This window comes from Amblyraja radiata, chromosome 14 (genome assembly GCF_010909765.2).
Source record: "Amblyraja radiata isolate CabotCenter1 chromosome 14, sAmbRad1.1.pri, whole genome shotgun sequence".
In the NCBI taxonomy this organism is placed as follows: domain Eukaryota; kingdom Metazoa; phylum Chordata; class Chondrichthyes; order Rajiformes; family Rajidae; genus Amblyraja; species Amblyraja radiata.
In genome coordinates this window covers 27,297,634-27,368,820 of record NC_045969.1, presented here as the reverse complement: position 1 = coordinate 27,368,820, position 71,187 = coordinate 27,297,634, and the positions used below count along the sequence as shown (strand labels likewise).

Below are 71,187 nucleotides of genomic sequence, written 5' to 3'. Positions count from 1 at the left end.
CCAGCTGTCCTTTAGAATTTGCGATGAAACCTGCAGCCTGTCCTTCTTCCACTTTCGTTCAGCTCTGCGACACTCCCGTCGAGCTGTACGAGTTGCGTCACTGAACCAGGGCTCGGGTTTAGCTCTGGGCTGCAAAGTTTTTAACGGAGCCACAGAGTGCAGTATAGTTCTGCAGGAGGAGTGGAACCAAGAACTAATCTCCTCCGTACCAAGGGAAGTGGACGCTGAGGGGGCACAGAGCTGATCGAAAGCAGCAGAGAATTGGCCAGCAGCAGAAGCGTTAAAGGTCCGACAGCGCCGAGCAGACGCTACAGGTCTAACTGCAGCACTGGAAAAACCAACATCAAATAGTACAGGCATGTGATCAGAAAACACACTATCACATACCTCCAAGTTTAACACAGGCAAGCCACAAGAGAGAACAAGGTCCAATGTATGTCCATGTTCGTGTGTGGGACCAGACACACACTGCACAATATTAAGAGTCAATAAGAGTTAAAAAGTCCTTCACCAACGGCTTATCAGGACAGCACACGTGTATGTTAAAATCCCCAACCATAAGGACACGGTCATAGTTGGGCATAATCCCAGCCAGAAACTCAGAAAAGTTGGACAAAATTAGGACATTTTATTATTTGCCAAAATATATTTCTCAATGTTTCTTGTTTAAAGCCTGCACAATCTGCTTTAATACTCTCTTCTTGTTGCACGTGCATGGCGTTCTTGTGCACATTGTCTATCCTGCTCACAGTGGGTGCCCAATCAGGATTGTTGACATCATTCCATGCTGCAGGCTTGTCTGTTATTAGATGATAAATAAATATGTAGTTTGGGTGATTGTGCAGGCTTTAAACAAGAAACATTGAGAAATATATTTTGGCAAATAATAAAATGTCCTAATTTTGTCCAACCAACAGCTGACAATTATCCCATTCCTTAGCTTGCATCTGAGTAAAATTTATTTCAAAACGCATTGATAGTTTACGATTATTTAAATGGTACACTATGTGGGAATATACAAGGAGTGAATAGATAAGGAGTGAGATAAGGAGATAAGAAGTAGCACAACTCAATAACCAAAAATCTGTAGCCTCTTTTTGCTCTGGTATTTTATTTAATTCACATGTTTAATCAATTATTAATGTTTAATGTTTTATGTGTCATTCCTAACTGTCACTGTATGCAATGTTGTCACTTGCGGGCAGAGCACCAAGGTAAATTCCTTGTATGTGAATACTTCGCCAATAAACTTATTAATTCATCCATTCATTCAACTGGTGGATCTATCGCTCCAGCATTATATGTCTTGCTTTTTATTTGGCACAGAGGACTCATCCCCATCCCTTTCACTGGTATGAGCAGAGGCGGGAAGGACCGAGAAGCTCAGACGCGAAAGCAGGAGTCAGCAGTGGGAACAGGTGTGGGTGTAGGGAGCAAGTACAAGGCAAGCTACTGCAGAAACTGTAAGAGGCATGGCCCTGTTGCTCTGAATGGTCAGTTGCACAAATTATGAGGAGCCTATGGCGAGCAGAATGCCAGTTCATCAAAAGGGTGAACATTGGAGGTCGAGGGTGTCAGTGCTTGCAAAGATCTGGTCCATGGGTAAAGCAACCCAATTGTCACTAATGATGGCGATGTTAACAGTGGTCAACAGGATGTAGAAGGGCAAATTCTGAATTAAGGCGACAAGCAGTGAATCACTTCAATGGGACCGGAGCTGGTTCAACAAAGATAATGTCTGCATAGGGTCCCATTGACAAGTGTGGCAGAATCAGCTTCCAGGTAATATTGGGAAGGCAGAGATTAAAGGCGGTCCCCAGAGGGAAGCAGCGATGAGGTCTGTGAGCAAAAGCTTCAAAGGGGAAGCAGCACAGGAGCTGGAGGGTCAGAGAAGACATCAGAGTACAGAGAAAACAGAAGTGCAGTCAGTGAGATGAGTAGAGAACAACAAATTGGGAGAGATGGAAGGGAATGGGTTGAGCAGACGAGGAGGCCATGGAGAGAGGGATTCTTGCAGAACGCAGAAAGTGTGGGTGAGGGGAAGATGTAGCTGGTGGTGGAATCTCGATGAAGGTGATGGAAATAGCAAAGAATGAAAAACTGGATGAGAAGGCTAGTGGGGAGGTGAGGGCCAGAGGAACATAGTGTAGTACCGTAATACCATGTAATGGGTGGTAGCATATATGTGTAGTGGAGATTATAAATGGCATGGATTAGTAAGGGTTAATCTACATCCTTCTCTTATATAAGCAAAGCATATATAGAGTGGTTAGTGGAGTATATATTGTAAAACACCAGTATAAGGTGTGTGCATTTCCTATTTTACTTGTACATGCTTGTGCATATATGAGCACATAAAATGAAACAGGTCATACACAGTTTAAGTATAGCCGGTGAACTTTCCAATCAGAGGGTTTGGTTTGGAAGTACGACCTGTACGTGTGCGGTAGTACCCCTCATGCGCCTCATCCTTCTCCGAGGAAGCATTCGTGGAGCGTGAGGGAAAACCGACAGGCTGGTCAGGGTAAGGACGGGAAGGTGCCGGTTCATTAACCGGGAGGAGGAGTTGGCGTTTGCGTCGGTAGATGCCATTGTCAACACTGACCAGGTATGAGCGTGGCTCTGCGGTTGACCCCAGAATGACACCGAGGCGGTCACAGCCTCTGAGCGACTGTAAGCGGACTACCTGTCACTTGTTGAGCGGTTGAAGCAGAGAGCTGGTTTTATCATAATATTTTCTTTGTATGTCGCGGCGGTGTTGGAGCTGAGATTGGATCGCTGATGGTGCGCAAACGTGGTTCTAGCAGTTGCTTGGCCATAGGCACGGTGGAGCAGGTTCGCCGTGACATGAGTCGTTCGGCCGAAGATCCCAGGAAAGGGTTGCGGACAATGTTTCATAGGTTAAGTCGAGATAGACATCAGAGCCAGCCCTGTGTGAGTGTTCCATTAGTTGTTTTAGACTTCTTACTGCGTGCTCGGCCAGGCTGTTGGACTGCGGGTATTCGGGGCTGCTGGTGGTGTGGTGAAAGTCCCAGCGTTTAGCGAAATCCTTGAAGAGCTGACTGGAGAATTGAGTTCCATTGTCTGAGAGTAGCTTGAGGGGTGCTCCGTGGACAGAGAAGTGGCAAGTGAGTTTTTGAATGACCATGGCTGAGGTCGGGCTACTGAGCAGGTACATCTACCAACCAATTCTCTATCCATGTCAATGTCCTACCCCCAATACCATGTGCTCTAATTTTGCCAACTAATCTGTGCGGGATCTTATCAAAGGCCTTCTAAAAGTCCAGATACACTACATCCACTGGCTCTCCTTCATCCATTTTACTTGTTACATCCTCAAATTATTCCAGAAGATTAGTCAAGCAGGATTTCCCTCTCATAAAATCATGCTGACTAGGACCAATCCTTTTACTGCTATCTAAATGCACCATTATTACTTATTTAATAATTGACTCCAGCATCTTCCCCACCACTAATGTCAGGCTAACTGTTCTATAATTCCCCGTTTTCTCTCTCGCTCCTTTCTGGAAAAGTGGGATAACATTAGCTACCCTCCAATCCACAGGAACTGATCCTGAATCTATAGAACATTGGAAAATGATCACCAATGCGTCCACGATTTCTGGAGTCACCTTCTTGAATACCCCGGGATGCAGACCATCAGGCCCTGGGGATTTATCAGCCTTCAGTCCCATCAGTCAACCCAATACTATTTCTCGTCGATTGCAAATTTTTTTCAGTTCCTCTGTCTCCCTAGATCCTCGGTCCTCTGGTACATCTGGGAGATTGTTTGTGTCTTCCTTAGTGTGGTAAGAGCTGTGGGGGCATCTGTTCGTGGGTGCACCAGCATGACCGCCCGAGCCAGGGCATCCTTTGCCCCTTCGATCGCTGCCACAGCGACGGCGTCCCAATGGACCTCCCGCCGCTTCCAGACAGCAGTTGGAACAGCGGCCGAATGATCTTAGTCGCCGCCGGAATGAACCAGTGATAGAATGTCACCATGCACACGAACACCTGAAGGAGTCAGGAGCTCTTGCGCCTGCAAGAAATCCGCGCCCAGCAGCGGCTGGCGCACGTCTGCAATGACAAAAGGTCAGGTGAAATGGCACGTGCCCAATATAATGGGGATAGTACGGACGCCGTAGGTGCGGATGAGACTCCCGTTTGCTGCGATCAAGAGGGGGCCCCGCTTACCAGCCCGCATGTCCGCTCCGGAAGGAGTTAAAACACTAACTCTGCTTCAGTGTCCACCAGGAATCTACGTCCCGAGCGCGTGTCCCAGGCGTACAAACGATGGATTTCGCCAGCCATCGCAGTGCCTACCGGCAGCCGGCTCTGCAGTTTCCCGGGAACGCACACGGTTGGTCGGCATTGGTGGGCCGCTGCCCCCCCCCCCCCCCAGCGTTGGTGGTAAAAGCACCACATCCTTCCCTCCTGTGCCACTTATCTGGTATGTGGCTCTTGTGGGCGTGGTCCTGGGTCGCTGGGTCTTCCAGGGCGTAGAATCTATTCGGTCCAGCGATTCCAGCGGTTCTAGGTATTCCACCGCACCCACCTGCTGCTGGTCGGACAGCCACAGCTCTTCGGCGCGCACCGCTAGTCTGAGTGGGTCTTCAAAGCTCTCCCCCGTGAGCTGCCAGTGGATGTCGCGTGGCAACTGCTGCAGGTAAGTATTCAAATAGAAGGCAGGGCCGGTGGTCGCCCATGAGCGCGAGCATCTCGCTCATGAGGGCCGAGGGCTTCCGGTCGCTGAACCCGCCCATGCTGAGGACTCGCGCCGCCCGCTCCATGCGGCTTGGCCCGTAGATCCGGATCAGCAGCTCCTTGAGGCCTGCGTACTTACCCGCCGCCGGCGGGTTATCGAGGTTATCGCGAGCCCCTATCACGTAATGGTACCGGGTCTCGTTGACCATTACGCCGCGGACGTGGAACTGGGATTCCACCTGATGAAACCAAACCCCCGGCTGCAAGGTCCAAAAGGCAGGCAGATTCAGGCCTATCGCGTTGAGCTCAGCCTCGTAGTCGGTCGCGGCGGGTTAAGCGCTGTACATTTTAACGTGAACTTTGTCCAGGATTCCACTCCTGGTCGTCGGGGTCATCAGTGTAGCGGGGACTCCGGAAGTCCAGCCAAGAATGAGGCGGAAACGAGTTGTGTGAACGAAAAGGGTGTTTATTACTGCACTGTGCTGCTTCCAACTCCAACAACGTGACCGGGCGTGACCCGACCTTAAATAGGGTGATTTCACGAAAGGTCACTGGAGCGTAGATCCGCACCCACATGACCGCAAAATTTAACTGGAGTACATGCGTCACTTCCGGTACATGTTAGTGATGCTGAAAACACGCACTTTCACACCCGTTAAAAACATCGAAACCGGCCAGTTTTTGAGCTGCAATTTACTGTGCCAGTCGGGGTGACCGTGAGGCACAGCTACCTAAATTTACAGTCCAAAAGAAAGATAGAAACTAAGGTAAATTCAAGAGGGAGCTGAAGGTGCAAAAACAGCGGAAGTGCTTAGCGGACATTTGCCGTGGAGATTTAAAGATCGAAAATATCGGGAATTATCGCGTTTGTTCGCTGCATTTCATCAAAAGTAAGGCATTATTGACTTTTTATCTTTATTCATTTGTTATATGAAAAGTTTTAAAAGTGAAAAATCCGTCAGTAAAATTGCAAAATCGCCCATGGTTCTCAGGTGGGTTTTAACATGCAAAATGAAAACGCTTCTGAAGCTCCATTTACCATTTAAATAATCGTAAACTATCAATGCGTTTTGAAATAAATTTTACTCAGATGCAAGCTAAGGAATGGGATAATTGTCAGCTGTTGGTTGGACAAAATTAGGACATTTTATTATTTGCCAAAATATATTTCTCAATGTTTCTTGTTTAAAGCCTGCACAATCACCCAAACGACATATTTATTTATCATCTAATAACAGACAAGCCTGCAGCATGGAATTATGTCAACAATCCTGATTGGGCACCCACTGTGAGCAGGATAGACAATGTGCACAAGAACGCCATGCACGTGCAACAAGAAGAGAGTATTAAAGCAGATTGTGCAGGCTTTAAACAAGAAACATTGAGAAATATATTTTGGCAAATAATAAAATGTCCTAATTTTGTCCAAATAACAGCTGACAATTATCCCATTCCTTAGCTTGCATCTGAGTAAAATTTATTTCAAAACGCATTGATAGTTTAGGATTATTTAAATGGTAAATGGAGCTTCAAAACATTTTCATTTTGCATGTTAAAACCCACCTGAGAACCATGGGCGATTTTGCAATTTTACTGACGGATTTTTCACTTTTAAAACTTTTCATATAACAAATGAATAAAGATAAAAAGTCAATAATGCCTTACTTTTGATGAAATGCAGTGAGCAAACGCGATAATTCCCGATATTTTCAATCTTTGAATCTCCACGGCAAATGGCCGCTAAGCACTTCCGCTGTTTTTGCACCTTCAGCTCCCTCTTGAATTTACCTTAGTTTCTATCTTTCTTTTGGACTGTAAATTTAGGTAGCTGTGCCTCACGGTCACCCCGACTGGCACAGTAAATTGCAGCTCAAAAACTGGCCGGTTTCGATGTTTTTAACGGGTGTGAAAGTGCGTGTTTTCAGCATCACTAACATGTACCGGAAGTGACGCATGTACTCCAGTTAAATTTTGCGGTCACGTGGGTGCGGATCTACGCTCCAGTGACCTTTCGTGAAATCACCATATACCCCGGGTCAGACCCCATCACCCAATGCCTCCCACTCTGAGACGCTCAACTCCTCCCTACTGAGCCGAAGGATCGCTACCCATGGCTAGCCACCAGGTACCGCCACATGACGCCCCCCTCCAGAACCGGAGGCACTGAAACGGACAGGATGCCGAACAAGGCTGCCTGACCGCGTAAACACGTCCGCCCGAACAGAGTCCTTGACCCGCCCGGAACATACAGGAACCCACGACGGTGGGCGTCCGCGACGAGGAGGCTGGGCCACCCGAACCGGCTCGTTCAAGTCCAAATGGGCCGGCTTAAGGTGTGCCATGGACACAGTCTCTTGCCGGGCCCCCATGTCCAGTACAAATGTTGCTGTTCCGTGCCGCAGCACCTGAAAGGGATCTTCATAGGGCTGTTGCAAGGGCGACCGGTGGGCGTCGCGGCACAAAAAGATGAATGGGCAGTCCGCCAGCGCCGGCAGCACAGGGGCCATGCCATGCCGAGAAGTCGGGACGGGAGACAGGGCGCCGACTCTCTCCCGCAAGTACAGCAGCATGGAGGACGGAGGTTTCCGGGACCCATCAGCAGCCGGGATGAACTCTCCCGGGACGGTGAGCAGAGCGCCATACACCAACTCCGCCGAGGATGATGCTAAATCCCCCTTAGGGGCAGCCCGAATCCCCAACAACACCCATGGCAGCTCATCCATCCACTCCGGGCCCATCAGACGAGCTTTCAGGGTGTCCTTGAGACGTCGGTGGAACCACTCCACCAACCGATTCAACTGGGGATGGTATGCTGTCGAATGGTTGAGCTGCGTCCCCAGCAGACAGGCCATCGCGGACCACAGCTCGGATGTGAACTGGGCAACTCAGAATGGCAGTGTCTTCTGGCCCGACAACTTCCAAGAGAGTGAACCTGTTTTCAAGCAGTAGATCCCCCTGGATCTCCTGTACGATGAGGAAGGGAAGCTTCCTTCCCTTCCTCATCGTCACCCACCTTCTCTCTTCCGGTATCTTCGGTGTAATGATCTCGCTGTAGATCCTGTCCAGGAAATTCTCATTTTCCTGGATGATCCTGAGGTCTTCCAGTTGCCTCTCCAGTTCCCTAACACGGTCCTTCAGGAGCTGAACCAGGACACACTTTCCACAGTTGTAGCAGCCAGAGGCATCAACAGTGTCCCTGATCTCCCACATCCTGCAAGCATCACAATGAATCACCTTACCTGTCATTTCTTCACTGCGTCTCACCCTCTCCAACTTTTGGCGTAATCTCCTCGCCGAAGACTCTCGAGCCAAAGACTGACTTTTCCCCGACAGGCCACTCCACTTGAGAAAACCTTATCTTTGCTGATAAATTGACTGATTCGCTAACTTACTGATTTGCTAATTAAACTCCTCAGCCAATCCCTGCACTCACTCCTTCACCTGCCACTCCTCTGCCGACCTTGAACTTTTCTTTCAAAATAGCTTTCCAGTTGCTTGTCAATTTCCAATGTAATGTGGTTCACTCATACCTGATTGAAATCGTGTTATAACCAATTCAGCCCACGTAATGCAAATAGTGTAAAAAACACAAGGAAATACTGCCCGACCCTCTGAGTTATTCCAGCACGTAGTGTTTTTTTTAATAAACCAACACCCGCAGTTCCTACTTAATGCAAATATTTTTTTCTAACTGTTCTATACAATTCATATTAAGGAAACATGTATTATGTAGTATCCAGTTGGAAATGCAGTACATACAGCTATCTTACTTGCTCATTCTTTCACTGTTTATTTTGATCTTTGTTACTGGTTAGCTTCTTTTATCCTCTCTCCTGGATATTCTGACACTGATTCATTCCTTTCATACATGGTCAATAATTGACTCCTGAGACCTGATGTCTTCACAAATTATTGTATCTTTTGCTTGAATAGCTCGTCTGCACTCTAGCACATCCAAGTGTTCTGGGAATCCTGAGAGGCAACATATAGCAGCTGGCAAATGCTGGGAATTGAAGAACATGAACATATTCACAGCTGTAAGTGTCACTTCCTTTGGTGATATTTCCCATATCGGATGTTGAATGTCGAGAATGTGCATTTCCTGCAGCTCAGGGACATATCTCTCAATGGTCACTTGCATAATCCCATCTGCTGGATTCAAGTTGCTGGGCTGTTGGTCAACAAGCCTTTTGCAGAGGAGATTGTCTAGCTGGTCCTGCAGCAATTCCTTCTAAACGTGTTGTGTTAGACAATAGACAATAGGTGCAGGAGTAGGCCATTCGGCCCTTCGAGCCAGCACCGCCATTCACTGTGATCATGGCCGATCATCCACAATCAGTATCCTGTTCAAGCCATCCCCATATCCCCTGACCCCGCTACCTTTAAGAGCTCTAACTCTCTCTTGAAAGAATCCAGAGAATTGGCCTCCACTGCCTTCTGAGGCAGAGAATTCCACAGATTCACAACTCTCTGTGTGAAAAAGTTTTTCCTCATCTTTGTTCTAAATGGCCTACCCCTTATTCTTAAACTGTGGTTCTGGACTCCCACAACATCGGGAACACGTTTCCTGCCTTAAGCATGTCCAATCCCGTAATAATCTTGTATGTTTCAATAAGATCCCCTCTCATGCTTCTAAATTACAGTGTATACAAGCCCAGTGGCTCTATTCTTTCAACATATGACAGTCCCGCCATCCCGGGAATTAACCTCGTGAACATACGTTGCACTCCGTCAATAGCAAGAATGTCCTTCCTCAAATTTGGAGACCAAAACTGCACACAATGCTCCAGGCCAACATGCCATTCACTTTCTTTTCTGCCTGCTGTACCTGCATGCTTACTTTCAGTGACTGATGTACAAGGACACCCAGATCGCGTTGTACTTCCTCTTTTCCTAACTTGATACCATTCAGATAACAAAATACCTTCCTGTTCTTGCCACATTTATCCACATTAAACTGCATCTGCAATGCATCTGCCCACTCACACAACCTGTCCAAGTCACCCTGCATCCACATAGCACCCTCCTTACAATTCACACTGCCACCCATCTTTGTGTCATCTGCAAATTTGTTAACGTTGCTTTTAATCTCTTCATCTAAGTCATTAATGTATATTGTAAATAGCTGCGGTCCCAGCACCGAGGCTTGCGGTACCCCACTGCCTGCCATTCTGAAAGAGACCCGTTAATCCCTAATCTTTGTTTTCTGTCTGCCAACCAATTTTCTATCCATGTCTGTACCCTACCCCCAATACCATGTGCTCTAATTTTGCCCACTAATCTAATGTGGGACCTTATCAAAGGCTTTCTGAAAGTCCAGGCCCACTACATCCACTGGCTCTCTCTTATCCATTTTCCTAGTTGCATCCGCAAAAAATTCCAGAAGATTAGTCAAGCAGGATTTCCCCTTCATAAATCCATGCTGACTCGGACCGATCCTATTACTGCTATCCAAATGTGGCGCTATTTCATCTTTTATAATTGACTCCAGCATCTTCCCCACCACCGACGTCAGGCTAACTGGTCTATGATTCCCTGTTTTCTCTCTCCCTCTTTTCTTAAAAAGTGGGATAACATTAGCTACCCTCAAATCCATAGGAACCTGAATATATAGAAAATTGAAAAATAATCACCAATGCGTCCACGATTTCTTGAGCCACTTCCTTAAGTACCCTGGGATGCAGACCATCAGTCTACCCAACACCATTTCCTGCCTAATGTGTATTTCCTTCAGTTCGTCCGTTATCCTAGGTCCTCTGATTAGCTTCTAGCAGCAATGTAAAATGAGTTTTGGTTGAAGGTAGACAAAAATGCTGGAGAAACTCAGCGGGTGAGGCAGCATCTATGGAGCGAAGGAAATAGGCAATGTTTTGGATCAAAACCCTTCTTCAGGCATTTTTTTGGTTGATACCTTTCATAATCCATTCTCTCTCTTTTCTCGACCAATGATAACCCACTGGAACGTTAACAAAGTTTACAGATTTTCATGGCTTCAGCCAAGCTAGGCTCAACACAATGTGACTGCAGTAAACAACCGAGCCCCAGGCCAATTGCTGTTGTATGTTTAGAATCAACGTCCTAGGAATAGACTCCCATCAGGCAATAAACGATATCAACAAACCTTTATTTTCTTTAACCTTTCTGTGATGCCCACTGTTCTTCCTGTTTATATATTGTGCAGAAGCCCTTAAGAGGCAGGTTCTGAAACTATGTTTATTGTACAAGACTAGAGTGGTCAAACCTCTTGAAAAACATATCTTGCCTTTCTGGTTTATAAAGTGTCTTCTCCTCGTTCGGGTTGGACTCATTAGGAACCAAATGCTCTTAATGAAAATGATCTAGGAATCTTTTAATTAACTAGAAATTATCAGCTTCATCATCTGTGAGCTAATTTGAATAAAATGCAGGTGGGCTTTCATTGTGGCCTCCTCTATAACAGTGATACCATGCATAGATGAAGAGACCACTTTGCCAAACACTTGTGCTTTTTCCACTAGGGACTGTTGGAACTCTTGGCTGCTAGCCATTTCAATTTCTCTCTCCATAGTGAGCTATCTGCCCTAGCCTTCTCCGCTGTCAGAGTGCAGCTACACACAAACTGGAAGAACATCACTCTATATTCCTTTTGGGTAGCTTACAACCCAATGGCTTGATTAATCAATTCCCCAATTTCATGTAACTCTCTCCTTGTCATCCACCCAGTCCATCCCCTCCACGCCCACATCATCTAGTTCCTTTCCCCTCCTGCATTTGCTAATCTCCCACTTTCCTTTTCCTTTTCCTTTTCCCTTTCCCAAACCTACCCCTTCCTCCATCTGCACCCTTCTGACTTCTTCATATCACCTCCAGCCTTGATTACCATCTCCAGGCATCTCTCCCTCACCTGACTCATTTGCCAATCAACCCTTCCTCACCTGAATCCACCTACCACTTTCTAGTTCTTGCCCCACTTTTTCCCCTCTCCTCTCTACTAGCCATCTCCCTTCTACTCCATCCTTCTGAACAAATATCCCAACCTGAAATGACACTTGTCCATTTCCCTCCACAAATGCTGCCTAACTCGCCTGGGCTCTTTTAGCAGTATTATTTTGCTCCAGATTCCAGCATCTGCAGATTCTATTGTCTCCATTGTTGACAAATAGAAGTCTGCAACAGCATTGCTGGCTTGGTCTTGATAAAATGCTGCAGCTGAGTCAGATTGCTGAAATTCAAGGCTAATGACTGAAATGCATATCTTGTGATCAGGCCAAGATTTTTCCTTTGTTGCTTCTGCAAGATGGCTGAATTGATCACTTTGAAATGGAGCAGATTCCTCACTTCAGGATAAAGGAAGTCAAGGTGAAACACTGAGGGCCACAGATCCACGGCAAAGAACCAATGTGCCTTTAGCACTGTCTATTTCCCATACATTCTTTGGAACAAAGAGAATTTTTGGAATTGTATCTGTTACCACAATTCTTCGCCTAATGCAAATTTATTTCAGTTCCTCTCTCCCAAGATCCTCTGTCCTCTAGTACATCTGGGTGATTGTTTGCGTCTTCCTTAGTGAAGACAGAACCAAAGTGCCTGTTAAACTCTTCTGTCATTACCTTGTTCCCCATAATAATTTCACCTGTTTCTGCCTTCAAGGGACCCACATATGTCTTTACTAATTTTTTTCTCTTAATATATCTAATGAAGCTTTTACCATCCTTTTTTATATTCTTGGCCGGCTTACCCTTGTACTTCATTTTCCACCCTGTATTACCCTTTTTGTTACCTTTTGTTGTCTTTTGAAAGTTTCCCAATCCTCCGCTACTCATAGCTATGTTATACACCTTTTCTTTTAGTTTTATTCCACCCCGAACTTCCCTTGTCAGCCATGGTTGCCTCTTACTCCCCTTAGAATCTTTCTTCCTCTTTGGAATGAAATGATCCTGCATCTTCTGGATTATGCCCAGAAATTCCTTCCATTGCTGTTCTACCGTCATTCCTGCTAGGTTCCTTTTCCAGTTGACCTTGGCCAGCTCCTCTCTCATGCCTTGATAGTCCCCTTTGTTCAACTGCAACACTGACACTTCTGATTTAACCTTCTCCCTCTCCGGTGGCGGCGACATGAATCCGGGGCTCGGCCGCGGGCCAGTGGACGACATCGTCGGGAGCTCGCAGGTCACAGGCTGGTGCCTGTTTTCCGGAGCTCCCGTGGCAACAGCTGCGTCCGCTGGACTGGAGGGCGGCAGCTTCGACCACCCCGGGCCGCGGAGCTTGAACCGGCCCGTTCGCGGAGCTCGGTTGAGCCGCTGGACTGACTTACCATCGCCCGGTGGGGTAACAACATATCGCCTCAGCGCAGAGGGAGAATGAGGAGGGAAGAGACAGTAACCTTAAGACTTTTGCCTCCATCACAGTGAGGAGGTGCCTGGAGAACTCACTGTCGTGGATGTTAATTTGTGTTTATTGTGTGTTTTGTTGTTTATTATTATATGTATGGCTGCAGGCAACGACATTTCGTTCAGACCGAAAGGTCTGAATGACAAATAAAGGATCGGATCTAATCTAATCTAATCTCTCAAATTGATCGTAAAACATATCATATCATGGTCACTACCTCACAGCGGTTCCTTTACCTTGAGTTCCCTTATTAAATCTGGTTCATTAGACAACACTAAATCCAGAATTGCCTTCTCTCTGGTAGGCTCCAGTAAAAGCTGTTCTAAGAATCCATCTCGGAAGCACTATAAACTCCCTTTCTTGGGGTCCAGAACCAACCAGATTTTCCAAGTCTATCTGCTTATTGAAATCTCACATAACCACAGTGGCATTACCTTTGTCACATGCCAATTTTAACTCCTGCTGCAACTTGCACCCTATATCGAGGCTACTGTTTGGGGGCCTGTCCATTGGTAATTCTTAATTATTTCATTTTTTAACAAACCAAACAAATTTCTCTTCCTGTTCTTGCGGGCTCAGAGTTTCTCTAATCTCTTCACCAGATTTGCAACGGAATTGCCTCCATACAAATCTTTATATCTCTGCTGAATTGATATGCAGGCTCATGGTCTGCAATGGTTCTGTGCAGCTTAACATCAACTTTGCTCCTCAAGGGGAAAATAAACTAATCAGACGAGAGTACAGCAATGTTCGAGATTTTGGATTTGATTACATCTTCTTCCTGGCAAGTTGACGGAACCTTTGGTCCACTGAGGCAAGCTCATTATGTGCACTGCCTCTGGCAACGCACAGAGAACAAAATGATTTCAAAAACAACGTCAAATACTTTAGACAACATAAAGTGTGTTTTTGTAAACCAGCATCCACAGTTCGTTGCCTATTTCCTTCGCTCCATAGATGCTGCCGCACCCGCTGAGTTTCTCCAGCACTTTTGTCTACCTTCCACAGTTCCCTGTTTCTATCAATTAATTTGACAATCCATGGCCAAGATTCTAATTTCTTTGTGCAATCACATGAATATCAAGGTACATGCAATCTTAAGGGAGGTGCATGTAACTGCACGATTCCTAGTGGATTAAGGTTTTACTGGAAACACTTGCAACTATATTAAAAACAATTGAGCAAGAGCTCACCTTGATATCTAGGGGAAATACATTTATAAGTGTTAACTGGTATGATATATGCAAAGAACTGATGAGAAATTAATGCCTTTATACTAACAAAATCAGACTACAGCAACACTAGAGGCCTTTTGCAAGAATATCCTACTCTACACAAATAATGTGAAGAAACTCGCATCATCAATTGCAAATGAAGGTTGTCTTTGAAAAATCATCCTCATACATTTAGGAATAAGAATGGATCTAGGAGCCAGATGCATTGCCAAACATAGCAGTGTTCTGGTGTATTTATGGTTCAATGGTCCTTTATTGTCACATGTACCGAGGTACAGTGAAATTTGATTTACCAAAGTCATACCAGAAAAGTCGCAAGATACAAAACTACACAAAGATTACACATAAACGGCAACTGCAGCGGCGTGTGCGAATCTCCAGGGCACACAACATAAGCGGAGACCCACAGCCCAGTTCAATGTCCGGGCAACACACACGCTCCTTCACCGTGATTTGACCAGAGTTGTACCGACCGCTGTCACTCTCTCTGCAGTCCCTGTCTGCCCGAACAGTCAAAAAACCGTCCACACTCGCACCAGACTCCAGGATCTCTGATCTCCCCATAAACATCAAGATCACTGCACTCACGGGCACTCCCTCCAAGTCCTCATCAGCGCAGGCAACACGTTCATTTTGTTTTTCGCCGACCTCACATTCCTCAGTGATGGAAGGCAAATATCTTTTACCTTCTTCCTCCTTTTCTCCCGCGGTCGGGGCGATCGAAACATCCGCAGTCAGTGCGATCAAAGCTCCTGCAGTCGGCGATTGAAGCCCCTGCAATGGGACGTTCGTGGCTCCCGCGATCGGGGCGGTCAAAGCTCCTGCAATTGGTGTTCCCGAAGTCGATCGCTAACAAAGGGACCACCAGCTCCACGATGTTAGGCCGCAGTGTGGAAGGATACGATACGGAAAATCGCATCTCCGTCGAGGGAAAAGATAAAAAAAGTTTCCCACACCCCCCCCTCAAAATACAAAAACTAAAGATACACTAAAACATACAAATAAAACAGACTAAAAACAACAAAAGAAGAAAGGGATGAGACAGGCTGCTGACGAGGTGCCACTTACGGCGCCACCCGAGTCTTATGCTCCGGGTTCTTTATGCTCCGGGATGTTTCATTAAACTATTTTTATTCTCTTCTACCAATCTCTTTACAGGGCTATTAGAGTCTATTTCGATGTCTATGTTAAAAACCAACTGAAAGAGGTTATAGTTAATGCAGGGTGACTTGGACAGGTTGGGTGAGTGGGCAGATGCATGGCAAATGCAGTTTAATGTGGATAAATGTGAGGTTATCCACTTTGGTAGCAAAAACAGGAAGGAAGCTTACTATCTAAATGGTGTCTAGTTGGGAAAAGGGGAAGTACAATGGGATCTGGGGGGTCCTTGTTCATCAGTCAATGAAAGTAAGCATGCAGGTACAGCAGGCAGTGAAGATAGCGAATTGCATGTTGGCCTTTAGATCAAGAGGAGTTGAATATAGGAGCAAAGAGGTCCTTCTGCAGTTGTATAAGGCCCTAGTGAGACCACACCTGGAGTATTGTGTGCAGTTTTGGTCCCTTAATTTGAGAAAGGACGTTCTTGCTATTGAGGGAGTGCAGCATAGGTTTACAAGGTTAATTCCCGGGATGGCGGGACTGTCATATGCTGAGAGAATGGAGCAGCTGGGCTTGTATACTCTGGAGTTTAGAAGGATGAGAAGGTATCTTATTGAAACATATAAGATTATTAAGGGTTTGGACACGCTAGAGGCAGGAAACATGTTCCCGATGTTGGGGGAGTCCAGAACCAGGGGCCACAGTTTAAGAATAAGGAGTAAGCCATTTACAACGCAGACGATGAAATACTTTATCTCACAGAGAGTGGTGAGTGTGTGGAATTCTCTGCTTCAGAGGGCGGTGGAGGCCAGATCTCTGGATACTTTCAAGAGAGAGCTAGATAGGGCTCTTAAAGATAGCGGAGTCAGGGGATATGGGGAGAAGGCAGGAACGGGGTACTGATTGGGGATGATCAGCCATGATCACATTGAATGGCGGTGCTGGCTCGAATGGCCGAATGGCCTACTCCTGCATCTATTGTCTATTATCCACGGTAAACTAATTAGGAGAAAAATTGATAAGAAAAAACAAACGTTTTGCTTGAGGAAGTGACAGAAAACAAAACAAATTCAGGTTGGATAATTTACAAGTAGAATTGTTCACACTATATAGGGGAGATGTGTAGGAAAGAACTGCAGATGCTGGTTTAAACTGAAGTTACAAAATGCTGGAGTAACTCGTGGGACAGGCATCTCTGAAGAGAAGGAAGCATCTCAGTCTGAAGAAGGGTCTCGAGCCGAAACGTCACCCATTCCTTCTCTCCAGAAATGCTGCTAGTCCCACAGAATTACTCCAGCATTTTGTGCCTACATAGAGGAGATGTTGAATTGCAAGAACAAGCTTGTCACAGTCCTCACTGAATTGAACAAAGGAAGTTAACTTGCTCAGTACTTACAGAATTTATGAACCGTTTGACTTCGGTAGGGAAGATCAGTTATGGCTGAGATTGATGTCATAGTGTAAAAGTGTGTGTATGTTACACCATGTAAAACAAGAGCTAAAAAGGAAATAAATTAGCAAGAAAAAAATAAAGTGATAGAGAGGTTATGTAGATTTGTTGAATGACCAATGTAAATATCAGCCATGGAAGTTTAGCGTGATATAACTCAAATATGAACCAAAAAATAATTTGCATCAACTAATTGGGTAAGGGCATTTTGTCATGTTTTGGCTGTAAACCATCGCACAGTAATGAGTCAATTATTTGACAAATACTTTTGGATTAAATCTACTATTCCTGAACAATTTGGTGTTACATTCAATGAACAGATGTACATAAAATCTATACTCTTAATAGTGGAGACAACTGGATCAGGTTGTGATGGGTATTGAAAATTAATGGGTTATAGAGGATGGGGAAGGGGTGCTGAATGGGAAATAATTGGCATGATGTGAAAAGGGATGGATTGTTTTTCTTTTGTACAGGAGACTCGGATTATATTACTCCCTTTTGCTACATTTAAGAAAGAAAATCAGCCATCATATCCAATCTGAATTAATAGTGAGCAAAACACAGTTCTGGAGGAACTCAGTGGATCAGGCAGCATCTGGAGAGAGAATGGACAGGTGACGTTTTGGGTCAGGCCATTCTTCAGACTCTTCGTTATATGTGATTACGAGTTGTAAGTGACTACAGGCCTAAGGTGGTTAATGCTTAATTTCTCTGGATTGGCTGATAAATGCTAGCCCTGCCATCAATGTCCATAGCCTGCAAATTAATAAATATAAAATAAATCCCTTTTTTTTAAACCTGGAGACTGGCAATAATCAGAGTTGATCTTCTGACCATAATCTTTTTTTGGTAAGTCAATTTTTTTTCAGAGCTAGTGATATAAAACTGCATTAATATTTGTTACAATTAAACAGCATTAATTACAGCAAATATTAAACAGCAACAAAGTTCTCCTCAGTTAGGCACTGTTCTCTGAAGTCAGAGGCCGTAGGTTCGTGTTCTGGTTCAAAGACTGAAGTTGTAGCTGCTGTGTTATATTAAGGAAGTGCTGCATTGTCAGTGGTTCTACCTTATGAGAGACATATAAAGCTGAGCCTGGTTATTTCTTGCATGGTCCCTATACAAATCACAGTGTAATTTATAGTGCAAAACACTTAAATCCTTTTAGATGAGCTTTCTATCGTGCCTTTTGGTTATAATGTTTAGCTCAGTCCATTACTCAAGAGTACAAATTATTAAATGATTAACAAAATTGATTTGATAAGGATCAAGATCTTATCCCTGGCTACAAGAGCTCAATGTTCTTAAGACAGTGGAATTGATTGTGGACTTTAGGAAAGCTCCCCCTCCCCTCACCCCACTCACCATCAACAACACCAGTCATATCTATGGTTTTTTAAGTTCCTGGAAACCATCATCTCCAAGGACCATAAATGGGGGGGGGGGGGGGGGGCACTATCGACTCCACACTCAAAAAGGCACAACAAGGATGTACGTCCTGCAGCAGCTGAGGAAACACAATCTGCCACAGGCAATGATGGTCCAATTCTATATGGCCATCGTTGAGTCTGTCCTCACCTTCTCCATCATGGTCTGGTTTGGCTCAGCCACCAAGCACGACACCCGGAGGATGCAGCGATCGTCCGATCAGCTGAGATGGTTGTTGGCTGCAACCTTCCATCCATTGACGAACTGTACACTGCAAGGGCCAGGAAGTGAGCGGGTAAGATCATCTCTGATCCCTCCCACCCCGGCCACAAACTCTTTGAATCACTTCCCTCTGGAAGACGACTCCGGACTGTCAAAGCAGCCACAGCCAGAGATAAAAACAGCTGTTTTCCATGAGTAGTAGGTCTACTCAATAACCAAAAATCTGTAGCCTCCCTTTGCTCTGGTATTTTATTTAGTTCACATGTTTAATCAATAATGTCTTATTATTAATATTTAGTTTTATGTGTCATTCTTAATTGTCACATGTATATCATGTTGTCACATGCGAGTGGAACACCAAGGCAAATTCCTTGTATATGAACATACTTGGCCAATAAACTTATTCATTCATTCATTCATTCATTCATTCATTCATTCATTCATTCATTCATTCATGTGCAGCTGTTTACAAATACTGCTCATTTTTTTTCTGAGATATCAACATCTAATTTCTCTCTGGCCACAAGATGGCAGTATTTCCCAGCTTACCAGCATTTTATCTTTGGATTTAGGCACTATGCGATTAATAATCAATGTTTTAATGAGATAATGTGAAAACATGATTAATCACTGGGAATTAGTAAGTTAAAAAATCAACGTTTCCACTTTGGAAACGGCAAGTTCTCTGTTCTCTCGTCCCCGGGCGGGAGTGGCTGAATCTGAACCAGGCGGGAGTGGCTGTAACCCCAACACCAGTCGCCGCCGCGGCGGAGCCCGCTCCCCTCGCCTCCCCCCCGCCGCCGGGGCCCAAGCCATCTTCCCCCAACACCACCCCCGCTGGGCCCACGACACCCCCCCTGGGCTCATGCCACCTCCGCTGGAATCATGCCACCCCCGCTGAGCCCACGCCACCCCCGCTGGGCCCACGCCACCCCCTGCTGGGTCCACGCCATCCCCGCTGGGCTCACTCCACCCCTGCTGGGCCCACGTCACCCCCGCTGACCCCCGCTGGGTCCACGCCACCCTCGCTGACCCCTGCTGGGCCCACGCCATCCCGCCTGTGTCCACGCTGTGATGTATATGTAAATGCCAGTGCCCCTTTAATATAAAGGGCTGTGCCTCGTGATCGAAAGCAGGTGACCTTGGAGAAGTGTCCGTGGGTGGGGCAGAATAAATCATACTTACAAGATGTCGGACGTGTTTTCCTTCTGGGTAAACTCAAAGGTCTCATAAATCTCCTGAGCTGCCGGCCCGGCTACGTGGAGGAATGTTGCACAGCGAATATTATCTGGTTTATTTGTTAGTTCTGTTGCTGCCTCGTACAGCTGGAATGCCCTTATCCAGTCCTTATAATTCTTGGCCACGTTTCCTTGCATTCTTTTCTTTATTTTTTTTTTACCTTTGACACCATGTAACGTTTGCACTTCAGCCTTGTTTGTCGGGTATGGCATTTGTAGCATGCTGCTGACACGAGATGGGCTTGGTGACACGCCTGCTTGCGAGATGACGTGTCCCACATATTCAATCTCATTTGAGCGCATTACCGACTTTCGGGGATTGAGCTTTAGGCCGGATTCTTTCACCCGTTTGAGTAGGGCTTTCATCCTTGCGTCATGTTGTGCTGCGTTCACACCCCAAACGAGAATGTCGTCGACAACTATCTCCACCCCTTGTAAATCGCCAAACTCTTCCTGCATCGCCCGCTGCCAAATCTCACTTGCGGATGAGATTCCAAATGGAAGCACGAGGTATCGGTATCTCCCAAAGGGAGTATTAAATTTGGTCAGACGCGAGCTGTCATCGCTCAGTGGGAACTGCCAGTACCCAATTGTAGCGTCAAATTTTGAGAACCATTCTGCCTTCGGCATGCGGGCTGCAATGTTCTCGAACGTCGGCATTGGGAAATGCTCCCTACGAATGGCCGCATTGAGGTCACGTGGGTCAAGGCATATGCGAACTTCACCATTAGGTTTGCTGACCACAGTCATTGAATTCACCCAATCTGTCGGTTCACTCACGGGCTTTATGACTCCCAAGCTTTCCATGCGCTCTAATTCGGCTTTGACCTTATCCCTGATCTTATAGGGGATAGTGCGTGGCGGGTTTTACTTAGGTTGCACGCCACCCCCGCTGGGTCTACGCCATCCCCGCTGGGCTCACGCCACCCCCGATGGGCCCACGCCACCCCCACTGACACCCTCTGGGTCCCCGACACCTCCACGGGGCCCACGCCACCTTCATCCCCTCCGCCCGCTGGGCCCGCACCACCTTCATCTTCGCCCCCCCCACAAGAAAGAGGGGGGATGTGAGAGGGGAGAGGGGGAGAGAGAGAGGGGAAGGGAGAGGAGAGAGTCATGGGGAGGGGAGAGGGAAAGGGGGATTATCTTGAGTGAGATTGCAAAATTAAGGTAGGTTTTAGAGCTATTATATTTTCTCCTCCATATGAATAATATTAAACAATATCAAATAATATCAAACAATTGGAACTGCTTTCTTTTCGATAACGATACTGAAAAATATGAATTCCATAGTTTGTGACATAAATACACATTTTAATGGGATCATTATATACAGATGTAACATTTCCATTTTGAGATCGGGGGGAGGGTGTTGGGGGCAAATATGCGTCAAGCCGATAGCCTAATCGTTAAAGAGTTAAAAGATAGCCTAATCGATAAAGCGCTGAGAAGAGGAATCAGAGCTGCCAAGGAAAGATACTCTGAGAAGTTGAGGAGCAAGTTCTCAGCTAGTGATTCTTCTTCAGTTTGGAAGGGCATGCAAGAAATCACCAGCTATAAGAGGAAAGCCCCCCGCTCTTTGGACAATCGTCAGCTGACGAACAACCTGAATGAGTATTACTGCAGGCTTGAAAATCAGAAACGTAACCCTGAAACCCCCTCCCCAACAAACACAGCCAGACCCCAGTCTGCAAAGAATGGACCCTGCATCCTCTCCTTCCCATTCACCACTTCACACCTACTTAAGGCAAGACTCCAGTATGAAGAGTGGAACCTTTCCCACCCCACCCAACCACTTCACACCCACTCACAGCCTGGCCTCAGTCTGCAAAGACTGGGCCCTTCTACACCCACCCCACTCCAATCACCACTTCACACCCAATGACTGCACCTCCACAGACACCTCTGTCAAGCTTCTCAAGCTTGTGGATGACAAAGCCCTGATTGGACTGATGGTGCCCAGAACTGAACACAATATTCTAAATGCGGTCTCACCAACGTATTATACAACTGCAACATGACAACAATGGATCAGAGAGCATCTAAAACCCCTGAGCTTCCAGGGCCCTTAAGCGGGCCCTGGACCCCGGCATCAAGGGACTTCACGCTTCGCACTCGTGATGTGTGCAGCGCACACATTATTTCACATTAAGTTTTTTGTAATCGTGTCATGCCACCCTCCTTTTTGAAAAGGTTTGGTCGGGCCTGTATCTGGTGCCTCAAGCCTCACCATTTTACCTCACCTTCCATTGTCTCAGCAATATAGAATCAGTGTGCTCTGCGTAGAATCAGTGCGCTCTGCGTAGGATCAATCCACGCAAGGCTGCAGGCCCGGATGGTGTACAGGGAAGGGTACTAAAGGACTGTGCTGGACAGCTGGCGGAGGTATTCACGAGAATCTTCAATCTCTCTCTATCTCTGGCAACGGTCCCCAAGTGCCTGAAAACAGCCACCATAGTGCCGGTGCCGAAAAAGTCCAAAATCACCAACCTCAACGACTACCGGCCGGTTGCCCTGACTCCAATCCCCATGAAGTGCTTCGAAAGGCTGGTCCTCTCCCATATTAAATCCAGCATCCCTGCCTCACTGGACTCCCATCAATTTGCATACAGGGCAAATAGATCGACAGAGGATGCCATCTCTCTGGCCCTTCACACTGTCCTGACTCACCTGGACAGACAGGGCACGTATGTGAGGATGCTCTTCATTGACTATAGCTCTGCATTCAATACGGTCATCCCCACCAAGCTCACCACCAAACTCCACCAGCTAGGCCTCAGCTCACCGATATGCGCTTGGATCCTGAACTTTCTCACGGAGCGACCGCAGGCAGTGAGACTGGGCCCGCACCTGTCCTCCACCATCACCCTGAGCACCGGCACACCACAGGGTTGTGTACTAAGCCCCATGCTCTACTCCCTCTTCACTCACGACTGTGTCCCTGCATTCGACACCAACACCATCGTGAAGTTTGCAGACGACACAACAGTGATTGGGCTGATCACCAACGGTGATGAAACAAAATACAGAGCGGAGGTGCAGAACCTGGCGGACTGGTGCGCCAATAACAACTTGGCACTAAACACCTCCAAGACCAAGGAGCTGATCATTGACTTCAGGAGGTCCCATTCTGGAGAATACGACCCAATCTCCATTTATGGGGAAAGTGTGGAGAGAGTGTCCAGCTTTAAGTTTCTGGGCACTCACATTTCAGAAGACCTCACATGGTCCACAAACACCGCCGCGCTGGTCAAGAAGGCACAGCAACGACTGTTCTTCCTGAGGACATTAAAAAAGACTGGTCTGCCCCAACAGCTGCTGACAACGTTCTACCGCTGCACCACAGAGAGCATACTAACGTATGGCATCTCTGTGTGGTATCTCAGCTGCACGGAGGCGGAGAGGAGAGCTCTTCAGCGCGTCGTCAACAGAGCGCAGAGGATCATCGGGACAGAGCTACCAGCCTTGGAGGGCATCTACCACACGCGGTGCCTCAGGAAGGCCATCAGCATCCATAAGGACTCATCACACCCCTGCCACGGTCTGTTTCAACTACTTCCCTCCGGCAGACGTTACAAGGCCTTCTACGCCCGAACCTCCAGACTCAGGAACAGTTTCATCCCAAGAGCTATAGCGGCTCTGAACCGGCCCTAATGAGTGCCCCCCCACCCACCCCCTTTGGACAGTCTCCCTCAGATGGTCACGTCAATCAATTCAGCTTGTTTATTTATGTATTGTATTTATTTACCTTTCCTGGACATCAGTGGAGCTGCACACTAAATCTCGTTGCACTGACGTGCAATGACAATAAAAGATATATTATTATTATTATTATTATTATTATCAATCAAATTTCCTTATTGCTGCAATTGCAACTAACACGTTTTCCACTGTGAATAACTATATGGAACCATAAAGTTACAGCATATTATAGCAATGAAAGTGCATGATTAAGTCTTTTCACCCACTTTATGCTCACACCACATCATCTCCAGCTTCTCTAATATATGTCTTTTAAACAAATATTTAACTGCACTGAATTTGTAGTGGAGAATTTCATACTACACCATCTGTGGAAGGCTTTTTTTTTACTGGCCACCCTTTAATTCTTTGCATGTTTATCCTGAGATTGACATGTTTGTTTCACCAGCAAGAAGAAAAAAATCTACCAAGAGATATTCAGAAATTACAATGCTGAAGCATTCCATTCTGACCAAACACATCCCTTAACATTTCAGATTTGCTAATTTCCCTCTGATTGGAGAATGTCATTCATGACCTTGCGCTTGTCCCATTTTCAGTTAGATCAAAGTGATTTCAATAAGTGTATCTTCACAACTTATCCAATTGTCTCTTGAATTTTAACCAAGTTTTTGTATTAATTATTAAGCTTTAATACATCTACTAGGGGCACCGCACGATTAGCAGCCCCGCCAACAGTGTCTGTTTTTTCGTCTTTTAAAACGTTTTTAGTACATGTTAAGTTTGTGTAGATGTTCTCCGGTTTGTTTTATGTGGGGGGAAGGGGTCGGAGGAAACTTATTTTCAGCCACTTACTTTGCTGTAGATGCAATTAATTTTCAGGTCGCATCTCCGGTCACTCTACGGCCTACCATCGATGGATCTGGAGGCCTCCTCGGACTGACTTGAGCCCCACCGCGGGGCGTGGACTTAACATCGGAGGTGAGATCGCTCCAACCATCAAGACTTACCATCAAGAGCTCACAGTCTCGGGAGAGGCCTAGTCAGAAAGCTCCAATGACGCAGAGGCTCGACCAGCCCCGACCCGGGGTCCGATCACCGGCATGGGGGAGCTGACATCCCCCCAATGCAGGAGCTGATCGCCCTGATGTGGAGAGCTCAAATGCCGCTGGCTACGGGAGTCAAGATCGTCCCGTCAATGGAGGGCTCGAGGCCCCCGACCGCGGGAGAGCATAAAAGGGAAGAGATTTGAACTTTTTTTCGCCTTCCATCACAGTGACGAATGTGGAGGAGTCACTGTGGTGGATGTTTATGTTAAAATGTATTTTGTGTGTTCCGTTGCTCTTTATTTGCATGACTGACTTTGCAAATTAAATTCCTCATATGTTGCAAAACATACTTGGCTAATAAAATATTATTGTGATTGTCATTGTAAGTAAATTCCACATTTCAGAATTTATTACAGAAGTTTGTTACCCCTCGAATCTCACAGAAAATTGTACACCAGTAGCTCCTCATTCATTACCCGCTAGGGCTAGATAGTCTACTACCTATTTGTCTGGTAGGTATTGTTACACAGCTCCAAACAATTTTATTGCATTGCCATGTAACCTTTGTTCTCCAAATAAAGAAAACAACTGATTATTTAGTAATTAAAAAATAATAAAAATGAACTCTGAGAACAAATAAAACTCACTTGAGAAGCAGATATGAAAAGATCAAAGCATAAATACTGTATATCACATCAAGGGAGGGAGTGACTGAGGGTAGGGGAAAGGAGAGGGAGAGGTGAGGGAGGGATTGGGGAAGGGGAGGAGGAGGAGAGGGGAAAGAAGAGGGAGGGTGAAGAGGAGGGGAGGGAGTGCTAGATTTAGACTTAGTTCCTCCCACACTGTTGAGTGCATTGGGTAGCAAGCTTTCGACATTCTGTTCGGTTATGCGCGACGTCTTCCACTCTTGTTAGGCTTGCGTCCTGGGCTTCCAAATCCTTCTGGAATGTTTGCTTACATGTGAGTTTTGGTCAGCCTCTTTTCCTTCTTCCGTCAAGTTGCCATGTCATTGCTAACTTAGGTGCACATTCTGGTGACATTCTAAGTACATGTCCTGCAAATTTCATCCTGTGTACCTCTATGTCCTGGCTGAGAGGCTTTGTTGCAGTTTCACGGTAGATCTAGGGTGCTAGGGATTAGGGGAAATGAGCTGTGCCTGTGCAGTTGGGGGCTATGGGTGAGTGGTGGAATATTGCGTTGGGGGACTAAGCCTCCTGTGTGACATGGACCCATTGAGTCCCACTTAGTCTAGTGGATAATAATAGGAAAGAGTTGTGGTAAGGAATGTGTATGGAAGGAAATAATATACTGTAATGAGAGCAAGGTAAGCATATGACTTGAAGGTAATGAGAAAAAAGGTTGAACATCATAATTTTCCAGCTCCAGCAACAACAGCTCATTTCCCTGCTGCAAAAGAAAAAGGATAAGGTGGAGAAGCAAACAGCAAGAAAAGGAGAAAAGCAACATAGAAAAGGATGCAAAATTTTTCAATTGAATATAAAGTGATTATATTCTCTGATGTGCTTTGTGCACTGTCACAGTATGTAATTAGTGTTCATTAAAATAATAGAAAAAATGCCATTTCATTGTTTATTTGAAATTCAACAAATTTTAAAGTTGTAAAACGAAAATGATAAACTACAATACCCCGAACAAGAATGAAAATTACATTTCTTAACGGCCTGAAGTTAGCGTGAGAACTCTAATATGATCACAGGAAAACATTGATAAATTATTAAATAATTTAAATTTAAAATAAGTATGGTTTAATCAAAAAGATTTAAAAAAATTGATTGTCTTGCAAATAAAATAATTTTCAGCCAAATTCATGTAATATTGAAGATACCTGTGGACTCCTTTATAAAAACATGTGCACTAACACATCCATGTTATTCTTCTGCCCAATATTTTGAAGATAACACTACAAAATAACATGCTTAGGCTATTGTTAAAATGACTGACAGAGGAGCATTGGTCTCTATCACATTGTGAAAGTCCAGTCCAAATGAAGTTTGCAATATCAACATCTTTAAGCAGTATATATCTCCTGTACGTTTAACTTTAAAGCAAATCTTTTATGTTACAAGTTTTCCTCTGTTATTCCGAGACAACTTCTCAGGTGTGCTGCATTTTTTTCCATCTGTTGAATGTCCCAAGTCAACTGACGTTTGTTGGACTGAATTTTATTCAATTGACAAACCAAACGCTTAAGTATGGCTTCACATCTTTTGTTTTGTACCTGCAGAAATAAAATGAATATTCTTTTTCTTAATCAATCAATCAATCAATCAATCAATCAAGCACTTTATTCATCCCCGAGGGGCAATTTAAAAGGGCGCATTACAGTAGCTTTTTAAAAAAAAAGAAAGGGACACAAACAACGAAGAGACAAACATTCAAAGCTACTCTCTGCACCGACCGGTCGACCGCACGAGCAGTGACCCGGCAAGGATTGGGTTGTCAGCAGCGATACAATAATAAAGAACACACAAAATGTAAAACAAACATCCACCACAGCATTCATCACTGTGGTGGAAGGCACAAAAATTTGGCCAGTCCTCCTCCATTTCCCCGCCGTGGACAGGACCAGAGTCCAAAGTCAGTCCAGGATCGGCTCTTCCTCACCGGAGACCGCGGCTTTAGATTGTTGTAGGCCGCAGGCCGGCGGTCAAGATTTAAAGTCCCCGCCGCAGCCAGAAGCACCGTAGACTGCACGGCCGGCGGTCGAAGCTCCCCTCCCGGGGTGATGGTAAGTCCATGCCGGCCCCGCGGTAGAAGTTGGCCGCGGGCCGGCAGTGGTGGCTTCTTCTTCCCCCGGGTCCCCCACGAGAGATCCCGGGCTGTAGACGCCGCACCAGCTGGAGCTCTGCAGACCGCGACGTCAGGCTGCCGGCAGCCCCAGGCCAGCGAAACGGAGCGCTCCCCTCCAGCGAGGGTTCACCCGCTCCACAACGAGAGTCCATGCTGCGCCCGCCGCTGAAGACCCGGGCACGTCTCCGGGAAAGGCCGCGCCGATCCTTGATGTTAGGCCACGGGGGAGGCGACCTGGAAAAAGTCGCCTCTCCGTGGAGGAGGCGACCGAAGCGGTTTCCCCCTTACCCCCCCACACCACCCCCCACACAAAACACACAAAAAAACATTAAATACATACTTTAAAACATGCTAAAAAATAAAAAAAAGTTGAAAAAACTGACGCACTGCTGACATGGCTGCTGCCAGAACAGCGTCCCCGGAGTAAGTCATTTAATACATTTAAAATAATTAAAATCATTTGATCACCAGGTGAAGAGCATTCCTATAAGTAGGGAATTTGTTGGAAGAGCATCAGGCTCAAGAGAAAGATAAGCATTCCTCATTTGATCATTACTAAAATGGATTATGTGGACATCCCTTCTCACTTAATGTTAACTACACAAATAAATTGTGCAAACCACGTTATGAATAAATTACAACAATCAAGTGAGTTGGTTAGAAAGATGATTTGCTATTAAGAACAGCTTGTTTGTCAAATCAATCCAACTCCTGAATGTCAGTATCTTTCTGTCCATCACCTCTTACACATTCCACAGAGAAGGATTTGAGGAAGGCATCAAGAACTCAATCACTTCTATATCTAGCTCCATGTTGCACAACCATCTGACCTGGAGATTGATCACAGTCTTACAACACAAAAGCCTTATGATGTGAAATAACAAAAAGATTGCTGGAAATACTCATCAGGTCAACAGCATTTGTGTAGAGAGAAAGTTAACATTTCAGATCTATACTTTTCCATCAGAACTGGGAATTGTTTGATTTAAAATATACTTTAGGAAGTATAGAAAGATTTACTACTAATCTTCAATTTCCCATATGATAAATATTGTGAGTATGGGAAGCTCAAAGGACAGGCCCAGCACCACCATCTGAGGCAACAGGTGAAGAGAGATAAGTGGTCTCTGTCAGTATAATCCATGCCTAACTTGCAAACCTATTGAGCCTTTTGGTATGTCAGCATCTGCTATTCCTTCCTATACAACCTATTGAGCATGTCAGTCTAATCTCTCAATTTATAACATGGAATATCACATAATAAGATTAACAGAGCATCACCTTGAACCATTATTTTCCCTGTCCCACCTTGCACCTTCTACATGCATCTTGATATCTTCAACTTCAACATCATTGTGGAGGATGAGGAATGAGAATATTCCGTCACTGCTAAAATTATGGCTATATGGAAGAATGTATCTTTTCCAGAGGTTATTGCAGATCTGTGCAGTATTTATCTCAACCACTCTGCCATTCACTTTGCCTATGGGAACCAGCTCTTATATTTCTTGGCTCGTCTGCAGTTGTAGTAATGAGTATGTAGACTTGTACACACAAAAAGGTTCTCTGTCCTCTGCCAGAGACAACAACAACATGTCTTCAAAAGTATGTCAATAGGAAAGGCCATAATTTTCTTTCTATTATGAGCTGTGGCCATGTAGTCATTAGGGCATCTAACAATTAATAGCAGATTATTTAGTCAATAGTAAAGCTTTCTCTCAATTATTGTGCAATTGGCCTGTGAGCAGCATAATAGAATATTGCAGGTTTTTACTTCGGTTTATTTATTCTGTATCCCATGGCAATTCAAGCACAGGAAGTAACCACTGGTACGGAACCCCCCCTCCCCCATACACATACGATCATGGTATATGTCTCTAAGACAAACTAAACTTATGAGGAAAAATGCATTTAATATAAAACAATGCATTATTTTTGCTGACTGGACTATCATTGCCATACTTGTTCAGTATAAACAGACTCTTCTTGCGTAGTTTACCCAAGATTCAGCTACAGCTACATGTTGCTTTCATGAAAGCTACTCTTATAGCTTTTGTAGTTTATCGTACTCCAACTAAACATGTGTGCTCAAGACGATGCTCATCTACATCATTGATAATCAGAAAAATCACCCAGTACCCATTTAAATAGCACTTCTCAAGATTTCAAGGTCACTTTATTGTCACATGTACCAATTAAGGTACAGTGAAATTTGAGTTACCATATAGCCATACTAAGTGAAAAGCAACAAGACACACAACCACATAAAAGTTAATATAAACAAACATCCATCACAGTATATTCCACATTCCTCACTGTGATGGAAGGCAATAAAGTTAAATCTTCATCCTCTTTGTTCTCCCACGGTCGGGGCAGTCAAACCATCCGCAGTCGGGGTGATCAAAGCCCCTGCAGCTGACGATCGAAGCCCCCGTCGGGGTGATCGAAACTCCTGCGTCGGGGCGATTGAAACTCTCGCCACGGCATGCAGCTCCCGAGTCGGCCTCTTCTTACCAGAGACCTTAGGCTTCACGATGTTAAAGTCCACAGGTCCCGCGGTTGGAGCTTCGATCCCCGGCAAAGGTATCACAAGCTCCATGATATTAAAGTCCCGCAGACTCCCGCGGCTTGGAGCACCCGTCGGTCTCCAGGAAAGGCCGCCAACTCTACGATGTTAGGCCGCAGTGGGGACGGAGATACGATACGGGAAAAAAGTGCATCTCCGTTGAGGTAAGAGATTGAAAAAAACGTTTCCTCCAACCACCCCCCCCCCACATAATACAAAGCAAGGAGCACTAAAACATACTTTTTAACGCATACTAAAAATAACAAAAAGAAGAAAGGACAGACATGACTGTTGGCGAGGCAGCCACTTCTATTTGTATATTGAAATTGTAAAACACTAATGACATTCCTAGCCACTTTCAGTGGGTTATTTGTTGCTCTTAAATACCCTGTAGATAACATAGAGGCAAGAGTTAAATGAGATGAGGAACTTTCAGAATAATTTTAATATTGCCACCATCCTACTTGCCATGAACTGGATGCATTAATTGCCTTTGATATTCATAATTAAAAGAGAAAAAACATGCCTTCCATAGCCTTGATAAAACATTTAATTTCTTGAAGTTACTTTCAGGAAATTAGTATGAGGAATATGTGAAGTCTACATTATATATTGAAAAAATGGCCTCTCCAAAATAGATGCATTTTATATTTTAAATTTTACAACTTCCGTGTCTCATTTATTTTATGCAGTTAGAAATCTGAGTTTCCTCTCCCTTCAAGTTCGACTTTGAACATATTCATTTCTTATTTCCCCCTTACATGCCTCCCTCCATGTCAACACTATTTGCAAGCAGATCGACTTAAGATTTTGCTAGTAAGCACCAGCGTTTGACACGGAACTAACAGCTTTTCTCAGCTTAAATGCTGGTAAATGTTCACAGCACTGCATGGACACAGAAGTGCCAGACTCTTGGCTGAGCTCAATGCCCACGCTGCTTACTTCTGTCCATGGTGCTGGGAGAGGAGTGGGATCAGGACTTACACTGGGCCATTCTGCTCTTGGTTCTGCAAGTCCACTGATCCAATGGAGAATGCATAGCTGGTGAAATAAGTGATTTTCCATTTAAAAAATTTATTTGTTCGTCATTTAACACTTCTAACATTTTTCCGCTATTTTTAATTGCTTTTTAAAACATAAAATGCATCTAATAATTTTTAATTTTTCCAGAAACATTTAGATACTCTGGCAATTTTGATAGCTGGTATAATTGGGGACTAGTCCTTGATGGTTGCTAAAGTTTCTATAGCAATTCATTGCATTGTCTATAATCCTGCTGCAATTTGGATATTGCACAGATTCTGCCTCAAGAATAGCAGATATTTTTGGATTGGAACTGTTTATATCTTTATCAACACTGGACTTGCATTATTCAAGTGCCATCTGGTGGCTTTTTGCAAATAAACTGTTTTGGGAAATTTAAGTCCTGACTGACAAATCTTTGAAATGGGCAATTTCAGAATTAATTATCACGGCATTCCCACACAGTCAAGTGTGTTTAAATGTCATATGTATCGGCAATGTAATGGAATTATTACGTGCTGCAGTTTCACAGGCCCATTAATGCAATAACACACACACAAATATTCAATAATACAATAAATTCATAACACTAACACTAGGTAACCATATAGTGCAAAACTAAATTCATTGTGTAAACTGGAGAAGATCATCTCTATCTTACATCTGTTTCATAAAGGTATTCAAGCTGTAATCTTAACCATTGGGCCCTCAACAGTCAGAATGTTAGTGCAGACAGGTATCAATCAAGGATACACCACCACTTCAATACTTTTTTCAGTCTTTTTGCACCTTGTCTCTAAAAAGCTTCCCACTGAAAAGGGGCTCATCTGCAAAACCATAGTCACACTGTTAGTCATAGTCATACAATACAGAAACAAGATCCATGGCCCAACTTGTACATGCTGATCAAGTTATCTAACTGAGATTGTCTCACGTGTGGCTCATATTCCTTCAAACTTTTCCTATCTACATACCCGCCCAAGTTTCTTTAACATGTCATAATTGTACCTGCCTACCACTTCCTCTGGCAGCCCGTTCCATATGTGTCTTTTTACAATACTGGAGAGATTTTGAGGAACAAGATTATTATTCAGTTTTTTACACCAATACACTGTTCTTAACAAAAATCTACCCATCATTTGAAAAATCTACCCACCATTATAAATAACAGATGTAAATTAGATAACTTCAAGACCGAAAGTCAAAATCTTTTTTCATGACAGACAAATCTTCATCGTTTAACACCAAGTTGGACACCAAAAAGGTGACATGAAAAACTCTCCCACATTTAGTCATGAATATTTAATTCATAAATAAGCCTCATACATATACGTTTTGATAATGATCTAGGGAAATATCTTCATCAATACCAGGAGAAAAATACAGTAACATAAAGATAATACAGTACAGTAAAGATCACGTAAAGGTCGTTGTGCTTGGTGTCCATTGTCACAACGACCGTTATCAGGGTCGGTACCTCTGTAAGTTAAATCACGGAGATTAAAATTCAGGTTTATATTGGTGGTCAGAGGTTTTTGCTCTGACTTACAAGTTGATAAAGAAAATCCGTTCTGCATTTCCGTTTCCGTTTAAAAAAAAAGTTGCTGGTGATTTCATCACTGGATTAAAGTTAAACGCGACTTCTAACGCCTTCAACATCACGGATCAAAATCATCATCAAAGACTTCCACATCAGGACTAAACAAAAGTTATATTGTTTATTTAACATCTTAAATAAACTTAAATCATGGCAGCAGCCACGTTCTGACTTATCACAATCCACTCTCAAGATTACCAAACAACCTAAACAGCTTCTCATAAGTTCATAAGTCATAGGAACAGAAGAAGGCTATTCGGCCCATTGAATCTTCTCTGCCATTCAATCATGGCTGATCTATATTTCACTCCCATTCTCCTGCCCTTTCCCCATACCTCTTGACACCTTCCTAAGAATCTGTCAATCTACGCCTTAAAAATACCCAATGACGGCTTCCACAACTGTCTGTGGCAACAAATTTCACAGATTCCCCACTCTCTGACTAAAGGAATTCCTCATCTCCTTTCTAAAAGTACATCCTTTTATTCTAAGGCGATGCCCTCTAGTCCTAGACTCTCTCACTAGGGAAGACATCCTCCCCGCATCCATTATCTAGTCTTTCGCTATTCGGTAAGTTTCAATGTGTTTCAACCTTCAAAACTCCAGCGAGTACAGGCCCAGTGCCACCAAACACTCATCATATGTTATCCCAAACGTCCCCGGGATCATTCTCGTTAATATCCTCTGGACCCTTGTCAACACCAGCACTTAAAATGTAACAGGTGTGGGGCCCAAAACTGCTCACAATACTCTAAATGCGGTCTGACCAGTGTCTTACAGCCTCAGCATTAAATCCAGGTTTTTATACTCTAGTCCTCAACTACAGAAGGTAGTTGAGGCCAGTTCATTGGCTATATTTAAGAGGGAGTTAGATGTGGCCCTTGTGGCTAAAGGGATCAGGGGGTATGGAGAGAAGGCAGGTACAGGTTACTGAGTTGGATGATCAGCCATGGTCATATTGAATGGCGGTGCAGGCTCGAAGGGCCGAATGGCCTACTCCTGCACCTATTTTCTATGTTTCTATGTCCTCTCGAAAAAAATGTATAATGTTGCATGTGTGGGGTTAAGTGATTAATTACTCACTAACAGACTTGACTAACAATCAAAGGATCAGAGATCAAATTGTACCATGGCATCTGTGGAATTTCAATTGAGTTAATAATAAAAAAAACTAGTAATTGGTAATGATGATCATAGAAATGTAGTTGTAAAAACGTATCTGATGTCGTTTTAAGAAAGGAAATCAGCTGCTCTTAACCTAAATGTGACACTAGACCCACATCAATGGGATTGATGCTTAAATGTCCTCTGAAATGGGCTTGCAAGCCTATGGGGGTAGAGAGATGGACAAGAAATGGCTAAGGTCAGTGAAAGTAGTTGAAACTTTATTCACTAACCTTATTGAGTTAAGAAATCATTAACTGTGTCTGGAGGACTCCAAGTCTCCAATGGGTCCAGAACGCATCTCTATTTACCTTCTACACCAGTGTATAATCAGGAACTGATGCATCGCCTGTTACATTCAATATTTATTTCCTCTTTCCCAGATCAAGGATGCTGGTTAGTTTTATCATCTGTTGGCTTTTTGCTGGTGCATGCAGCTAATCCATTGTGTGGTTAATGCTGGTTGCATATTAAAGCCAAGCCAATGAACAGACAGTAAAATATACCATGCTGCATGCAAACAGTGAACATAACTAATATTACAAGCTAACAACTGTTACATTTTAAGAAATTTAAAAAGCATTCAACATAAGCTCATATCAGTGAACAAATTCAATTAAAAATGTATGATATAATCACAGGCCAGATGATTAAATATTACAGCAGAAAATACATTTGCATTGATATCTATACCATTACTAAAACTCTTTGTCTTGTTTGTGGCTGTTCGTGTGTATGTGTGTGTGCCAATTTCTATTTTGCTATTTTCTTCCAAACGCTAGGCCACAGCCTTCCCATTTTCACACATTTTTCCCGTCGAGGCGATAAACATCTTCCCGTTGCATTCCCACTTATATTTCCGCCCTTCTTAATCCTTTAAAGTTTTTTAAAAAGCCAGAAAAGTCACGCGTTTCGAAAAAAAACCCCGAGTGACGTCACAATAAACTCGCAAGGCAGGATGGGACACTCCGGGAGGGAGGGCCACTCCAGCGCTCGTGTGGCAGCTGCCGGCGCCCGACACCTGGTGGTGAGAGTAGAGCCGCAGGCCCTGACTGGAGACGAGGCTGGTGCTCGAGCTGGAGTGAGAGCTGAGCCTAGCGCCCAGAAAAAAGCCGCTGCTGGAACCAAGGACACGCCTGGGTCCAGGGCTGGGCCGAGTACAAGAACCAGGCTGAGTTCCAGGCCCTGGCGCTGCTCTACGACCTGGGTAGGTCCTGGGGCAGAGAATAGGAGTGAGGGGAGGAGGATGAGAGACATCTCCACGATGTCAAGTCCGCAGCCTCCTCGCGGTTGGAGCTCCCGAAATCGATCCCCAGCAAAGGGACCGCCAGCTCCATGATGTTAGGCCGCAGTGCGGACGGAGATACGATATGGAAAAAGTCGCATCTCCATGGAGGAGAGATAAAAAGTTCGCCCCCCCCACATAATATAAAACTAAAGATACACTAAAACATACATTTAACAACAGACTAAAAACAACAAAAGAAAAGGACGAGACAGACCGTTGGCGAGGCTGCCATCGTACGGTGCCACCTGGCGAAAAGTCACTGGTTCGATGTGATCCTTCGAAGTTAAGTTAAAAGATCACAAGAGAAAAGCATCACAGCAACTCCCTAAGAATCATGTGCACAGCTGAAGCTTCACACAGATTGGGTGGAAGCCTTTATCACTGATGAACACTCCTCGGTGATCCATCTAATCAATGCACCTTAATTGCCATTTTCTATAGTACTTGCAGTCATAGGAATGCCATTTTATGTTTCTGCAGTGTTTTATTTTGTATTGGAAGTTCTGAATAGTTAGATACTGGATCTGGGCAACACTTCCTCCCACTAGAGATATGATGGGAGGATGTGTAGCCAAGATAACTGTGGGAGTCAGTAAGTTTGTAGGATGCTGCGGTGACAGAGAATTTGAGAGTACCGACTTCCATAGACAATAGACAATAGGTGCAGCAGTACCATAGTTACCTGGACTACACTTCCTGCCATCCTGCCTCTTGCAAATATACTATCCCCAACTGTCAATTTCTAGGTCAGATCCCAAGATTAGGCTTTGTATTCTAGGACATCCAAGATGTCCTCGTTCTTTAGTAAACATGGTTTCCCACCTGCTGTCATAGATGGATCCCTCAGCCACTTCTCCTGTGTCCTGTACTACTGCTCTCGCTCCCCTTCCCCTTAGATGGAACAATAGAATTCCTCTGGTCCTCACATTTCACCCAACCAGCCTAAGCATCCTCTGACATTCTCATCACCTCCAATGTGATCCCATCACCAGTCACATATTGCCATCCCCACCCCTTTCCGCATTCTGCAGAGACCGTTCCCTTCGCAGTTCCTCAGTTCACTCATTCTTTCCCACCCAAACCAGCCCTTCCCCTGGTACATTCCCCTGCAACAACAGGAGATTTAACACACATTCTGTACATTCTCCATCCAGGCACCCCAGCAGTCCTTCCAGGTGAGACAAAAGTCATCTACTGCATCCGATGTTCCAAACATCACCTATCCATGTTCTCCAGAGATGTTGCCTGACCCGATGTGTTACTCCAGCAATTGTTTTTTTTTATCCACAGATTATTTCAGTTCTTCAGTCGGGAAGGATGCACTAGTCCATTCAGATATTGTGATCACAATGAGAAAATTGAATGTCTGCCCTGGTCTTAGAGTGTTAAGTTACAAGTTTGTGCAGTCATAATTGTATTGAATCATACAGCTTGAAAATAGGAACACATTCAACACCAACTGCTTATCAGAGATATTTTCTAAAGGAGCCTGATAATTTTTCTAGTGAATCCCTTGAGATTTGTGGGAATGGAAAATGACAGTGGTAGCTATTGAGAAGATTCTACGGGATAGGATTTACCACATTTGGAAGAGAATCGGTTAATTAGGGAGAGTCAGCACGGCATTCTCTGCAGCAGGTCATGTCTTACGAACTTGATTGAGTTTTTTGAGGAAGTGACGAAGGTGATCAATAAGGATAAGCAGTTAGATGTAATCTACATGAATTTTCTGAAAGGATTTGATAACATCCCTCCTGGTAGGCTGATCCAGAAGATTACGAATCATAGGATCCACGGTAACTTGGTCATTTGGGCTCAGAATTGGATTACTCATAGAAGACGAAGGATTCTGCTGGAAGAGTGTTATTCTGGCTGTGACCAGTGGAGGTCTGTATTGGGACCTCTGTTATTTGTAATATATATATATATAAAATGATCTGGATGTAAATGGGTTGGTTAGTAAGTAAGTTTTCTGACGACACAAAAATTGGTGTTGCAGTCAGTGATGAAGGCTATAAAAGTATACAGCAGGATGTAGATCAGCTACGGAAATGAGGGGAGAAATGGCAAATGGCACTTAATCCGAGGCCTATAGTTTAGGATAGAGATACAGCACGGAAACAGGTCCTTCGACCCACTGAGTCCATGCCGACCAGCAATCCCCGCACACTAACACTACCCTTCACACACTAGGGACAATTTACAATTTTTACCGTCAATTAATCTACAAACCTGTCCATCTTTGGAGTGTAGAAAGAAACCAGAGATCCGGAGAAAATCCACGAAACTCACAGGCAGACATACAACCTCCATACAGGCAGTGCCCGTAGTCAAGATTGGACCAGTGTCTCTGGCGCTGTAAGGCAGCAACTCTACCGCTGCCCTATGGTGTTGCACTTTGGGAGGTCGAACGTAAAGGAAAAGTATACATTTCTGGCAAGACTCAGAACGGCTTTGATGTACTGAGGGAGCTTGGAGTCCGTCCATAGCTTCCTGAAAGTGGTGATGCAAGTAGATAGAATGGTAAAGAAAGCCTATGGAATGCTTGACTTCATCAGCCGAGACACTGAGCACAAGAGTTGAGTCAAATCTCAAAGACTAGAGTGCATAGATTTAAGGTTTCAATGAAATGTGTGGGGTAAGTCTTTTTACACAGAGTGATGGGTGCTTCGAATGCACTGTCTGGGATGGTGGTGGAGGCAGATATGATACTGGCATTTAAGAGGGTTTGGGATAGACACATGATTATGCAGGGTATAGAGAGCTATGGATCATCTGCAGACAGAGAAGATTAGTTTAACTTAGTATCCTGTTTGGCACGAACATTTTGAGCCGATAGGCCTGTTCCTGTGCTGTAATGTTCTCTGTACTACGCAACAGGACATTCGCCCAACAGGACATTCGCCCAACTCTGACCAGTGAACACCCTTCAGTTTTAAACCAATCGCCCAGCAGTTGGTCATAGCGTTGTAAGCCCATGTGATTCAAGTGCTCGCCTTGACACTACCTTCTATAACGAAAGGAAATCTTTTAACTTTATTTCCAGTATTTCAAATGTAATAGGTTACCCTTCATAAGATAAGATAACTTTTATTGTCATTTGAACCTAAGTTCAAACGAAATTACGTTTCTGCAGTCATACGACCAAGAAAAAACCAAGACACACAATTAACACAATTTACATAACCATCCATTACAGTGAATCTCCAAACACCTCCTCACTGGGATGGAAGGCAAAGTCTTGTCTTTCCCCTGTTCTTTATTCTTCTCCTGATGTTAAAGCCCCAGCGGGCGATGGTAAGTCCCACGTCGGGCGATGTAAGGCCCTGCTCCGGGTCTTGATGTTGGAGCCCCCGGCGGGCGCTGGTAAGTCCCGTGGCCGTTAAAGCCCTGCCAGGAGATGTAAGGCCCCGTTCAGGGTCGTTTTCAACCCCGCAACTCGGGCGGGAGAAGTTGCCTTTGCGGGAGCTCCGAAAAGCCGGACAGGCGAGCTCCCGATGTTACCGTCCACAGGCCTGCAGCTGGAGCCTCCGAGCTCCGAAGTCGGCTCGCAGCCGCATGTCACCACAGCTCTCCACAATCCGAAGCCGGCCAGCCCCACGATGGTGAGTCCGCAGACAACGCGACTGGAGCCCCCAGGTCGTTCCGGTTGGAGGCCGCTCCACGGTGCTAGGCCCAACGACAACGGAGACCCGACAGAGAAAAGGTCGGGTCACCCGTACAGGGAAGAGATTTAAAAGTTTCCCCCACCCCCGCCCCCCCACATATACACAGCTAAGAATAATATATAAACTACAACCAAAACATACACTTAACAGGACAAAAAGGGAAAAAAAAGACAGACGGACTGCAGAGGCCACTGCCGGCAGGCGCTGCCATCTAATGTACTTCAGAAGTACAAGATGATTATTAGAAATGCCCAAGCCCCTGCATAACCCACCTTGTAGATGTACTGTTGAGATCAGGATCTGGCCAGGTGATACAATCTGCCACTGCAAAACAAAATGCTGCAGGAGCATGGCAGACTGGCACTGCAGTTAACATTTGTTGATTTGTATGAGCCATTCCCAATGTAAACCTACCTATCAGCCTGAAAATTATTTTCAGTGCATCTTAACTTACCTCTATTTCTTTCTTCAGATGAATATGATGCTCGTGTTCCTCCTTTAATTGAACTGATTTTTCATTAATCGCAGCTTTTATTTCTGACAGTTTAGCTTCCAAATCTGTAATTTCTCCCTGTTTAAATTTTAAAAATTTAAATTACAAAAAATATTGAAAATTCTAAAACATCCCAATTTCCATAATTCTGCAGTGAAGATAAAGTTTACGTGTAAACAAAAACATCTCAATCAACATTTATTGGGATTTACCTTAATTTTGTTCTCTTAGAAAATAATTCAGCTTGTTCAGCTATCAATATGTAAACATAGCTTCCTGGTATGTTATGTACTGCTGAGTGTCCAAATTTTGGACTAAGAATCTTTGCATATCCTTGCAATTTCAAAGTACAGTCTTACTGACATCATGCAGTAAATTGTTCTCCACTCAACAAGCCTTCAGCAGATGAAATGCCAACTACATGAACCAATTTCCTTACAATTTGCTGTGGTGTTAGCTTGGTGTGACAACCAATAATATAGTTCTGATCAGACCTTAAAAGATCAGCTAATTAAAGGACCACAAACGTTTTCAGAAAAAGAATGGCTGCAAATGAGTACTAGAGAACACAATATCCTGGGCAATAGGAGCTGAATGCATCTGGTAGAATGGTGCACATGTATGCACATAACCGGCAGGGTCAGTGCAATCTCCAACAACTCAACATTATCACACAATGGCAGAAGAGGATCAATAACTATTCAAGATACCTTTGGCATTATAAATCCTCCAAAACTCACATTGCCATTCATCTCACCTACCAATTCTTACTAAAGTTGATCAAGGGAACTATTCCACATGAGGCAATCCTTGAAATATCTTAAGCATCTCCTTTATTCCTAATTGTCCAAATGACAATTAAAATTGAATCTGAATCTGAATCTGAATCTGAATTCAAAATTAATTCTCTCTTGCTGCGAAAATAGAAAAAAAATGTGTATTTAAATCCCATTTCAGGTATAAACACAAAAATCTATGTGGATATTCCAGCACATTGCTGAGTGCAGCTGGATCTTTCAAACGGGAGCCTTCCTTGGACAAATGAAGAATATTCCATGATATTCTTTTACAGGAGAGCAAATGAGATGTCTTTTGGGTCCTAGTTAAGATGTACCCAATCAATCAACACTTAATGCTATTTCAGAGCTCAACATCTGCCAGTTGGCTGCTACTTACTGTGTTACAATTATGGAAATACTCGGAAAGTTTCTTGGTTTTAAAACACTTTGTAATTTAATAAATTGAATTATTTTATTAATATTACACTACATTTGCCATACAAATACATATCATCAATGCATAGCGGACCTGAAATGTGTTAAGGCCACTTAGTTGTACAATAGAAGGGCACATTTATTTCAAATTCCTAATGCCAATCTGAAATGATGCTTATGATTCGTCAATGGAAATTTGCTCTCAGTCAGCAGCACTAAAGGAGCACCTGTATATCATGTTCCCATTCTGAAATTTAGTTTCATTGAATTCCAATCTATGTGCTTAGAGATGAGAATGCAAGGTATAATGTTTCTTTTGACTATTTCTATTCATTCAAACATGAATGACCATCACAAGGAACTGCAGACATTGGAATCATGAGTAAAACTGAAAGTGCTGGAGTAACTCAGCAGGTCAAGCAGCATCTATGGAGTAAGAGGATAGGCAACATCTGAAGAAGGATCCCAACCAATGTTGATGAGTTACTTCAGCATTTTGTGTTTTAAAATTGAATGCATGTCAGGATAAGAGATGAAGTTAAATGATAATCTTACATGGGCTAGATTGAAGATGAAGCCAAGTAAGTCAAGGAGTATTTCTTTGGCAAGAGGAAAGGTAGTAGAGAAAAGGTTCTGCAGATGAAGAAGAAATCCTGTCTATAATGGAGAAACCAGTTAAAGGTTTGGGTAGGTGGTATAACAAGAAGTTGGATGACACTGAACAGGTTCAGCAACTTAGAAAGGATGCTACTGACAGGTTAGAAAAGATAGAGAAGTCAGGGCTTCCAGGCAAGTTGAAGTTGTGGTGTTTGCAGTTTGGGCTATTCCCTAGGTTGACGTTTGGGCTATTCCCTAGGTTGATGTGGCCATTGACAGTATATGAGGTGCCAATTTCTAAGCTGGAAAGGTTAGAGAGATTGATTAGTTCATATATTAGGAAATGGTTAGGAGTTCCACGGTGTCTTAGTAATGTGGCTTTATATGGGAAAGGTATTCTCCATTTACCGTTGCCTAGCCTAACAGAGGAGTTTAAGTGTGTTAAGGTGAGGTTAGAGTTGCAATTATCAGAGAGTAAGGATAGTTAGTAATCTGGTGCCAAGTGTAACTAGAGGAAGTGGAACTCAAAGCTGGCAGTAGAAGAAAAAATGGGAAGCCAGAACCAACTGTTGAGCCCTCCCAAGGTGTCGTGGGCCTAACTCGATGAAACACCAATGAAGGAAGGTGCTCACTTGATAACCCCAATGATATACTTACATCTACAGGATTCTTTTTTTAAGAGAATTAAGAGGTAGGTAGCTGGGGGTTTTTTTGGCATATGGAGTTATTTATTGTAAGTTGGTGTATTTAGTTAAGATAATACTTTGGTTTTGGGCTTGGTTTTCTTAGTTAAGCACTTATCCTGGAGTTATAGCACAAGTACTTTGTGTTTTAATTGTAATTCAACTTATTTTTGATGAATCAATATTGCTTTCTGGATGACTACCTTCAACAATGCCAAAGCACTTTTGCCTTATATTCCCATCAGAAATAGTGGTTAATAGGTTAGTGTGGATAGAATACCGTGCTGGCTATATATATATGATGACAATTATAGAAACATAGAAAATAGATGCAGGAGTAGGCCATTCGGCCCTTTGAGCCAGCACTATCATTCAATATGATCAAGGCTAATCATCCAAAATCAGTAACCCGTTCCTTCGTTTTCCCGATATCCCTTGATTCTGTTAGCCTTAAGAGCTATATCAAACTCTCTCTTGAAAACATCCAGTGAATTGACATCCATTGCCTTCTGTGGCAGAGAATTCCACAGATTCACAACTCTCTGGGTGAAAATGTTTTTCCTAATCTCAGTCCTAAATGGCCTATCCCTTATTCTTAAACTGTGAGCGCTGGTTCTGGACTCCCCCAACATCGGGAACATTTTTCCTGCATCTAGCCTGTCCAATCCCTTAAGAATTTTACAAGTTTCTATAAGATCTCCTCTCATTCTTCTAAATTCCAGTGCACAGTCGACCCAATCTTTCATCATTTGTCAGTCCCGCCATCCTGGGAATTAACCTAGTGAACCTACATTGTACTCCCTCAATAGCAAGGATGTCCTTCCTCGAGTTTGGAGACCAAAACAGCGCACAATACTACAGGTGAGGTCTCTCCAGGGCCCTGTACAATTACAGTAGGACCTCCTTGCTCCTATAATTCAATCCTCTTGCTATGAAGGCGAACATGCCATTTGTTGTCTTCACTGCCTGTTATACCTGCATGCTTAATTTCAGTGACTGAAATACAAGCACGCCCAGGTCTTGTTGCACCTCCCCTTTTCCTAATCTGACACCATTAAGATAGAAACATAGAAAATAGGTGCAGCAGTAGGCCATTCGGCCCTTCGAGCCTGCACCGCAATTCAATATGATCATGGCTGATCATCCAACTCAGTATCCTGTACCTGCCTTCTCTCCATACCCCCTGATCCCTCTAGCCACATCTAACTCCCTCTTGAATATAGCCAATGAACTGGCCTCAACTACTTTCTGTGGCAGAGCATTCCACAGATTCACCACTCTCTGTGTGAATTTCTTTTTCTCATCTCGGTCCTAAAAGACTTCCCACTTCTCCTTAGACTGTGACCCCTTGTTCTGGACTTCCCCAACATCGGGAACAATCTTCTTGCATCTAGCCTGTCCAACCCCTTAAGAATTTTGTAAGTTTCTATAAGATCCCCCCTCAATCTTCTAAATTCTAGCGAGTACAAGCCGAGGCTACCCAGTCCTTCTTCATATGAAAGTCCTGCCATCCCAGGAATCAGTCTGGTGAACCTTCTCTGTATGGCAAGAATGTATTTCCTCAATTTGGAGACCAAAACTGTATGCAATACTCCAGGTGTGGTCTCACCAAGGCCCTGTACAACTGCAGTAGAACCTCCCTGCTCCTATACTCAAATCCTTTTGCTATGAATGCTAACATACCATTCGCTTTCTTCACTGCCTGCTGCACCTGCATGCCTACTTTCAATGAGTGTTGTACCATGACACCCATGTCTCGTTGCATCTCCCCTTTTCCTAATCGGCCACCATTCAGAACATTCCTGTTCTTGCCACCAAAGTGGATAACCTCACATTTATCCACATTATACCGCATCTGCCATGCATTTGCCCACTCACCCAACCTATCCAAGTCACCTTGCAGCCACCTAGCATCCTCCTCACAGCTAACACTGCCCCCCCAGCTTCGTGTCATCCGCAAACCTGGAGATGTTGCATTCAATTCCCTCGTCCAAATCATTAATATATATTGTAAATAGCTGGGGTCCCAGCACTGAGCCTTGCGGTACCCCACTAGTCACTGCCTGCCATTCTGAAAAGGACCCGTTTACTCCTACTCTTCGCTTCCTGTCTGTCAGCCATTCTCTATCCACATGTAATTCCCCATTTTCTCTCTCCCTCCCTTTTTAAAAAGTGGGGTTACATTAGCTACCCTCCAATCCCCAGGAACTACTCCAGAATCTAAAGAGTTTTGAAAAATTATCACTAATCTAAAGAGTTTTGAAAAATTATCACTAATTTGCTAAATCTGCCTTCTTCTTCTAGTCTGCCTTCTTGTTCTTGCCACCAAAGTGGATAACCTCACATTTATCCACATTATACTGCATCTGCCATGCATCTGCCCACTCACCCAACCTATCCAAGTCACCCTGCAGCCTGATAGCATCCTCCTCGCAGCTCACACTGCCACGCAGCTTTGTGTCCTCCGCAAACTTGGAGATGTATACAAAGAAAGTCAATCTTTATGGAAAAAAAATATGTTGGTGAAGGGTTTTAGATAGGATTCCTGCATGAGTTTACAACTTGCTCAGAGTTATCCCCTTTTACCAATGTAAATAGAGTGGAAATCTGATTATACAGATATTCTAATTTTATGTCATAGATTCACCACTATGTCATGCTGGATCTATGACATAGTGGTAAACATAGAGTGTCTATGAGTAGCTTTCAATTTTATATGCGTCTCAAAACTTAATGAGAATGATCTCATGAAAGGTCAGAATGTTGAAATAAACAGTACAATTTTGACAAAAAAGCTAGCCCCTGACACATTGTGGTAAATCGCTTCCAATTCGCACTTTTAAACTTACTTTTAAAATGACAGAAGTGTAGCGGCAGATTTTAATATTGTTCAAGAGATTACTCCCTCTAGCCGCTAAATGGACAGCATGGTTAAGGGGAACTCCGGAAGTGGCGGCGCTGTTAACAGCTGTGGCTCGCCTGCAGTCCGTCTGTCTTAACTTTATGTTGTTGTTTTTTTTGTCTTGTTTTGGTTAAGTTTTAGTTTGTTGGGTTGTATTAGAGGGGGGGGGGGGTGAAATATGTTCTCTGTCTCTTCCTTCGGGGGAATGCGACTTTTTCGTGTCGTATCCCCCTTCTCTGCCTCCGTCTGCGCTGAGGCCTAATGGCGGAGCTGGCGGCCTCCAGCCTGCGACTGACCCCGAGGCTCCGGAGGCAGAGCCAGCCAGGACTCACCAACGAGAAGCTGGCCGTCTTCGGGGCTGAGGCAGCGGTGGCCCGACTTGCTGGTGTGGCGTTCTGGCTTTCGGCGGCGGCCCGGAGCTGAGACTGCGGGACCCGGAGCCGGGGCAGTGGCCTGGAGCTGGGGCGGCTGCTCGGAGAGGAGACTGCGGGACCCGGAGCTGGGGCGGCGGCCCGGAGCGGAGACTGCAGGACCCGGAGCTGGGGCGGCGGCCCAGAGCGGAGACTGCGGGACCCGGAGCTGGGGCGGCGGCCCGGAGCGGAGACTGTGGGACCCGGAGCTGGGGCGGCGGCCTGGAGCTGGGGCGGCTGCCCGGAGCTGATGCTGTAGCAGGCCGTCTCGGAACGGAGACGGCGTTCCGGCTTTCGGCGGCGGCCACATCACCACGGAGGTCCGCTGGACTGGAGGGCGGCATCTCCGGCCTGGATCGATCGCCTCAGCGCAGAGGGAGAACAAGGAGGGAAGACACGGAGACTAAGACTTTGCCTCCATCACAGTGAGGATGTGCTTGGTGAACTCACTGTGGTGGATGTTTAATTTGTGTTTATTGTATGTTTTGTTTTTATTGGTTCTGTGTATGACTGCAGGCAACATAATTTTGTTCCGACCGAAAGGTCTGAATGACAATAAAGGAATCTAATTCTAAAAAAAAAAAAAAATTGTTTTTATATGCATGCGAGCTCACCGTCAGAGACCTTCAGAGCTTCTTCACAGATAAGTCTTCACAAACACAGTCTTTTGATTAATAAATTCTTTATTGTTGATGAAAAACAATAAGATACATCCAAACTTTTTCCGACTCGTTACTATACTCCTCGTGTCTCCATTACACTTCGCATGGTCAAAGGGTAAACCTTCTCCGTGCAGGTTCCAAACTAAACTAACAACTAAGCTTCTGTGCAAGAAATTTAGCTCCAATCATTCCCACAAATATGTCATAAATCCCACCCATAATATAACGGGCAGTCTAGCACATGCCATCATCAATGACATGCAAAACAAGCCAAATACCGCTACATACCAGCCCCTAATTGTTCCGAGTATACAACGAGGCAATTATTAATAAACATCAAAAAAGTAGCCATGAAGGCCTAATATATATCAAAAGCAAAAAATCATGGAATTGAACCCTGTTCTACCGCGTGACAGGCGGGGATACTAACCACTAAACTAATAGCATGCACTATATGTCCGTAATCAGAATTCTTCATCAACTCTTCTATCTTCACTTTCGCCTTCTAGAAGCAAGCATAACGGTTATTGGTCTTATTAAAACACTGTTTTTTGTTTGAAGTCGTACCATATGCACCAAAACCTTAACATCAGGCATGATCTCCAGTATTCTCCCCATCAGTCAAGAACCTCGTGAGGCTGCAGAATCAAAAAACCAACACAATGTCACCTGGAACAAAATGTCTTCTAATTGTTAACCATCGTTGTCGTTCTTGGATTAAAAGCAAATACTCTTGTATCCATCTCCTCCAAAAATGATTTGCCATATATTGTACTTGTTTCTATCTGCGTCTCATATATAAATCCTCTTTTACAAAGAGCTCAGGTGGTAGTGTTGGATTGGTTTTCAGCAGAAGAATATGATTTGGTGTAAGTACTTCTAGGTCATTCGGGTCATCAGAACTCTTAGTAATAGGTCGATCATTTAAAATCGCCTCAATTTCACAGATGTTTGCAATTCTTCGTCATCCAAAATTTGTTGCTTAAAAATAGAGCGCAGCACATTTCGGACCATGCAAATTAACCGTTCCCACATACTGCCATAATGAGAACCCATCGGAGGATTAAAGTTCCATTTTATACCTTGTTGAAGCATAGTATTCTGGATTTTATCCTGATTTAAGCTTTTGAGTGCTTCTTTTAGTTCTCTTTCCGCTCCAACAAAATTTGAACCATTATCTGATCTTAATGATAAAACTTGACCTCGTCAACAGATAAATCTCCCTAATGCATGAATACAGGAGTCTGCAGATTCAAGATGCACTGCTCTACTTGTCATACAAGTGAAGATCACACCATACCTTTTCACAAAGTTTTGTTCTCTTTTTACCTCTATAGGACCAAAATAATTCACCCCAACATCTGTAAATGGTGGTTTATCCGGAGCGATCCTCTCCAGAGGCAAGTCTGCCATCTTCTGTACACCAAATTTCCCACGCTGTCGCCTAAACATAATACAATTTTTTATTATCTTTCTTGCGGCGGAATTAGCCTTGATAACCCAATATTTTTTACGAAGTTGGGATAACATATCATTTCTTACTCCATGTCCAATACGTTCATGAATATGTCGTAATAATAGTGCCGTTATGTAAAAGTCCTTTGAGAGAATAATAGGACGTTTAACTTCTTCGGGCATTGCCAATTTATTTAGGCCACCTCCCATCCTCAGAAGACCTTCCTCCAATACTGGGGCAAGCTTGTACAAGTGACTGTTTCTTTTTTACCCCATGTACTCCAGCTTCCAATGTTAATATTTCTTCTTTGTATTTCTATCTTTGACAGAAAGAGATTATCGCATTTTCCGCCTTGAGGAGATCATCAAGACGTAAACAATGTACACCATATGATGCTTCAAAAACTTGCATCTGGCTTTCAACCTTTTCTTTTCGTATATCATGATTCTCTTCTAGGATACTTTCAGTAATCTGTCGCCTTTTCCGAGCCAACAGCAATAACCTTGTTTTTAATTTAAGAAACCAGGCTACTGCAGTTATCAATTTATTCCATGATGAAAAGTGGGTAATTAAATTATTCACAGTCTCTGATGAATCTTTAGCAATCACATTCACCGTAATGTTTTGTTTAATTTCCGGATCATTAGCAGAGATTTCAAATCCGAGTTCTAGTTTTGGCCATTCTCCGTTTGGCTTACTGAGAAACTCTGGTCCATTGATCCATCTCTTGTTGCTTAGAAAGCAGTTTGCTGTCAATCCTCTAGAGGCTTCATTCGCAGGATTTTCTTTTGTGTTAACATATTTCCATTGTGAAACATTAGTAGCTCCCAATACAAAAAAGACTCTGTTTGCTACAAATGTCATGAAGCGTTTGTTTTCATTGTTGAAGTATTTAAGAACCGTAGTGCTATCGGTCCAGAAGATAGATTCTTCCAGTTGAAATTGTAGTTCCTTTTGCAGTATAATGTCAACTTTAACAGCTAAGACTGCTGCAGTAAGTTCCATTCTGGGAATCGTCATTTGTTTCAGTGGTGCCACTCTAGCTTTTCCCATTAAGAATGCAACATGCACTCTTTTGTTATAATTTTCCAGTCTTAAATATGAAACGGTACCGTAACCACTTTCACTGGGATCCGAGAAATGATGCAGTTGTGCAGTTCTGATTTTACCGAAGTTTTTAGGCTTTATGCACCGATCCACCTTGAACTTTGAAATCTTATAGAGGTCTGCTAACCATTCTGTCCAACGGTGTGAGGACGTTTGCGTTATACTCTCATCCCATCCAAGTTTTTTCTTACAAAGATTCTGCAAAATTAACTTGGCTGACAGTGTAAATGGTGCCAGAAATCCCAAAGGGTCATATACTGAGCCTATCGCAGATAAGATACCCCTTCTAGTATATGGTCGCTCTTGAATCGACATTCTGAACTTGAACACATCCGTTTCAACGCACCAGTGCTCTTTCCATTGGCAAGTTATCTTTGTCCAAATCCAACTCTCTGGTTTCTTTGGCTCTATTATCTGGTGGAATGCTTTCCACTACAACACGATTGTTGCTGATCCATTTGGAGAGTGTAAATCCTCCCTTATTACAAAGAGGTCAGATGTTCTACTGGTAGCATTGCTTCCTGCTCAGTAGACATGGATTTTAAGCAATCATCCTTGTAGAAATTATCCTTCAAAGAGATTCTTACTCCATGAAATTTAGTATTCTCGCCAAACTTCCATTTTTAAATTCCTAGTACGCTGTTCTGCAATACGACGATTATTCGGTAAATTAACACTTTTTTCCTTGAAAGGTAAGTCCAAACAATAATGTCCATCGACCATCATAACTGAATAGTTCATAATATCCAAGAATTTTAATTCTTCTCTGGACATTTCTTCAGATTCTTTGCTGGTACTTTAATTGAAGTCATGATTGTATTGCTTCATCAACAGCGTCTTTAATTTACCAGTAGATATTTGATTAACAGCAACAATGGTTCACCTGGCTCCCATTTCCATTATTCTTTCTCAAGGAGCCATAGATAATCCATCCAAGTAGGGTTTTCGCAGCATACGGTCCATCACCTTAGCTCCTAACAATCTGATGGCTGCAATACAGGCCTGGCAGAGCATCACCAGAGAAGACACCCAGCAACATTAATCCATTAATGTCCATTAATCACAAACTTCCAGCAGGCATTGCATGCAAAGGATATGCAACAAAATACTAAACATGACTACTTTCATTTACATGACATTGCTGTGTCCCAACCTGAAATGGGGCGACTATGTATAAACACTGCTGTGATTTCACAATGGTGAAATCAAAATTTATAAAAATGGCCTTTATTAAAATCTGACAATGTGCAATTTAACCACATGTGATTTTTTTTCTATTACAAATCTCAAATTGTGCAGTACAGTGGCAAATAAATAAATGATGGTAGACCCAAAATGCTGATGTAACTCAGTGGGTGAAGCAGCATCTCTGGAGAGAAGGAATGGGTGACGTTTCGGGTCGAGATCCTTCTTCAGACTGATGTCGGGGAGGGGGGAGCAGGACAAAGATCGAAAGTAGGCGGAGACAGTAGGACCAGTCGCAGAACTGGGAAGGGGGAGGGGAAAGAGGGAGAAAGCAAGGGTTATCTGAAGTAAAGGTCAACGTTCATACCACTGGGGTGTAAACAACCCAAGCAAAATATGAGGTGCTGTTCCTCCAATTTGCGCTGGGGCCTCACTCTGACAATGGAGGAGGCCCAGGACCGAAAGGTCAGATTGGGAATGGGAGGGGGAGTAGCAGTGCTGAACAACCGACGGATTGACATTATGGAGGGCACTGTATGTGCTTGTTTATATATTGTAAAATAAATATGTTCTGTCTAAAACATAGATCAAATCTGGTGTGTTGTTCTATTACTTTCAATGACTAGGGTTAGATTTTGAGAGGAATTTGTCCAGTAGCTAAAACTAATTATCAGATCACATTTACAGTTCAATTTCCAGTAAAGAAAGTTAGATCTCAACAGAAGAAGAGGCACTTTTAAAGATATGGGCACCAGAGGCTCACCATAAAAGCAATAAATGAAAGTTGAAATAGTCTAGAATAAGGAAACTGTACATAACTTAAAGGTATAACATATTGTTTAATATTATGAAAAATGTTCCAAACCTGCACTTGTTTTATTGTATTCCCTTCAAGATTCATAAAATCTGTCGTTAGTTCTTCTTTCTTTGCTTTTAAATCTTTGACCATCAGTATTTTTTCTTCCAGCTGCATCATGATTGGAGTTCTATTTTCCAGCTGACTAGTCATTTCTTTGTGTGCCAACATTTTTTTATGATATTTATCATATTCAGCCAACAACTTATGATATTTTTGTTCTTCTTCTTGTATTGCAAATTTTAGTTGCAACTTGCTTGCATGAAGACTCCAAAGTTGAGCTTCCAGATCAGCGCAACTTTGTCGCAGATTTTCTGATTCATTCTGTAAATGGTATGATTGATTCTCGGATGCTCTCAATTCCTGAAGAACAGCTTTATTTTCTTTCTCTATTTCAAACAATTTTGCCTGCAAAACCAAATAACATGCATTTATATCTGAATTGTCAGTGTTTATTGTATTGAGTTATCAACAAGGCAAACAGTACGTTAGATTATAATATTATTTTGTGATATTATTATTACATTTATTTATTCAACAAAAATAAACTGAATACCATTATGTTAATCAGTCTGATACATTAAATGTAACAGTAGCTGTAGAAGTTACAATCCATTCAATTTTATGGCTGACATTCAACCCCAATTCTGCATATCTTGCTCTACCTCCTCTCCAAAATCCACAATCCCAATTTATTACATCTGAATAGATGTAATAAAAAGGAACTGCAGATTCCAGCTAATACCAAAGATATAGATTTCAGACTGATTGTAGGTGGGAGAGCTGCATTCAGTCTGAGGAAGGGTCCCATCCCGAAATGTCACCTATCCATTTTCTCTGGAGATGCTGCCTGACCCACTGAGTTACTCCAGCATTTTGTGTTTAATTTGTGTCCATTGTGTCTAGTATTTCTCTACCCTGACATTATTCTTTCTTCCACTGTTCTGCTCCTCCTATCCAAATCTCTGACATCCTTAATGCATTCCACCAATTAGCAGTCGCTGGTTTCCTGGTCAAAACAGGCTCACCTGCACAATGTACATCCAATCTTCTACACTCCAATTCTAGATGAGGATGGTCTCGTTCTTTATTTCTATCTTTGACAGAGATCTAACCACTTCATTCATCTGAGCGAATTTGTTAATTTTTTGGACAACCTCCTTTAATTCCATTCATTTTTCCAGATGAAAGGAGCACCCAAGGGAACTTGCATATGCTCAGGTCCTTGTTTTAATTCTACTTAAAGCCCCATCCTCATTTCCTTTTCCAGTAGCTCTATGATTATACCAAAGTGCTGCATCCAGCACTCGTACAGAACACAACATTCCCATAAATTTAGTGGCCAATTTCCACTCTGCTCTCACTTCCATATAGTCCATATCAGATTCCTCCCTTACCTTTCTTAACTTCTGTCTCCACCTTAAGGTAGGTTAATGCCAATATGCATTATAAGTTCAGACTCCCTCAATTATCCCTGATCCTCCTCCTATCCTGCTTTCTGTATGGATTCCAGTCAATTTGCCTCCGATTTCCATCTTCACTGTATCTGTACCAACGATGGGACTTTCCACACCAGTTTGTTTGTGATGTCTTCATTCTTCCCTTGTCTTGGCTTCCCCTCTACCATAGTTACCAAACCTCTTTACTCTGTACTATGCTCTCATCCTGTTTCTTTCCAGGTAGAGCAAGATTAATGTCTTACTTGTCCTCACTTCCTAAGCCTCCACATCAACAGGTCTCCTAAAACTTCCACTTTCAATTAGATTTTATTCCTTTCCCTTACATAGCAAATTACCTGATTATGATTCAATGTTAGGAATCTAAATACTGTACTGCAAGCTGTGCTCTATATTCACAGTGTGAACCTCTGACTTTTTAATTTTAATCAATAAATAATCTTGATCTCTCAATGCAAAATAAACTAATTTACCTGCAAGTGACCAAGAATGTTCTTATTTTTTTCAGCTTCAATTGTTTGTTGTTGCTGTTGTTGTGCTACTTCTTTAACTATCTCTGAAAGAGAAAGTTGTGTGTTTTGGACAGCCATACCTTAAAAAGCAAAATAAATAACTTACATTAATTGTTACGTGCCAATTAACATGGTTGAACTAAATTCATCATAAATAATAAAGTTACAGAGTTGCTAAGTGAGGTTTGATTTCTCACAATTTTCTGTACATTAGCGGTGCTTAGATGAAATAGGAAAATTGCATGGTCTTGAATTTCACATGGGAAACTGCACCTCTTTGCGTCTAAAATGCTCCTTCCTTACACTCCCTTTGGTTTTTGAGCTTTTATGTGAACGCTTACTGCAGTTTAAGTTGCACTTTGTTAAAGAACCAATGGTATAACACCTGCAGGTTTTCTAGACTTGCATTCTGAATAATTTAGATTAAGATTTGACACTCAAATATCACTCTATAGGGGTGAAAATGTACAGTGCATTTAGAAAGTATCCAGACCCCTTCACTTTTTCCACATTTTGTTACGTTACAGCCTTATACTAAAACGGATTAAATTCTATTTTTTAAATCATCAATCTACTCACAATATCCCATAATAAAAAAGCGAAAACAGGTGTTTAGAAATGTTTGCAAAGCAATTAAAAAGAAATAACTGAAATATCACATTTACGTAAGTATTCAGACCCTTTACTCAGTACTTTGTTGAAGCACCTTTGGCAGCGATTACAGCCTCAAGTCTTCTTGGGTATGACGCTACAAGCTTGGCACACCTGTATTTGGGTAATTTCTGCCATTCTTTTTCGCAGATCCTCTCAAGCTCTGTCAGGTTGGATGGCGAGCGTCGATGCACAGTTATTTTCATGTCCCTCCAGAGATGTTCCATCGGGTTCGAGTCCGGGCTCTGGCTGGGCCACTCAAGGAGATTCACAGAGTTGTCACAAAGCCACTCCTGCGTTGTCTTGGCTGTGTGCTTAGGGTCGTTGGCCTGTTGGAAGGTGACGCTCCGCCCCAGTCTGAACTCCAGAACGCTCTGGAGCAGGTTTTCATCAAGGATCTCTCTGTACTTTGCTCTGTTCATCTTTCCCTCGATCCTGACTAGTCTCCCAGTTCCTTCCCCTGAACATCCCCACAGCATGATGCTGCCACCACCATGCTTCACCGTAGGTATGGTATTGGCCAGGTGATGAGCGATGCCTGGTTTCCTCCAGATGTGACGCTTGGCATTCAGGCCAAAGAGTTAAATCTTGTGTTTCATCAGACCAGAGAACCTTGTTTCTCATGCCTTTTGGCAAACTCCAAACGGACTGTCATGTGCCTTTTACTGAGGAGTGGCTTCCGTCTGGCCACCCTACCGTAAAGGCCGGATTGGTGGAGTGGTGCAGATATAGTTGTCCTTCTGGAAGGTTCTCCCATCTCCACAGAGGAACTCTGGAGCTCTGTCAGAGTGTCCCAAGGCCCTTCTCTCGCCATTGCTCAGTTTGGCCGGATGGCCAGCTCTATTGTGGTTCCAAAATTCTTCCATTTAAAAATGACGGAGGCCACTGTGCTCTTCGGGACCTGCAATGCTGCAGAAATGGTTTTATACCCTTCCCCAGATATGTGTCTCGAAGGTCTACAGACAATTCCTTCATCTTCATGGCTTGGTTTTTGCTCTGACATGCACTGTCAACTGTGGGACCTTATATAGACAGGTGTGTCCCTTTCCAAATCATATCCAATCAATTTAATTTACCACTGGTGGACTCCAATCAAGCTGTAGAAATATCTCAAGGATAATCAATGGCAACACGATGAACCTAAGCTCAATTTTGAGTGTCATAGCAAAGGGTCTGAATTCTTATGTAAATGTGATATTTCAGTTATTTATTTTTTAATTACTTTGCAAAAATGTAGAAACACCTGTTTTCGCTTCTTCATTCTGGAGTATTGTGTGTAGATTGATGATTAAAAAACTGAATGTAATCCATTTTAAAATAAGGCCATAACGTAACAAAATATGGAAAAGTGAAGGGGTTTGAATACTTTCTGAATGCACTGTATATTACAGAAAACAGTGAAGATTTTGAATATATATTCCGACTGCTCCAAAATACTTCTTGGGGGTTATTTTTACGATCTAAATAGTTATTCTCAGTAATAGGTCTTCACAGAGTCTGTCTATTAACAATGTTAGGAATCCCTAACTTCCATGGTGTAGGCAGCATTTTTTGCAAGAGGCATCACAACACATCAGCACTAAAATCTTCTTTACAATGGAATCAATTTCTGATGTGCAGCCTTATATCTTTCACTCTTTACTTTCAAATAAATGAATATTGCTTCAAACAATTTGATCTTACTTGAAGCAACAATCATGTTGCCCCATGGCTCTTGTGACATGGGTCCAATCCTATATTGGTCATAAGTGATAGGAGTAGAATTAGTCTACTTGGCCCATCAAGTCTACGCCGCCATTCAATCATGGCTGATCTATCTCTCCCTCCTAACCCCATTCTCCTGCCTTTTCCCCATAACCTCTGACACCTGTACTAATCAAGAATCTATCCATCTCTACCTTAAAAATATACACTGAAGCTCAGGTGCTGTCAATGTGGATTCTGCTTATTCTCCTTGAGACTACGTGGGTTTTGCCAAGGTATCTCCCAGATGCACAAAAAGTTGCTTAATAGACAATAGGTGCAGGCCATTCAGCCCTTTGAGCCAGCACCGCCATTCACTGTGATCATGGCTGATCATTCAAAATCAGTACCCTATTCCTGCCGTCTCACCATATCCACTGACTGCTATATTTAAGAGCTCTATCTAAATCTCTATTGAAAGCATCCAGAGAATTGGCCTCCACTGCCTTCTGAGGCAGAGAATTCCACAGATTCACAACTCTCTGAGTGAAAAAGTTTTTCCTCAATCCGTTCTAAATGACCTACCCCTTATTTTTAAACTGTGGCCCCTGGTTCTGGACTCCCCCTACATTGGGAACATGTATCCTGCCTCTAGCGTGTCCAATCCCTTAATAATCTTACATCTTTCAATAAGATCCCCTCTCAATTCTAAATTCTAGAATTTACAAGCCCAGCCGCACCATTCTATCAACATGTGACAGTCCCTCCATCCCGGGATGTACCTTGTGAAAATATGGGTAAGTGGCAAACGTTTCAAAGGGTAATTGATGAGCATATGAAAGAGGATAATAATAATAATAATGGATGGGATTTATATAGCGCCTTTCTAATACTCAAGGCGCTTTACATCGCATTATTCATTCACTCCTCAGTCACACTCGGTGGTGGTAAGCTACTTCTGTAGCCACAGCTGCCCTGGGGCAGACTGACGGAAGCGTGGCTGCCAATCTGCGCCTACGGCCCCTCCGACCACCACCAATCACTCACACACATTCACACACAGGCAAAGGTGGGTGAAGTGTCTTGCCCAAGGACACAACGACAGTATGCACTCCAAGCGGGATTCGAACCGGCTACCTTCCGGTTGCCAGCCGAACACTTAGCCCAATGTGCCATCTGTCGTCCCATAAGGATAAGTTGCAGAGTGATAAAGAAAGTAGGACCGAAGGGATTGCTCTGCTGGAAGACAGGATGGATCTAATGGAATACTTTTGTGCCATAGTAAGCACATTTTCCAGATCCTTGACAAGGTTAAAATATCAGCACCACATATTTCATCATTTCCTTGATGCTCCAATATCTGACAGAATATCGGTGCACATTCAATTTCATTTCACAGAATTACTAGATCGTTCAATCAACCAGTCTTTAACTGTTGGTACACACAATTGCTGGGGAAACTCAGCGGGTGCAGCAGCATCTATGGAGCGAAGGAAATAGGCGACGTTTCGGGCCGAAACCCTTCTTCAGACTGATGGGGGGTGGGGAAAGAAAGAAGGAAAAGGGGAGGAGGAGGAGGAGCCCGAGGGCGGGCGGATGGGAGGGTGGGAGGAAACAGCTAGAGGGTTAAGGAAGGGGAGGAGACAGCCTCTTTAACCAGTCTCTAAACAGCCTCTAAACAGTCTTTAACTGTTCTTCTGTTGTGTTTTTAAAACTTCTGGTGCTATCCTTGAAAGGCACTATAAAAGCAAATCGTTGCTCATTCGTTCTAACGAGTTCAAGAGATTAAAATAACCTGTGTTATTGCAACTTATTTCTTGCAGGGAAGTATTGTTGGTTAGATTTCTAATACGGACTCCTGATTAACAGATTTGCCTGCCATTTCTACTGGTGTTATCTTCTGAGAATGAAAGAAGCCCAGCATGTATCACTATCGTCATAGAGGACAATAAAGGACAGATTGATTGCAGTTCATGGGGAATCAGATTGTTGAAGATTCATTTCAGGATAGGCTCATAGTGGTACAGTTAGTACAGATATCTGGGTATAATCCTGACTTTAGCTACTATCTATGAGGAGTTTACAAATTCCCCGGTGACTATGTGAGTTTCCTCCTACATCCCTAAAAGTCATAAAACACAAAATACATGAAATTAAAATGACGAGTGGAAACATTTGAGGATGTGCAAAGATTGGCAGGGGGGAGTCAGTCGACCCCACGATAGAAGGGGGAGGAATTGTACAGTTTGATAGCCACAGGGAAGAAGGATCTCCTGTCGCCAACCTCACTGCATCTTGGTGGAACCAGTCTGTTGCTGAAGGTACCCCTCGGGTTGACCAGTGTGTCATGGAGGGGTTGAGCTGTATTGTATAAAAGATGCTCCGCAGTTTGAGACCACCTCCAATGAATACAACTCCGCCCCCAGGACGGAGCCAGCCTTCTTGATGAGTTTGTTAATCCTATTGGCGTCCGCAGCCTTCGTCCTGCTGCCCCAGAACACGACAGCAAAGTAGATGGCACTGGCTGTGGGGGGGGGGGGGGGGGGGGGAGTGGGGGGTGCCGGTGCAGCACAGTCAGTGGGCAGAGGGACCAACCAGATTGTCCCCAACTCTGCTGCAGCTGTCGGGGACGTTGCCGGGTTTTCGTCCCTGTGTGCCGACCCACAGCCCGCGACAGTGCGGCCGCACAGGGGGAGACGGGGCGGAGGGCGGCCGTGGCCGGACAGCGCTGACCACGGGGGGAGAGTGGGGGCTGTCCCGAGGGATGTGCTCCTTCAGCCGCTTACACGTGGTGATCGGGTTCAGAACAAAGATACTACAGCGTTTGGTTCAGAGCGCTTGTTGTGTATTTGGGTGCTTGGAACTGACTTAAAAGAACACTCAGATACAGGAGTAAACTAACAAGCTTCTTTATTCCAGGACGCCACCTTGAGTCTCCCCCAGCGCATGCGTCCCCTCGCACAGGACATAACATATGCTAATTATATTACATACATCACACTGCTCCCCCTTTAACTTGGAGGCAGGTAACACCATTTACATTATATACGTTACACTGCTCCCCCTTTAACTTGGAGGCGAATAACACCATTTCTATTACATTAAATATAATTGATTAACACACTGTTGTAAAATTATATTATTACAGTCATCTTACATTACATCCTCATAACTGTAATAATCGTATCTAAACTTAGCACTTATCATTTTTCATTCCACTCATCTTCCTTAAACCCTTGCTTTATGTGTTATCATTTTCTTCTCTGCTCCATTTGCTCTGTTTTCCTGTGTCTGTTCCTTATTTGTAGGTGGGATCTGACACATGACTGCAGGTATTCGTTTTCTAGCAGCTTCCTCTGTTGCTCAATTTCCTGGCGCTGAGTATTTATCTGCTCTTGTTTAATGAGCTTCTGCAATGCATAACCATTTGTCTATTGCTCAGTGAAGGAAGCTCCATGCTGGACTATAGTGAAGTGTCCTAATTGCAATCGGTCCTGCATACTTTTGTCTCGACCGACAAGCCTCTCTGACAAACAGCTTTTTGCTCATCGTCACACATTTATTTAACCGTTCTTTGTATCGTTTAAGCCATTTCTGTTGTTCATCTATTTGTCTTCTTAAATAACCTTCCTGGTTATTCATTAAGAAGTAGGATCTATATTGTCTTTGCAATACAACAGTGGCTTTGATTTGCGCTCTGTATAGTTTTCTTACTACATAAGCACAGTAGTGAGACTGCACTACAACTGCTGTATGCAGCCTGAATGGTAATGGTTGCATACCTCATTGACTGATATTGCACAAACTGGGAATGCCCTATTTTGTAAGCTTTGTACCATCTCTGGATCTAAATGATTGCTTGTCACATAGCTCTGTAGCGTACCCTTGATTGGTAACCACGGTATGCAGCTTGCAGAGCTGCCTTTTGCATCAAGAAATGTTTTCTTGTAATGCACATCATTAAGAATGTCTTAATATGGCGTGCTGCCTTGATTTTCTTAACCAATTCTCTGGCTTTAATCCTGCGGTAGAAGGCCTGAATACAAACCACTGCTTTTCTCAAACTATTATAATGTCTCACTTGGACATCTCTTATCTGGCAAGGCCTGTATCGTTGCTGTACAGCAATGGCAGACCAGCGTAGTTTCTTGAAATACTGACGCTGTTTATGCATCTGATAATAAGTCTGTATGACCTTGGCAGATTTGTGCATGCACCACAATTGCTTTCGAACAAGCATTCCTCGGTAGGCAGCCTGAAGCAGTACAACGCTTCTGCGTTCCTTCATGTAAGACTTGCGATCACTTTCCATTTGAAGATGTGCCCTATAATGGGTTTGTACTATTACAGCTGCTAATTTCATTGCCCTGTATGGATGGTATACTCTGTGCCTTCTAAATGCGGCTTGTATTACCATTGCTGTCGTTTGTTCTGGATCTCTCTCCGTACCTTCATATCCCTGAATGCAGCTTGAATAGTTAAGGCTGCACACTGGATGGCAATGTCCCTTTGCATTTGACTTATGTCCCTTTGCCTTTGACCTTTGGCCTTTTGCACTTGACCTTCGTCACTTGGTACTTGACTTTAGTCACTTTGTCCTTGACTTTTCTCACTTTGCTCCTGCCTTTCGTCACTTTGCACCTCCCGTTTGGACCCGTTGCAGTTCGCATACCGTCCAAACAGATCCACGGACGATGCGGTCTCCCAGGTTTTGCACACCACTCTCTCTCATCTTGACAGCCAGAAGGGGGGGCTACGTGAGGATGCTGTTCATAGACTTCAGTTCAGCCTTCAACAAGATAGTCCCCACCAGGCTGGCCGGGAAGCTACTGGAATTAGGGCTCAACACTCTGTGTGCCTGGGCCCTGGACTTTCTCACCGCCTGGCCCCAGGTAGTCAAGATGGGAGGGAATACATCGAAGTCCCTCACCCTGAGCACAGGATCGCCCCAGGGTTGCGTCCTCAGCCCCCTATTGTACTCCCTGTACACACATGACTGTGTGGCTAGGTTCAGCTCCAATTCAATAATTAAGTTTGCTGATGACATTGTGGTGGTGGGCCTGATCTCAGACAACGATGAGAAGGCCTACTGGGAGGAGGTGGCTGATCTAGCACTCTGGTGCCAGGACAACAGCCTCCTCATGAACATCAAAAAAACGAAGGAGCTGATCGTGGACTTTAGGAGGGCACAACATCCGAGGACGTACACACATTGAGGATAAATGGGGATACTGTGGATAGGGTGAGCTGTTTTAAATATCTGGGAGTCCACATCTCTGAGGATATGACATGGACATCACACGCCGCAGCACTCGTGAGTAAGGCAAGGCAGCGCCTTTACCACCTCAGGCAATTGAGGAAATTCAGAGTGTCTCCGAGGATCCTCCAGTGCTTCTACTCAGCGGTTGTGGAAAGCATCTTGTCCGGAAATATTACCATCTGGTTTGGGAATTGCTCTGCCCAGGACAAGAAGGCTCTGCAGAGAGTAGTGCGTTCGGCCGAACGTACTATGGGAACTTCACTCGCCCCCCTGCAGGAACTATACATCAGAAGGTACAACTCCAGAGCCAATAAAATCATGGGAGACCCCTTCCACCCATGCAACGGACTGTTCCAGCTGCTATGGTCAGGCAAACGCCTCCGTTGCCATGCTGTGAGAACGGAGAGGTTGAGAAGGAACGTTTTTCCTTCCAATATTTAATATGTAAAAGAATATGTGTGTGTTTATGATTGGGTTTATAGTTTGTTTGGTTGTTTGTTTGTTTGTCCTTTTGCACAAAATCCGCGAGCATTGCCACTCTCATTTCACTGCACATCTCGTATGTGCATGTGACGAATAAACTTGACTTGACTTGACTTGACGGACTTCCTGCCCTCTTTAGTTCAGGCTCCTTGCCTCTGGATGCCCTTGGAGGTTTTGGCGAGACATGAGCCATTAATGACTCCTTACACTCCTTGTACATTTTGTCTGTGGGCTTTGCTGGCTGCAGTAACATCCTTAAGGTCTGATAACCCTCTCTTCCTAAGCCTAATATGAACCATGCTCTCTTCTTCTCCTCTGCAGTGATATCATTGGAAATGAAGCAAGCCTCCAAGACTTCGGTCCATATCTCAAAATTACACCCAGAATTTAACTGGGGCACCTTTCACAATTTGAAAAGCCATGCTACCCTGTTGCTATTCAGGTGCACTATCTTCTGTTGTCTCACTGTGTTTTCTGCACTGGCATAATCCTTTTACACACTAAGAAGTGATCCAGCCCACTGACTGTTACTAATTATTATAATAATAGATAACCATATAACCATATAACAATTACAGCACGGAAACAGGCCATCTCGACCCCTCTAGTCCGTGCCGAACTCATAATCTCCCCGTCCCATATACCTGCGCTCAGACCATAACCCTCCATTCCTTTCCCATCCATATAACTATCCAATTTATTTTTAAATGATAAAAACGAACCTGCCTCCACCACCTTCACTGGAAGCTCATTCCACACAGCTACCACTCTCTGAGTAAAGAAGTTCCCCCTCATGTTACCCCTAAACTTCAGTCCCTTAATTCTCAAGTCATGTCCCCTTGTTTGAATCTTCCCTACTCTCAGTGGGAAAAGCTTTTCCACGTCAACTCTGTCTATCCCTCTCATCATTTTAAAAACCTCTATCAAGTCCCCCCTTAACCTTCTGCGCTCCAAAGAATAAAGCCCTAACTTGTTCAACCTTTCTCTGTAACTTAGTTGCTGAAACCCAGGCAACATTCTAGTAAATCTCCTCTGTACTCTCTCTATTTTGTTGACTATTAATAATTTATACTATTATAATTTATAGATTTATACTATTAACCAACATTTCATGTTAATAGCCAACTAGAACAATTTAAACCATATTCCTTCTATGCACACAGATTTACTATTAATAACAGTGACCAATGCATTACATCCAAACAATCCCGCTTTTACTGTGAAGGAATAGTAAATAATGCACAACATTCAACAGGGCCTTTATTGTGAAGGATTTCACCGGTCCAGCTTTTACTTTGAAGGATTCCACCGGTCCAGCTTGTCGGCCTGTGGACTTTGGTGCATCCTCGACCTCTCGAGCTGTCCCTACCGGTACTTTTGCTGCTGACCTCACCAGACCTCCGCTGCTGCTTTCGCAGGCTCCCCCGGGCTTCACCGTTACTTTTAAACACCGCTGGCCACTCCAGACCTCCGCTGGCTCGCTGCCAAGTCGACTCCCGCTGCTCCGCCGACTTGCCTGCCCGCAGTCTCCACAGCCCTACTGGACCCGCTGCTCGGCTCGTCGCTGGCTCTCGTGGACACCCTGCGGAAGGTGAGTCGCTGCTAGTTACTGCTGCTAGTCCCCGCTGTTCCAAGCTGTGTCCCGCCGTCGGGGGCTGGCTAAGCGCTGTGTCCCGCTTCTCTCATGCGGAACCGCTTCTCTCTTGGCCGGCTTTCTCTTGCGACCGGGCTTTCTCCACTCTCGGCCGTCTCCCGCGATCGTGCTTTCCCCGCTTTCTCCCCCGACCGGGCTGAAATGCTTGAGTGCTGTGTCCTGCCTCTCTCGCGAGGACCCACTCTTCGCTCGGGGCTGGACTTCTTCTCACGTCCGGGCTTTCCCCCTCGGCTGGACCGCTTCTCTTGCGCGGCCGGACCCTCTTTTCTGCTCACGGTCGGGCTGACTCTGCTCCCGACCGGGCTTTCTCTGCTCGCGGTCATCTCCTGCGACTGGGCTTTCTCTGCTCACGGCCGTCTCTTGCGACCGGGCTCTCTTTTCTGCTCACAGTCGGGCTGACTCTGCTCCCGACCGGGCTTTCTCTGCTCACAGTCGTCTCCTGCGACCGGGCTTTCTCTGCTCTTGCAACCAGGGCTTCTCTTGCAACCAGGGCTTCTCTCACGAATCGTCTGCTTCTCACGCGGCCGGCTTTCTCCCTCGACTGGGCTGACTGTTCTCCCGGCCGGGCTGACTCCGTTTCGTCTGTGACTTTTCTGGACCTGTCCGTGGCCTACCCGGTACTAGGCCCTCACTCAATGTCGGTGGCGGCTCCTGGGCCTGGCTGTGGACTACACAACCCTGGAAAACGTCCAAAGTCGGTGGCGGTCACTGGACCTGTCCGTGGCCTACACGGTACATGGCCCTGGAACTCACCTGAAGTCGGTGGCGGCTGCTGGACCTCTTCTGCCCCTTTGCCGTGGCTGCACGGCCCTGGAAAACGTTCCAGGTAAGTTGACACCGTTGCTGTCCTGCTGGTTAGGCTTCCAGTTTTTGGTTGCGTTCTTCGGTGACACTTACTTACTGCCCCACTTGTTTTCCTATCTTCCTGTTCCGACCTTTCTTTTCTTTGACACCAATTCAAATCCATTTGGCGCCAAATCTGGCAAATTTGGCGACAAAATAAACTCAGTCTAAAATGTGTAACAATCTGAAGGACGACATCTTACGACGTAGACACAACATAGAGATAGCCTGACAAACTCGCCGACTTGTACAGCTGATGTTTTAAACTACAGAAGGATCTGCAGGCCTCTCATGTCCAGCTCGCAAACAATTGCGACACAACTCCGTATCTACTGTTTAAACTGTTAAACAATTCTGCGTGTTGCAAAACAGTCCTACACTGTATTTAAAGGATGAGTTCACAAACTCTATCCTATCCTCGTCGCCAATTGTTGTGTATTTGGGTGCTTGGAACTGACTTAAAAGAGCACTCAGATACAGGAGTAAACCAACAAGCTTCTTTATTCCAGGACACCACCTTGAGTCTCCCCCAGCTCATGTGTCCCCTCGCACAAGACATAACATATGCTAATTATATTACATACATCACATCGCTCAGTCACCCTCCACAATTATTTACAGCGCAAAAATCGACCATTTCGGCAGTTTTTAAACAGGTACGAAAGTAGGCATTTCGTGTTAACAGTGCATGACGGAGGCTGCCATATCCTCCAGAAGGATTGAACTGCTCCGTGTGTCACGCCCTTTGACCTGATGGCCTTACGTGCAACCCCCCTATATCTTGAAACCCTGAACTTAAGGGTTCCACAAAAACGGCCAGGATAGCGGATTTAGTACTCTTCTGTGGTTTGGTGCCATGTCTTGATCGCCCAGGGTAGACACTGACAACGTAAATAACAAAGTTACTAGAAAAAAAAGCATTAAACAGCTAATGGATCTCAGAAACAAACTAATGACACTGGCAACATAACATCAAATTAAAAATGGTACAAAAACCCAAAAGGTCAGGCAGCATCTGCAGAGAATGAAACGGAATTAACAGACTAACGTTAACTGTTAATCTGAATCTGAATCTGTTAGCTGACTGCAATGAATGTACCTAAAATAACCCTAATTGAATAGTGGAGTAGACTCGATGGGCCGAATTGCCTAATTCTGCTTTTATGACTCAAGAATACATGGCGCAAGGGAAGCTGGCCGTACAGTTTTTCATTGAAAAGTGTTTCACCATAGTATGTGAACTTTCATCAGAATCCACCATGCAAATTCCTACAGAGAGGGGCTTCCATTCAACTTGACCTCCTTTAATGAATGACTCCGGTTTGGAACAGTTGATTTGTCATCTGAAAATGTAAAATTGAAAAGCTCCTGCGAACCCCTAGTTTACCTCAAAGCTTCAGCACACGCCGCTGGTTCTTGGCCGCGGGGAAGGCCGCTCCTCTCGGTTGGCGGCTGGTTGTTTGCGCGGGGCTGCCGGGAGTCCCGCTCGAGCAGAGACTGGGAGGTCGGCGGAGGACAACGTCATCTGGCGCTTGACATCGCCTGTCCACCGAATAAAACCACCCCATTCGTGGTTACATTCGGTGTGGGGTGGGGAGGGGGAGAAGGTGGGGAGAGGAAGGGGGGAGAGGAGGAGGAGGGGGGGGGGGGGGGGAGAGGAGAGGGGAAAAGAAGGGGGGGGGGGGGGAGAGAGGAAAGGGGGGGGAGGGGGAGGAAGAGGGGGAAGAAGGGAGGGGGAAGAGGAAGGGGGAGGAAGAGAGGAAGAGGGGGGAGGGAAGAGGGGGGGGATGAGAGGGAAGGAGCGGGAGGGAAGAGGGAGAGGGGGGGGGGGAGAGGGGGGGAAGAGGGGGGGGAGAGGAGGGGGGGGGAGAAGGGGGGGGGAGAGAAGGGGAGAGGGGGGGAGGGGGAGGGGGGGAGGAGGAGGGGGAGGAGGAGAGGAGGGGGAGAGGAGAGGCGAGGGGAGGAGAGAGGGAGGGGGAGGGGGAGAGAGGAGAGGAGGAGGGGGAGAGGAGGGGGGAGGATAGGGGGAGGAGGGGGGGGAGAGGAGGGGGGAGAGGAGGGGGAAGAGGGGGGGGGGGAGAGGAGGAGGGGAGGGGAGGGGCAGAAGAGGGGGGAGGGAAAGAGGCAGGAGGGGGTGGGGGAGGGGAGGGGTGAGGAGGGGGGGAAGGGGGTAGAGGAGGGGTAAGGGGGTAGAGGAGGGGGAAAGAGAGGAGTGGAGGGGAGGGAATATTAATTTTTGGGATGCAACTGATAAGATGCAAATTAAAGCACTCCACAGGACAGTGCTCATGATATTGATACATTAGCACAAAATAGATTAAAATAGCAAAGTTGGCAAGGGTACCACAAGGATCAGAGCTGGGCTCTCAGCCATTTACAATTAATAATACTGACAGGTGAAATGAGCATGTGTATTATATCTAAGTTGATTGTGCAAAGATAGGTGGGAAATTATGAAGACAATATATGGAGATATTGGCTGACAAAGTAAATGGGTAAAAAAATGCAGATGGACAACATAAAGGGAAATGTGAAGTTACTCACTTTGGGAGAAAGAATAATGATGCAGGATATTTAAATTGTGAGTAACTAATACATCTATTTTGAGCAATCTCAAAGATCTTATACAAGACACACTAAACATGTCAGGTCATCAAGCAATTAGGAAGTTAAATGGAATGAAAATAAAAACTGAAGAAGCTGGATATCTGAAATAAAAGTAAACATATTAGCAACACTGACAGGTCAAGTATGGAAGGAGAAACAGTTAATGTTTCGGTTCAATGTTGCAGATGGTGGTGGAAGAGGTGAAGGGGAATATTTGACAGTGAGACAAAGATAAAAGAGGTTGGAGGGTAGTTAAGCTTTGAGAATTCTATGTATTGCTAATAGACAGGTTGTGGACCATGCCAGTTGAAACATGCATCAACATCCCTTTCGCCATTTAACCACTCGTGTCATCATCATATCCCAGATCTTTTATCCTGTCTTTCCTATTCCATCTATCTATCTATCATATCATATACATCATATCATATCATATATCTATTAAAACTCTGTGTGTGTGTGTGGATGTGTGTGTGTGGGTTATTTTGCATGTGAAACGTATCAATTTTGGTGGGGATTTAACTTATGAGTTCAGAAATCCACTCCTTGGTCAATTATTTCCCCAGATTTTGAATAAAATTGATCACAAAACTCAATTTTTAAAATATAAACGGCGCTCATCAGCTGCTGACGTCACAATTCCCACATGCCCACCAACCCAGGTCCACCTGCCTCCAGGCTCCGGGCTACAGAGAGGATGCGCCGAGGATGCGAGGCCAAGGAACTGAGGCCGACGGCTGCTGGGCGGCCCTACCCCCTCCCCCGAGGATAAAAAAAGAAAAAAACCGAAAGGCAACAAAACGCAGGGAAAAAAAAAGCCCAGCCACAGAATCCCCCAAGGAAACAAGAACAGAGAAGCACAAGCGCGAACAAAACTCCCCCCAGCAAATCGCTCGGCACTCATGAAAAAACGCTATCGAAAACATCAGAACAGAAACTCACTCATCTCCCCCCCATCCCCCCCACCCCCTGCCCTTCCTTCCTTAAACCCCCTTCTCCCCACCACCCCTCCCCTACCCCCCTCCCCTACCCCCCTCTCAGCCCCCTCTCTCCCCTCCCATCTCTCGCTCCCCACCCTCCCTCTCCCCCTCCCCTCCACCCCCTCTCCCTCTGTCTCTTGCCCTTTTGTCTCTGCCCCCCTCTGCCCATTCTCTCTCTGCCCTCACTCTCTACCCCCCCCCCCATCTCTTAATAATATTAATATATCAATGGGGGTAGTTAGCGTGTGTGTGGGGGTGGTTAGTGCGTGTGACGCCACATGAGCATACGCCCCCCCCCCCCCCCCCCCCCACCGCAACCGGGCGTTGGAGGAACAGACCCACTTGGTCTAGTATAATACTAAAATTCTTCATCTAGTTTGTGGCTGTGTGTGCGTCAATCTGGTTTATTTTCCTATTTTCTTCCAAACGCTAGGCCACAGCCTTTCCATTTTCACACATCCTACTCACATTTTCCCGTCGAGGTGATAAACATCTTTCCGTCGCATTCCCACATATTTCTGAACTTTTTAATCGTATAAAGTTTTAAAAACAGCCCGAAAACAGCCTGAACGGGTGAGTGGTGGAATATTGCATTGGGGGAGCAGTCTGCACTTAGTCTAGTCTGTTTATAAAATTATTTGATTTCTTAATCTTTTCAAATTCCGATGAATGTTGTCAGGTTTGAGATATCCGTTTCTCCACGGGTGCTAATGAAAGCACAATTGGTATTATTTGAGATTCATAGTATCCAGAATATTTTATTTTGTTTTTTTTTGTTTCTTAATTTGTCATGAATCATCAAATGTAAACATGCTATTTAACGACAGCTGTGACACGTCTCATGGAGAGACACTGATATATTATATATCTCGTCTTCCTCCAATTCCAATTCATCATGCTGCTCATCTGGTGTACATTATTTTATGAGGCGAAATATGCTCTGACAGAATATTGGGAAGTTTTTGTTTCAAACTCCATTTATTCTTCTTGGTAACTATTGCAACTGCACCTGGTGTTCAAAATCTTGCTATTGTTCGTAACTCCCAAGATCTGTTTCTGTTTTTCTTTGTTTCTGTAACAGGACTGTTTACTTTTGCAAGTCATTTCTATCTGAAAAATCCATTGACATGAGGCTCACTGTCGTACGAGTTCCTGGATTATACCTTCTTAAACATAGGAAAACATTGGCTACCCTTCAGTCATTCTGACCTTGCCTGTGGCTAGAGAAGGTACAGAGATCTTCAAGGTCCCTGCAATCTCCTCTCTTGCCTCTATCAATAACCTGGGATAGACCCTATCAGGCTCTGGGAATTTATCCACCTTAATGCTTTTCAAGAGACCCAGCACCACCTTTTTGATAACAAACTGTGCTAGCCCATTAGAATATCCCACACTTGCCTCAATATCTTCCAAGTCCTTCTTGTTGAATACAGATGAAGAGCATGTCTTTAGCACCTCTGACTCCAAGCATAAATGCCCTCCTTTCTCCTTGAGTAGTACTACCTTCTCGCTACTTACCCTCTTATTTTGAATGTACATATAAAAAGCCTTGGGATTTTCGTTAATCCGACTTTCCAATGATATTTCATGGGAAACTGACACCACAAGGGAACCATGTGATTGTAATGCTTAAACTGAACTAAAATTTGCCCTGGATCTGGAAGGAAATAACAAAGGGGTGGTCACAATGACTTTAAATTCGTAAGTAGTTTTGAAAGTCTCAAATGGAGCAGGTAATTATGTTTTAAAAAATATAAACTTTGAAAATCAAAAATCTATATAATTAAAAGTCTCATCTTGACCACTTCCTGTCTGCCCTGTATATTGATTTTAGAAAAAACGCTACCATATATCGCTATAATTTTTGGCCATCTTACTCACAGTCCTCCTCTGCTGAGCAGGGCATGAGGATTTTTCCCATCGATGAAAGATAAAAATATTATGAGTGTTTAAAAAACCTTGTGATCCTCTTGCCTGTCAATCACCGCGATTAAGGTAACGCCCCTTCTGGGGATGGGGCAGGACTATAAAACCCCGGATGCCATGACGTGACTCAGTGACTCTGCATGATCGCGAGGGAGTGGCCAGGACTCTCATTCTGAGCTGTGAATCAACGGAGCTGTGAGTCTGTAATGTACATGCAATAAATGATTTGATAGCCCTTAATGACAAAGTCATGAGTTGTTTGGCCTGCTGACCTGCCTGTGCTTGAAACTGCAATGCTTTATTAGGTCCGACTGTGTTTGGAAGGAATAAATGCTTTATTAGGTCCGATTGTGTTTGGTTCAAAAGTCCCGCTCATTTCGTGACTTCCGCTTAGTGGACAGTTCGCGCTGATTGCGTAATTTCCAATGAGTGCAGAGGTCGCGCTGATTGCGTAATTTCTGGTGAGTGCAGGGGTCACGCTGATTGCGGAAGTGCCGCTAACTGCGGAAGCCCCAAAGTGGAGAGGCCGCGCTCAGCTGTGTGAGTATTCAAGAAAGTTTACTGCCATATACATGGTGTGTGAGTCAGTGAGTGTGTGTGTGTGTGTGTGTGTGTGTGTGTGTATGTGCGTGCTCAGTGACTGAGCTGACATCCGAAGAATCCATTCAGCGCACAATGTCCATACCAGCACTCTGGAAACAAGTCCCTTCGGCCCACAACACCATGCTAGCGCTCCAGAACCCCCCTCACAGGCCAGCAATATTGGAATTGGTGAAGAGGTGGAATATTGCGTTGGGATTTTTCTGTGGGTGGGACTCCTGCCCAAAATGCAACTTGCACCAATATGTTTTTAAACAGCTTCTGCAAGGATATTCTTAACTTGGCAACTTGACGTTAGGCAGTGAGAGTCACTGATTTGTCTTTGTCGGAGATTTCTCGGTCATGTTTCAGATTGAGGACCATCAATCAAAGTTGTAAATATTTAAAGATTTTATTTTATTTTCCTAGATGTATACAGGCAGGCAAAGGATGGACCAAAATGAACCATCTCTGCTGGGGCTGTGGGGAAGTAATTTGATTAAATGACTCATGGATTGAGGATGGTTTACTGAACCGGGAGGAAAAACTTGAGTCATCTGAGAGCAGAGAATCAAAGTTAACACTTTCAATTTAGTTGAGTAAATTACAAGTCTTAGTTGAGTAAACTACAAGATTTATGTTTAGGATATCAAAGCAATTTTCTTTAATCACAGCAAAGGCACCTATTATGACAGATGGCACAATGGGCTAAGTGTTCGACTGGCAACCGGAAGGTAGCCGGTTCGAATCCTGCTTGGAGTGCATACTGTCATTGTGTCCTTGGGCAAGACACTTCACCCACCTTTGCCTGTGTGTGAATGTGTGTGAATGTGTGTGAGTGATTGGTGGTGGTCGGAGGGGCCGTAGGCGCAGATTGGCAGCCACGCTTCCGTCAGTCTGCCCCAGGGCAGCTGTGGCTACAGAAGTAGCTTACCACCACCGAGTGTGACTGAGGAGTGAATGAATAATGCGATGTAAAGCGCCTTGAGTATTAGAAAGGCGCTATATAAATCCCATCCATTATTATTATTATTATTATTATTCTAAAAAACAAGAGATGTTGAAAACCTGAATTTTGGCAACATTTATGAAGAGGGAATAAGTTATTTTTTAATCTCAATGACCTTTCATAAGATCTTAAAAAAAAAGAGAAAATTAATGAGCATTACAATTCAAAGAGGAGGAGAATTTCTGTGATGGAGACAGAGAGATTGTAAGTCGGTTAAATGCTATTGGTGCCTTCTAAGAGATGGTTGTGAATACTTGTTAATCACAGTTTATCTGTCAGGATTAAACGAGGAACACAAATAAGCACAGAAGTTGTGGGTGAGAAAAACAATGCCAGGAGTTTATTTTTATTCCTAGCAAAGAGTTAATTCACATGCATGGAATACTATTAAATACCGCAATAAACCAGAAAAATCGGAAAACAACTGTAGTGACAGCAAATGAATGATGACTTACTACAAATTAACAAAACCAAAATACATTGACAGCTTACATTTGAACCAATAAAAAGGCTTGGAAAATGACAAATGACATACAATCAGCAATATATCTGTAAGCCCCCATTTGGAATATGTGGAACGGAGGTGACTAATCTATTCTTCATTTACCGTAATGTGTACTTCATCAACAGTGAAATTACAGTCATACGTCCCTGCCAGTTTTAAACTGTAAGTTAATATTGATGCATCTTTCTGCAGTCATTTGTTGTTCCAACACATGCAGCTTGTTGCAAATAGGGCCGTAATAACTGTCTGCAAAACTGCCGACAAATGTGATTTTGTGTAAAAAGAAATGAAACCTCGTTTTTACGTGACATAATTTCTGATCTTAACATTGTGCGGCAATAATGAATCACTCTTGTAATGTAAGTAAACAAAGCAACCAATTGTGTACAGAATTTTCTCATAAACAACACTGAGATCTATGACCGTAGAGTTTATTCAGAAAACCATTTGCACAGTATAAATAATGAAAACTTCAATATCCAGCTGTTAAGTTGTTCCAAATAAGTCAGTAGCAAATTACTAAAATTCCTTTGCAGACTGAAATAGAAGAAAAAGCAAAAGATTTTATGATTGAGGTGAATAGTATGGAAGCTCATAAGTGGCATTATGTCATGGATGAGATGACATCGGCCATGTATTGTAAGCTACGAGACAAATCTGAATAAAATTTCACAGCTGGAACTTCAAGAAAAACAACAAGAAAAGGCAAGAAGTAGGAACAGGGCAGATATGTAAATGGAATTATTGTTGTAGATCATTAGTTCTTCCTGAAAAAGCTGCACTTGTCACAGATAACCGTGACCACCAGTAAAAATAAGTCACACTATTTTTATCCTTTATTTTCTTGCTTGTATCTC

The 71,187-nt window shown here is 44.1% G+C and overlaps 1 protein-coding gene across 1 annotated transcript; it reads right to left on the bottom strand.

Annotated features, from left to right (window-relative positions):
• Positions 1-26,065: 26,065 nt before the first annotated feature.
• Positions 26,066-64,335, bottom strand: ccdc122 (coiled-coil domain containing 122). Its single transcript, XM_033032890.1, has 5 exons — positions 64,112-64,335; positions 52,112-52,230; positions 50,191-50,589; positions 39,071-39,187; positions 26,066-26,738 (listed from the first exon to the last, which is right to left on the bottom strand). The coding sequence occupies exons 2-5, from the start codon at positions 52,226-52,228 to the stop codon at positions 26,580-26,582; spliced, it is 792 nt and encodes a 263-aa protein (XP_032888781.1). The 5' UTR covers positions 52,229-52,230; positions 64,112-64,335; the 3' UTR covers positions 26,066-26,579.
• Between the last annotated feature and the right edge of the window lie 6,852 nt (positions 64,336-71,187).

Coding starts and splice junctions, on each gene's coding strand:
- ccdc122 (XM_033032890.1), bottom strand. CDS start 52,228: ATGGCTGTCCAAAACACACAACTTTCTCTTTCAGAGATAGTTAAAGAA. Junction 39,188..50,190: donor ATACAATAAAACAAGTGCAG/GTTTGGAACATT, acceptor AAATTTAAACAG/GGAGAAATTACAGATTTGGA. Junction 26,739..39,070: donor ATCTGAAGAAAGAAATAGAG/GTAAGTTAAGAT, acceptor TTATTTCTGCAG/GTACAAAACAAAAGATGTGA.